This window comes from Chrysoperla carnea, chromosome 4 (assembly GCF_905475395.1).
Source record: "Chrysoperla carnea chromosome 4, inChrCarn1.1, whole genome shotgun sequence".
Taxonomy (NCBI): Eukaryota; Metazoa; Arthropoda; class Insecta; order Neuroptera; family Chrysopidae; genus Chrysoperla; species Chrysoperla carnea.
The window spans coordinates 58,639,948-58,712,036 of NC_058340.1; the positions used below are offsets into that span (position 1 = coordinate 58,639,948).

The 72,089-nt window shown below is 27.4% G+C and overlaps 1 protein-coding gene across 1 annotated transcript; it reads right to left on the reverse strand.

Annotated features, from left to right (window-relative positions):
• Positions 1 to 21,806: 21,806 nt before the first annotated feature.
• On the reverse strand, positions 21,807 to 54,373 carry LOC123297867. The gene is made up of 5 exons (XM_044879676.1): positions 54,363 to 54,373; positions 51,770 to 51,815; positions 42,140 to 42,275; positions 23,732 to 23,838; positions 21,807 to 22,411 (listed from the first exon to the last, which is right to left on the reverse strand). Exons 2-5 carry the CDS (start codon positions 51,770 to 51,772, stop codon positions 22,124 to 22,126), a joined length of 534 nt encoding a protein of 177 aa, XP_044735611.1. The 5' UTR covers positions 51,773 to 51,815; positions 54,363 to 54,373; the 3' UTR covers positions 21,807 to 22,123.
• Between the last annotated feature and the right edge of the window lie 17,716 nt (positions 54,374 to 72,089).

A 72,089-nucleotide genomic window follows, 5' to 3' on the forward strand; every position in this document is an offset into this window, starting at 1 on the left:
AATATATAGTTTAATAACTGGAATTCCTCTGTTCTTTTTCCTCTGACGGCGTACGGATCAAGGACTTTTTAACTCGAGGTTTGTTACTTTAGGCAGCTTTGTATACAAGTTATAGGTAAACCAAAAGAGCTTTTCTCGTTTGTATTATTTATACATTTACGTGGATCGTAAATGTTGTCGAACTTCAACGACTGTTATTTCGTGAGAAAATGTTGTCATTGATGAAATTTTAAAAGAAACTAAATCTTACCAATACTTCAATTCCATTTGTATTAGATTTTAAACCTGATTAGATTCTGTAAAAGAAAACAAAGAAAAACATAAAATGATCCTCTATTCCTATTTTTCAGACTCTTAAACCTATTTTCCGTTTTGCTGATATGCCAATACTTTCTTGAGCCTCGCAATATCCATTTGTGTCTCGTTATATCTATACTTTGGATTGGAAAAATACTTCTAACATACACACTTCTTAAAGGCAAAAATTGACATGTTGTCGCAGAAAATCGGAGCCTTTTATAACAATTTAACAATTCGTCATTCGCCAATTTAACAATTTTCGAAACGCAAATTGTATCTTCCTTCCGTGGTAGAAGCGAGAAAATGGAGCACCTTCACCCATTATAATGAATGCAATTATATATCTATTAATGCTAAATTAATATAAAGAACGGAGAGTATAATTTATTTAATCAGAAAGTTATTGATCTCTCCTCAATAAGTCACATTCATAAAGGATTGTTTAAATTTAGAATATATTTGAACAATAATATTAAATGTTGATAACTTAATTTTATATAATTATTGTTACGTCTAATTTTTTTGATAGTTTAATTAATAACGATTAGTTATCTATAATTTTAAACATGTCTTATGTAATAATTAGGGTTCCTTACTAAGGCATCTCAAATTTTCGTCCCTAATAAAATGAATAGAAATCTTGGTCCTATATTTATAAACTCACAAATATATTTCCTTGTATGATTATCAACTATTTTGCAAAAAAATGTCCTTTTTGCTCTAATTAATGCTTGTAGTTAATGTTGTTTCTCATTTCATTCGAATACACGAAATAGAGTTTTGGTGGTTGTGTTAGACAGCTACTTTAAAGTTTAATTGGTCTGTTACTTTCACCACTTTTTTGTGGATTAGTGTGCAATGCTTTTGGCAATCTAGCAAGGTTCAGATTCTAGTAAATGTCAATAACTCGAAACTAAATAAATCGATAAAACTCCTTGATATTTTGAATTATTTAAATTTGCTATGCCCTATGTAGTAGTTGTATGCCCTATTTAGTAGTTTAGTAGTATGCTTATTATTTAGTAGCTTAAGCTCTGATTTTATTTTCTGACCATGATCGAAACATTTAAACTACCTGGGGTTTGAAAGCCGGAAAATTCACTAACTTAATTTAATACTGAATTTCTACACTTCACTACGAGATTCGAGTCATCGTGGATCAGCGATTAGTTGGAATTTAGTCAATAGAGTAGTAGTAAATTTAGTCAAATAATCGACGAGCAATACTCATATGAACATTGATGAAGAAAAATAGAGAAAAACTTTCATTATGATTATTATTTTTTAAGTTTAATAAACCATAAAGTCATAGGCAATAGTAATAGTTTTGATTTGTTACATATTTTATTTATATAACTAGAAAGCGTTTATTAAATCGACGCGTTTCGTACACACAATATTATTACCTATAGGATGCATTTTTATTACAGTATATGGTTATAGACATTTACCTAAATGACATGTAATGAAAATATATTAGCTCTTTAAAAAGGCGTTATTAAAGATGAGAAACCATTTCATATTTTAAGTGTGCGTTTTAGTTATATAAAATGTGTACATATTTTTATAGACTTTATTTTATTTTATATGGCGTTTACTTCATTTATAGTTTAATAACTTTAATATATTTACTAATGAAAGTATAGAGTATAGAGAGGAAAAAACAACTTCTGAACAAACTTGCATGTTGGGATCAAACATGTCTATTAAGGTCGCTTGGCGACGAGACAATATAGAATTGTAAAGTCACCCGTAATGTCTCCATATCATCTAGTATATATAGCTTGGTTAAATTATCTGGAAAAAATAAGCATTAATCTTGCATATAAAGCAGTTAAGAGTACTTCAAATTGCTCACTCATTCGAACAAAAATAGCTAAAAAGATATACGATCAGGCCACGACCATTGTACTTGAAACAACAATCTAGGACGACCACGACTTTTAGCATAATTTAAATGCTTAATCAATAAATTATTTTCTGAAAATTGTTAGAATGGCTTCGTCATCAAACAATAATCATGAAAAACAACGACCAATGATTCATTTTAGCACAATATTCTTTTTAACCAATTTAAGGTATAAAGGCCACTGAGAATTATCGGGAGGTACACTGGTCCATATGCTCGAAAAGGGGTTCTGGGCTCTGGAATTCATTCGTATCAATTGTTCAGAATACCTCCAAAACCAGTTCTAGTTAGGCCGAAGTGTAAAACAATCGAAGAAAAGATCTTGATAATAGTCATTGAAAAGATATAGTTTAAAAGAAATCACCATTTAAAAAAAAAGTGTATTTAACGGTTAGTTTTAATCTCATTTTCTCTTTATTAATTTTTGTAAGCAATAGTTCTAAGCAAATTAATGTTTTGTAAGAAGTATGTCTGATAACCTTGATTGAATAGATGCCCATAAATTGTATCTTTTTTACACTGTTTGTTTCATATTATTTTACTTACTTTTTAAAGAAAAAATTCGATATTTTTGGAAGAAAACGTGAATGAAAATTATTCGAATAGAATATTAATATTTTTTGGAGAGATTCTAACAATTGATATGAGTGGTGTTCAGATCATTCCATAGTCGCAACCCATTTTTTAAACTAGAGATTGGTGTGCAATATTTAACTGTTTAAAAACGAACGATATTGTTTTGATAAAACAATTTATATCAAAAAATACTTTATTATAATTTTAATAGTATTTAGTAGACACCATAAATTTTGGAATCTTTATTTATCAGTCAGTGTATCATAAATATTAATAATTTGAACAACAATATAAACTCGATATGGATGGAATTGAAAATTATAATTGGTTGATATTTTTGATATTAAATCCTCAATAAAAAATTTTATTTTAAAACTATAATAGAGTTATTTTTAAACGATTTTTTAATTTAGTAACTTCTCCGGATACAATCTTCATATTAAAGTAGGTGATACGGGCTGTGTCAATCCGGTGAATTGAATTCTTTATTGGCATCATTTAAAAGAATTGAATTTGGTTCATTATGCAAATTTAAGGCAGTAAGAGCACCAAGGCAAGTTTAAACTTGTGGTTGAAATTATTTGTACCTTATTATTAAATTTGATTATGAATTTTCATATAACTTCATGAATGTAGACGAAAAATAAGAATAAAATTTTTCGATGTATGGCTTTCGAGATATCGAAAGCTAAATAATTAAACAATTTTTTCAATTCAGGATATTTTGAAAATTACTCCAAAGAAATTTTATTCTAACTTTTCGTCTTATATTGTCAAGTTATAACATAATTCACCATCAAAATAGAAAATATATATTTCTTTTAATTTGTGTCCCCACTACTGTGCTCATACATTCTTAATTAATCGGACACAGCGGTTTTTTTTTTTCTTTTTCAAAAATTTATTAAGGTTTTAACTTTAATTTAAATAATTTTTTTAAATTTCCACCGACTAATTTTGAAGAAATCTATGAAAACATGTCTTCTATCTACCGTTTTCTCTTAAGATCAATGTTAAATATGCTTACTTTTGACTTCATTTATTTATTTAAATAATCGGGCAAACTCCCCTCCCCCCTAAAATTTTCAAGATTGATTTAGACTTAGTAGTACTTCATATAAAAAATCAAGCCTTTTAACCAAAATTGGCGCTCGTAAATACTTAACATTACATTTAATTTCAATATAAAATCATTTAATTTCAAATTCTTTTTTTTACTTAGTCAAATTTTTTTAAAAAAAGTTTCTCTTTATTATTCAATGTAATATTTAAAATACCCAATTCCTCTTTCCTTGTGGATCAAAATAAATAATTTCGAACTCGAGGCTGCCGCCTGGCTATGAATTTGATTTAAAGTAGGTACTTGGGCTCATTCTCTATGAAACATTATTCTTGAACCATAATTCACATGTTTATATCGATAGAGTTGTTTAATATTTATCAGTAGTGTTCAAATTTGCATTGAAATAACATTCCGAACACAAACAGCGCCCATGAAACCTAACTTATATGCAAGATTATATTCATCCAAAAATAAAGAAATAAAGAAATAAATAAATTTATTGTTATTGCATACATCATACATCATATATTTATTTCATGTATACAACAAAAATTCCAAGTAAAAAATCATAATAAAACAATTATACAAATATATAGGATGAATCATAAGTCATGCCCAAAACTATGGAGGTTGAGTTGCTTAAGTCAAAGTAAATCGAAAAGTCCTCAGAATTTGTTCAATTCCATGTACCATTTACAAGATAGGGTTTCGTAAATTATTGAAAATAAATCATTTTGAAAATTTTTAGATTAATATAATTAAATTTTTTGAAGAAGTAAAATTATCGAAAATCTATTTTACTGAGCGCCAAGGCAAGTTTACAATTGTGGCTAAAATTATTTCTTCCTTATTTTCAACTTTGATGATGAATTTTGTTAAAACTTCATGAATGTAGACGAAAAATAAAAATAATAAGCGAAGTGATATCTCCTTGACGGTGCATCTAATCAAAACACTTTAGGATTTTTGAACTTATTTTGATTTGATAAGTTCATTCTTCAGTATGGTTCGTTGTACCTTATAATATACCCTGTATACAATTATTTTTATGAATACGTTTGAAGTTTTATTTTTTTTCCTATTTTAAATTACAAAATTAATTAAATAAACATGTAATTAATTTATAGAGTCCTATAAAATTTTTTTATTAGTCTCTGATTTGTAATCATTTGTTACTTACATGTAATTAGTGTATAATATTTAAAAATGAAAATGTCTAAAGCATTTTCAAAATTTCCTCCAAATTTTTCAACAAATTTCTAGACCTAAAAAAATTTTTTTCAAAGAAAACTCTTATAATCATTTAAAAAGAGATAGCCGTAAAATTTCTATGATGAAAATTTTCAAATACTTCACAAAGCTATTATTCAGTTCTTTGTCGATTAAGCAGAATGTACCTGGGTGACCGAGCCTTACTCGGTTTTTTTTATTTAAAAAGGCACAAATTTTATCACTAATATAGTAAATCATTTAAAATGTCTATACATAAATACCAATTTGAATTAGACGTCATGAATAGTCGTATTTTGCAGTCAATGTTTCAGTTTTTCCTAAAAACACGGATAAAACGACATTTTCCAAAAATGAAACCTAGCTACATCGATTTTTCGTGCCAAAAACCCCCTTGCATACTAATTTTCAGGAAAATTGTTGAAGCCATTTCCGATATTGCTGATTCATTGACTATGACGTTTAATGATTGAGTATCTCTGAAACTTTCGTCTGTACTTTGAAACCGTAAAATTAAACACAATCATCGAAAGCTGCCAAACTACATTGTCTATATAGAAGCTACAGCTGCGAGAGTGAGTTACGTAGTTACAACTACTCGCTTTAACATGTATTCTAAGACAATCAATAGTTATTTCTGAAGGGACTATTAACGTATTTCTTTTATTTATTAAATTTTTTCATTGCCAATTAATAATAATGAAAATTTTTCAATGCATTTCATCATTTCTGAAAACTTTGTTGCATTTATTAATTATATTGTATTTGATCATTTTGTATTTCTAAGCGAGAATAGTAACAATTTTTATGGCTAGTTGTTTATTGTTTTGTTTAATTTAAATTTGATTTAGGTTTTTTTTTTTTTTAAATTTTGTAATAATGATTGAATAAATGAATTATTAGTGTTCAATGTTCAAGGGTTTCCTATGTTTGCTATTATTGTCAAGCATTGGTAAATTTACAACATCTTTCAGTGTTGGGGGAAAGTTGGGTATAATTACGGATACCTTCCTTAGTAAATATATCCAAAAAATTAGCCTGCGCACACATTTTGGAATTATTTGCCAACAACACTAAGCAAACGTAAATGTACCACATTTCGAGGAGGTATTACTGATATTAAGACTAGAGGTGGGCTAATTGAGTCAGGGGGGGGGAGTAAATGAAAGAAAGCCAAAATTTGATATGTGATAATATTTATTCAAGAGGTTGACATTATCTACCAAAACGTACGGATGCCGGTTAGTTGTTTATAGTTGTTAAGCGCATTTATTATTTCTCGTTACATTTTTTCTAAGAGGATTGATAATAACATTTTCTTCTCATCCTGTGACCACCTTTAAACTTCACCAATTCATCCCTCCACATTCGTGGTGGGCGATTTCTTGTTCTTCTAGAAATATACGATGTTCATATGGTGGTCCGCACAGTCCAACGGTTATCATTGAGCCTCGCTGTGTGTTCTAGCAATTTCCATTCTGGACATTTGTTTTGAATTTAACGTGAGATCAGTTTATTTTTTTTTTTTGGAACGAAATTCCTTAACGCTGCTTTCCATGGTGAGCAAACTGGCAAAAACCGTCACGTAAACAAATGAGCTTTGTGTGTGTGCCATATCCATGGTAAATACGATATGTGATCCTACTTTGATAGATTACCTATATGTATTTATTTAACGTTTGCATTTGTTTCTATACAAATTCATAAGGAACTTCGTGCCCAACGGGGGCTCCACGACCGCAATCTTTTGTTTTTTATTCTAAGACTACTGCGTTTCATGTTTCTTTGGCCAGGGTGTTAATTTCTCATAGTCGGTTTGACTCAGACGTAATGCTTGGCATCACCATGTCAGGATGGTGAAAATACATGTAGAATACTTTTGCTTTTAAAGTTATATGGTAGATTAGTGGAAGATTAACAGCGCCAACCATGACGAATGTTTCTTGTTACGTCTTTTGAAGCTGTCTCCAGGAGAAGAACAAAAAAATGATCCCTCGGATTCCAGGAATTTCCTTTCTATAAACAAACTGCCCTACAAAAACACATAGTGAATATTTGTTTAAAACTTTATAATTGTGGTCGTTCAGACTTCGCGCTATATTAACCGATTACCACCGCCTGCCCGACAAATATGAATTCTAGAGAGACATAGACTTTAAAAATCTCTCTTAATTATTAAGTAATAAATTAATTACAAATGCTTAGTTTTACCTTTCATATATAGCGCGTTTCGTATAATTATTAAAATGGTTCGCTTTCAAAATATATTTATATTGCAAAATATATTCATATATATATTCATTCCCATTACCTACAGTGGCGCCATCATTAAATTGTGCCTTGAGGGCTCTATATATTTTTTTTTTTGCTTACACACAAAGTCCCTTCAACAATATAACTTTAAAGATAGGTAATATGCTTTACCTAGAGGTGTTTAATAAATTAATATACACTTAAACAAGTGCAGATATCATTGATAAAATGACTTTGCAATAATTTATTTACATAAATATTGTTAATTATGACTTGAAGTTAGACTATAAGGCAAATAAATTTATTTTATTTGATGCCGTAAATATTTTACTCACTCTCCACTACAACTCCGATGTATGCACATATTTATTTATTTATATTCCTTAAACTTGTTATATAATTAAGTTAACATTAAACTCGATTTGTTATGTTAATTACATGGCTGTTAAATTATTTTCTATTTGTAATTATTAATAGAGAATTAACACGTCTCAAAAACAAAACACTTTGCTTATTCTTTTCTGAAAAATATGCTGAAAATCATTGAAAATTATGATTTTGTTTTAAAATCAAAAGATTTTGATATTCTTTTATTTTATTATTTTTATTTCTGTCGAAATTTTTTGAATTATTGAAGGTAACTACGGAATATAAATCATTTTTGTACAAAGAGTTAGTTGTTAACAAAGAATTCATAAAATTTAAGAAGGAATTTTCAAAAATGTTGAATATTCAACCTTGGCGACTGCACATTTTAATGTCAAATTGGAAGGTTGCATTGCAATACATTTGATGAAATGAAGATTTTCCAAAACAAATTTCAGAAATTTGAGATAGTTTACGAAGACCTTTTTTCTTCTTCTTGCACCAAGAATATTTTCAGCTTCAATTAGATTTTCCAATATAAATTTCAGCTTCATATCTCTTTTAGTTTATGAGTTATGGTGTTGTTGACAGCCGGGCTGACGGGCAATCGAAAATGGATTAGACTACTTAGGTCATTTTATAAACACCTATACTAAAATTTTGTTGGTAGCATCGATATTTTTAAGCGTTACAAACTTGGGACTAAACTTAGTTTTCCTTGACATATTTTAAAATTAAAATTTTTGAGGCTTTTTGACTACCCTTGCAAATTTATGATAAAGAAAAGCAGAATATTTTCTGACTTTAAACTCTTTTACTAATAGGTCAAGCTTAACAAGTTGCGTGTATTAAGGCTGAGAACACAAGATAATAATACACGTTCGTAGAAAGATATTCTTATATAAAAGAAAGTTAAATATAAAGAACCAGGAAGTCTCTTGCTACAGGCTTTACCAGTCTTTATTCTCCATTTTCTACCGGATAAAAAAATCAAAAATAAATTATTGATACCACAAAACATATTTTATTTATTTACCCTTAGAGTACAATCAAATGCAATAAACATTTATTTAAAGTGGCATAAACGACCTTGAATATTTCAAAAAGTTTTTATAGGTCATTTATTTCAATTACTATTATAATAATAATAATAATACGATATTATAACTATTTTATTAACAAAAATATTTATTATGATACGTGCGTGTGTGGTTTAAAAAGGCTCGTGCGTAATGGAACGAACTAAACTGACCTATTATTGATGATTTGTCCTATTTACTAGAAAAGAGGAGAGCAGATGGTTTTTATTATTATTACTATTTTTAAAAAGAAATGTATATTGTTCATACAAAACCTTTATTGAAATACACCTTTACGCCATTAAACAATCTTAGTATAAAGTTGTCTCACCCTAGGTAAATCGAGGGTAAACAAAACAAAACAAAAAAAAGAGATTATTTCATGCGATGACTTTTGTACAATAAATCCCCTTTTGTTCAAGTGTTAAAGTACAATTTGTTCCGCAAAGACGATAATTCATCCCTAAATCACTCTATTATATTATATATATATTTTTACCGGTGTGGTATTATTTTGTCTGACAAAACCAGAAAAGGGTCAGACATAACACACCATATATATGGTATTTCTCACTCCCATATTTGAAAATTGATTTTAACGCATTTTTGGCTTTATTATATTCTGTCGTTTTATAATAGAAAAATTATATTCATAAAAATTATAATACCTACACAAACAAATAACGGAATAAGCATATTTTTTTAAAATTTGTTTTGTGAATAGCCGAATTTTGTTCGTAGTTCATAGGCCAATTGTTTGACATTACCACAAACACCATTGGTTTAATGGTTTACTTAGAATATTTTCAAAAAGTATTTAAATGATCATCAAACTTTTTTAATCTAAATCACTTTCCTCCTTCTTCTTTGCAATGTTGTAAAAAAGTTTAGGATTATATGAACGGTAAGAGTATATAAGCTTGCAATGAAATAATGAGTAATTTTTATCCCTATTGTACCACTCAACTGTATTGCATACAATATAAAGTATCCGAAGACTTGTATAAATTTCTTTTATCTCTCTTCGACCACAATACTCTATTAATAGGGGTATTTGTTCAACATTAAAATTGATTTACTTTGCGTTGTTGTATCTCAAAAATGAAAAGGTCAATTATATTGTTTTTTTCTATTTTTTAACTCAAAACAAATACATCGATGTTCAGTTAGTTTTTAGTAAATTTCTAACATTTAGTTTTCTTTCTAGAAATAAAAAACTTGTTAAAAATATTACCTCTCTTATGCTCTTTGTGTTAATGATTCGAACTTTAATTAAGTTTATCTCGAGTAAGAGTCAATCGACTTCAAATTATTATGGCAATTGAAAAAGACGTCACAATTTGAGTACTATTTCAATTAAAAATAAAAACACGTATTATTTGATTGAGTTGTGAAAATTTTATTGCATTTTAAAATAGACATGTTCTGATTAAATATGGAATAAATAATCCGGCAAATGTCCTCCTGCTCCTCTTTAGGTGAGCCCGTTACTCTTTTCACCAAAGATCGTAACCCACTTCACTTTGCTCCGTTACTCATTGAACAAATTTATTTCGGCGCTTTGCACGGTCTACCGGTTTGAGTTCTTGAATAAGCTTCTTGTGCGAATGAAGGCGGAGTTCATTTGTCACAATTCAATGCATAGTGTTTCATAAAATTTGAAGTTATACAGAACATTGCCGAATTGATGTTTTCAGGTTTTCGGAGGAACTATCGTTTGCAATAGCAATATTTTCAAGAAAACGACCGATAATTCAACTCAAAGAAGATTTACTGTCAATAAGCGACTCAGTTTATTCAAATATTTTGACCACTGATTTTCTCGACCGAAAATATCGTCAAGCTTGCGAGGTGTCTCAGCGTAACTTTCCACATTTTTGTAATGAGTTTTCATAATTTGAACTCGTTCTTATTTTGTGGAGGGCTCCAAAATATACCACCATGAATTTCCAGTATATACCATCTGTTAAGCATTCTTCAAAGGCCGTTTAGAAAACATAAAAACATAAGAGCATCGGTTCTCCAAGAACGATCATTGACTGAGAGATTGATTTTAGTCTCTAATATAATTAACTTTTTTCTTATTTTTTAAATTTCCTAAAGAGTTTTCGTTTGTGAATCAATGGATTTGGAGTACTCCTCCAAACCTCAGTGAGCTATAATGTGATCGTTCCGAATCTACCATGTCTCTTCCAGTCTTTACTGGATGATTTCCTCGATATCTTTTACTCATTTAATCAGTCATAGTGCCGAGTCTGTAGTCTTTATAGATTCTTCCCAACCCCTAAGCATGACTACTTGCCTGATAGGGACTAGCTAATTCATGATAATTATAACCTTTCAACTTTCCAATTTTCATCAGAATATTTCTCAGTGTAGTTGGAGTTAATATAAAAAATCTCTTTTTAAAACCAGCCAAAATGAAGAAACGCTTACTTCAAATTTCTGCATGTACTTTATCTGGGCCAGTTTTTGCAAGAGGATGTTATGAATTTTAAACGATTTTCTACGCCTTCAAACCATGTTTAAAACGTTATAATAAGTTCTCACTACCCTTACAAAGATGATAATCTCACTTAAAATGATTTCACAGACGTGATAACTTCAATAACTCTTAAGATTACTCTCATGATATATACCATCAAAAGTTTATTGCAAATATTGAATTATAAAATCTACAACAATAGATTACACACAATAAAGATTGAATATATTTTTTATTGTTGATAAGTCAATGTAAACAACAATTATATAACGATTAAAACATAAATTTCTCTGTGATGTCTAGACAAGTTAAAGCCACTTCTCATAACATTTTTTAAGGATACCACTCACCACTTGCATACCTACTCCTTTCTATATATATAATATTTAAATGATGTGAAGTACCCACTTCATTCAGGACACAAAACAAACTAAACAATTCGTTTATCTTTAAATAGGAAGTTTTTAAACAAAATCATTAGTAGATGATAGAAATATTTTTTATTTTTATTTTGTTGAAGTATATACTTCAAAATAAATATAAAAAAATGTGTAGGTACGCTGTTGTTGAAATATCATCATATTTGTAGTTTTTAAGAGGGTGTATAGTATGTTATTTGAGAATCTTGTAAGGAATTTCTACTTCAGGGTGGTTTAAAAATTCTTTAAATTGCACGAATACGAATTTATTAAATACCCAATATTGTTTATACCAACATCATCAAAACAGTTATGTTCAATTGTTAGCGATTAACAAGTGAAATTTACAAAATTTAAAAAACCCCCGAATTTTGGAAACTTAGCTATAAAATGTTCTCAATCAAGTTGGTTGGACCGTTTAAGGGCTACGATGTCACTGGGAAACACACAGACGCACAGATAAACACTTTAAACTTATAACACTCCTTCTTTAATCAATATCAAAGTTATGGTCAAGGACATCAGATGAGATGAAAAGGATACTTAGAGAGCTATCATTTTTTGGGACAAATTTTTGGAAATATTTTAATTGAAATTGAAATATTTGAGTTGACTTTGTTCTTTGTTCTTTTGAATTATTGTTTTTAATTACCTAATTATTTTACCATTTGAATTTTCGAAATGAAATGAGCCATGTTTATTTGACCATTCATTTCCATAGTAATTATTTATATGTTAAAATTATATGTCATGCCTTTTCCAAACTGAATCAATTTTGAAAATCATCACCAATTTTTTAGTTTTTTCGGTTACTTAACTCTAAGCTGGCAGTTAAATTACCTTTCAAATGAAACCAAAAAAATTAAAATCGGTTCATTCGTTTAGGCGCTACGATGCCACAGACCGACAAACACACAGACACACACACATAGCGGTCAAACTTATAAGACCCCTTTTTTTTTAAAATAGGTGGCCTTGTCAGATTCAGACTCTGATTCAGATAACAGATTCAGTTATATGTTTTTTTAACGTAACCAAATTCTACTCGGTGTTATGGAGGCTGTCTATAAAGAAAGTGCTAATCGTTTTTCTTTTCTGTATATAAGAAATATTATAAAGTTTGGCAACCATCCCGTTAGCCATATAAAGTATATGAAGTAAGAAGAGTTCTTATGGATATTACATTACTTGAAATTGTTTACACACGATGCAGCGCGCATCACATCCAGTACATTGTTCCTTTGTTTTATACATAAGAACGAGCATAAGAACTATTCTTACTGCATATAATAAAAATGCCTAACGAGATAGTTTGCAAACGGTGTATCAGTTTATACTAATTTTAGTCCCAAGTTTCTAACGTCTAAAAATAATGCTACGAATAAATTTTGGTACAAGTTTTCATAAAATCGCGATAACTCACTGACTCACTGTCAATGTTGGAATTTTTATAGCTTTTTCAGGTTGTAAAAAGTCGGTTGGAGTTCATAAATGGGTAACATAATTAATTGGTCTTGCATCTTGTAAGCCGTTAGAGATAGAACAAAAGTTCAAATGTAAAAAATGTTCCTTATAAAAAATTAAACTAAAATTAAACTTAAAACATTTTTTCGCAAACATTAAGGTTTCCCCGCGGGAGTGCAAATGAGAGGGTGCAAAACTTTGGTAATGAGTGTGAATGAGATAGACATACGAATTGTCGAACGTCTAGACAGTAAAGTCTAAACCGTCTCAAATTTTCCTAATAATGTAAAATTCGCTATGTAAACTTCCGAAAATGTTTCATTCTATATTCTTTATTCTCTCTAATGTTTGGTACACACTTGTCCTTTACTGCACTTCTATGTTTCTGTAGAGAAGACTTTAGAATCATTACATGATAAAATTTCAACCTACCATATTACATTTTCTAAACCGTGAAAAAAAAAACTGCAAGGCGCTTACGTGTGTGATTACTTTATATACCTATATAGATATTATATAGGTAGTAAAGATATAATATATTAATATTTGTTCAAAATGAAATAAAATATACATAAAATGAAGAAGGGTTCTCAAAAATCAAATAAACAAACAAAGATAGAGACTATGTAAGATTCATTTTCGTCTTTTTCACTTTACTCATTTTATTTGTTTGTGTACACTCTGCATGTGAATGTGAGAAAAAAAACCAAACTTCAAAAAAACTTATTATTTTATATTTCTTTTCATCTTCCCTGCTACTTTCGTAAAGGTATATTACACGTATATATACAGCGTGTACTGGAAACAACTTTTAGATTCAAACGAAAATTGCCTTACTTTATATCACCCTTCTACAGTATTGAATCCGCAGTTTTTGTGAAAAACACACCGTCTATATAATAAAGTGAGTGATATAAACTGAGCCAATTTATTAAAAAATTTTAACACAAAATTCAACCTAAAATTGAAACAACTATATATCCTGGCAAAAAATCATCGAATTCGGAATTTCAATAGCTCATATGAAAACTTGGACTTTCTAGTTTTGGAATCGATGGGTCAAAAATTTTATCAACCCTTGCCGCTTTGCACGGAGGGCTGAAAGGATGAGAAATGTTTTGCCTACTTTATATAAACTTTAGAAACGTACGAAAATTTTAAAAATTATTTAACAACAAGTTGGTTTAAACCACTGGAAAGCTTGTTTAGTTTTCTTGAAAATGAGCTTCCCAAGCAAAATTGACACTTCTGGGCTTAACATCCTCCACCTTTTCAAATAAACATCTCTTTTGTATGGAGCTTTTTAAATCAAGATATTCGCAGTCTAACAGGTATGAGAATCTATTTTTCATACTACTAATTGGTGGTCCATCCCAAAAATTTTTTTTTTGGAAAAACTTTGTTATGATGTAGCATTGAAAAATATAATCCTTCTACCACCAACCCTTATTTTTTAATAGCAATATTAGTAATTTATAATTTTTAACCCAGGTCGATAACTGATCAATTGTCACTTGATCAGTTATCTTCGTCAGACGTCTACACCAGTGTCACTTCTCATCCAGTGAACAGCACGGAGAAGAGATGAGACCGAATCCCGAAGGCCCAAGACAGACCGAGGTCTACCTTATTTACCAAGAGATGCAAGTGTGGCAATTTATGAATTGTCCTGGAAATCGGAGTAAACTAATTTTTAAATGTTCAATGAACTCGAGTGTATTGAAATTAAAAAACATATTTGTTTTTTTACCACTGGGCGTAATTCACTTTATAAAGACTGATTTCATCATTGAATCAAACGTAAAATTTACCTTCATATCAAGTTAGCGTTCTATTACGGATGTCTCCATTCGTGGACACACTGTATAAACATAGAAATGCTGTTTGGTATTGTGATACGAATGGATGGATAGAGATGTATTAATAATTCCACGAAATGTTTTTAACAACAGAAAAAAAAAATGTGTGAATTTCTATTTCAAATACAGGTTACCTCACAAAAAAAAAAAAAAAAGAAAAAAAAATGTACAGTAATGTAAATTTATGTTAAACAAAATATTCAATCTATTCTAATCAAAAATTTTCACTTAGAGAGTGGTGAGTGAAATTGATGAATAAGAAATAAATGAAAAATTTAATTGCTAATATTCTACAAACTTATAATAAACCATAAATTCAAGGATATGCAAACCTTGTTCAGTCATAGATGGTTTAAGATTTTTCTAAAAAAATTCAAAATATTTTTTATACTAACTAAGGATATTAAATTTCTAAAAAATAATACCACCAGCTTACTAGTAAACTTTTACTCTCGCCTTAGGAGTTGAATTGCAAAATATTCTTTCTTACTAACACGGTGTAAATAAGGAATCTGTACACTGTCAGTTTCGAACTTTATACATATATAATTATAAATATTGTTTCGTACAATGATAAAATATACAATGCAAAAGAATATTTTTTACATTCCCAACATACTGCTTGTGAGAAAAATTAGAAATTACTTTTTGTAAATATTATAAATCACATGAAGGTACGAAAACCTTAGTATCATTCTCATTTTAGCAAACATTGGTTCATATTTATCCATAAAATTATTTATAGAAGAAGAAGGTAGAAGCATGAAAAATTGAAAAATACTTTAGGACCTATTCTCAAACCTAACGTTTCTGAGTAGTTTAAACACAAACACCGTGACCGGAGATTTTTATATATTCGAATTTTCAGGACAATTAATATCTTCAGCCATCTTCCAATAATCATAAACTTCAAATTAGATTGACCGTAGCGCAGTAAGCGACTTTTTTTTGTTTATTTACCTACCTGTTCAAAAATTTTACTTACCGGATAAAGATTAAAAAGAAAAAACTCAAAAAATCTGAAATAAATCTAATCTATAAGAATTTGTTAGGAAAAGGTTAAGAAAAGAAATTACAAATATCTGGTTAATAGCATAATAATATTAATAATGATGTATTTGTCAAGTATTTGGAATGTTTTACAAAGTTTCTTTTTTTATTTTTTAGCTATAGTCTTTGTAGCAAAAGGGTTTTTATATTATTTTTCTTTAAGTTAAAAAAAAAAAAAACATTATACCATTATTAAACATTAACTATATTTAATAATGCTAGAATTAATTATTGTAATATACAATAACAGATCAAAATGGAATAATTTGTTTTTAATAATATATATGAAAATTAACAGGTGGATTTTAAGCGACATCGATAATTATAAATATTTTTTTTCTAAATACTTTTTTTCACCATTTTGATTTACAGACGACAAGGCTTAAAGCTTACAATATTGTATGAATATATAAAATTTACGAAAATTTAAATTCTATTTTTTGATATTTATTAAAACAAAATTAGTGTAGGGTAAATAAGAGTGATTTCTAATATAATTCAAATCATTCATTCAATGCTGTTGTTTCATTAAACGAAATGCCATTAAATTTAATTCGATTTCGATCATTTAAGTCTTCATAAAGATTGCAATATAACAAATGTACTCAATCCAACGCTAACATTAAAGAAAGTAAAACATTTCCAAGAAGTTAGTACCCGATTGATAGTTTTATAGTATTCACCATGCCAACTGTCTTCTTTCGTTGGGAATCAATTCAAGTTGTAGAAAATTATGTGTAGAAAACGAAAATTTGAATGATTCCATTGGTGTCGTTCATATCAACCCATCACTAAAATTAACTGCTCTAAACTTTTATAAGTAGTTTTTAAGACGTATTCAAACCTTAAAAACGTTGGAAATAAAGAAGTCAATCAGAGTCTCGTTTTTTTTTGTTCGTCATCGAATATAATAATTGCAATTTTATTAATATAAAAAATAAACTACATTATACCAGATTGATTAACGAAGAGGTGTAATAAACGAGATGTATGTGAATATTAAAACCTAAGCAAATTTTACTATAAAAAAATAGTATGGCACTCAAAATTAACGAAATATTTTGGAAAATATGACGTTAATCAATAAAACAATAGCTTTTGTTTTAATTTTAGATTATAGGTATAATTCAAGGGTGAATTTAAATTTTCATAAATCGTATTGGATCAAGAACGAAGGACAAACAAAAATGGCAAGAAAATACTAAATTTGTTATTTAGTATTTGATAGAAAATATAGTTAAATTTGTTAAAAATTTCAGAAAATATAAGAAAATTGCACAGATTTAAACGATTCTAAAATTTAGAATATAAGGTAAAAAATACTCATAATTTTCGAGCAAGTGAATCCTTCGCTCTTGAGCCATACATATCCAATAAACATGAAGCATTTACACTTTAATATATTCAATAAGATACACTGTTTTTGCAGTATTTGAGGTACGATGAACTACATTACTGAAATAAATTTTGCAGACTTTATGAGAAAATTTAAAATTAAATTTTTTTTAAATATATTTTTGTTTTGAATGTATCGTAATTTCATTTCAGACGATCAGTCAAGTTTCTTGCGTCATAAAAGATACATTTTAACTAAAAGAAGTTTTCGCAATATTTTCTATTGTTCTTCAAAGTTCAAATTGTGGAGAGACAAAATATTTCTACATTCTATGACTATTTTATTTAATAAAAAATTGTGATATTATGATTTACAGGCATCGATCTAAAATTGCTACATTTATTCTGAGAGTACTTAAAAACTTTTAAAATAACAACTTTTTTAAAAAAAGTTGTATTGACTGAGATCATTTAATTGCAATTTCGAAATTAATAATGGCAAATGATTGTAGAAGATATATCATTATAATAATTTATTTATAAAAGGATATTTTTTTTTTGAGTTTATTCAAACCTTGATCAAGTAGAACTTAGAGAACAAAAACATTAATAGCTTTCTAACTCACCTTTTCCACAGTTGCAGTCAAACCCAACTATTCATTATATAAATGGAGCAATTGTATATTCTGAAAGAGTATTTCAGTATCAATTTTTTGATATACCTTTTTTTTTTAATATTATTATTTGGCGCTAACTATTTTATAGTCGTATTTTTGAATTTGTGAGAGTTTAGAATGCTTTGAATATAAGAAATGAACTATATAAAATTACGATACAAATTAACCAGAATTCAATAATATATTTAAAAAAAATTTTAAATTGGCAGACTTTTAATGTTTAAAACATAGCCGTGTGGTGTTTCTGATGTTGAATTAAATGTAATATAATATTTATAATAATTACAAAATATTATTTCTTGGAAAATTTTTGTTATATGATACACATAACAAAATTTTTTTGATTTATTACTCAAATTTTTGTTTACTGTGTTGACAAAATGGCTTTTATTGATATTGATTGCAATTGATCGGAATATTCAAAAACGATTATTTTAAATTTTATCTTAAAATAATTAAATATTACCTATGAATTTGAAAAATGAACTTATCCGAAAAATTAAAGCTGAAATTGATAAATAAATTTTTAAGACACAACTTTGAAAAATTTATGTATTTATGTAATCTTCTATTCAATTTCTCTAAGACATATGCTTAATGTAGAAATTTCCAGTTATCTGAAATGTAGTTTTTATTAACACTATCTCAAAGTAAAAGAAAAACTGAAATGGTTCTAGAAACATTTCGATATCTTGACTGAATTGAACATTTTATATTTGTATTTCTGACGAATTTGATTTAAATAAATTTAAATAAAAATTTATTTCTTTTTGTTATTGTTTACTTTAATCAAAATTTATTTAATTTATAAATGGGTTGGTTTTCTTATGAAAGTCGTAATTCTACATTTCAGAATAAATCAATATTTATATCAAGAGATTCCGATTTTAAATTGAAACTTTAAATTTCATTTTATTAAGGAAAACTGGAAACTTCTAGACGTTTCTGAATATTTATTTAACTTGGAGAAATAATTTTCAAAAAGTCAATTATCATTTCAAAAAACATTTTGTACTCAACCCGATATAATCAAATATTTTGAAGAAAATAGATATAATTAAGCACAACATTCAGCTAAAAGTATATAAATCTCTGTTTTAAAATTGGGTTGAAAATGAATAGCCTAGAAACGAATGTTTTAAATCAGATTAGTTCATTTGTTTTTATCCTAGAACTCCGTTTTAAATTTAATTTTTTAATAAATTTATAATTATTTTTTTCTTTTATTAATTTTTTTTTTAAATAATGAAAAATTTGTTTGTAGTACTTACCTTTAAAAATTTATTCGAGAATTAAAAAAATGACAAAATAAAAAATAATAAAACTTTAAAAAATAAAAATATTTATTTTGTTTTCAGAAAAAAAAAATTTGATAAAATTACAAATAATCGTTTTGTCTTTTTTGTATTATTTTAAAATTTTACACATTTTTCTTTTTAAATAATATTTTTTGTTTTATTTAATTTCGCTTTCTTATTTATTTATTTATTTTTTTAATTAATTTATTTTTAAATACAAAATGCTTTTTTCATGCAATTTTCAATTGCTGTAGTAAATTGTTTTAGTTTCTTGTTTTTAAACATAAACTATTTTTACGCATTATTTACGATTCATACACACGTATTATATCATACATTACAGATTCACAGGTACCCATCTTCAGCAGACATCCATACAATACACACGCATTTTAAACATAATATTTCAATATATAGATACACAATTATTTATACAAATGAAAATAAATTAATAAAAAATACACAAATTTCTGTCGTTTATCTTGAATATTTTCTCATAAATTATTTTTAATTTTTTTGCAATTTTTATAAAATAATTTAGAAAAGTTTCAAAATTTACATTTTAAACAATACAAAAATTATTGTTTTTTTTTTCTGTTTAAAGAAATTTTACATTTTATTTCTTCCATTATTAAAAAACGTAATTTTTTAATAACATCGTTATTAATTTAAAATATCATTTTCGTAACGATATTATTGGTTAATACATATACAAAATGTCCTAAAGGTATTGGCAAGTTTATACGAAGTAACAAAATTGCGGAAAAACGATTTTAAGATAATAAATGGGAATGAAAATGAGTTGTTTTTTTAACCACCGAACTAAAAAAAGGGGGTGCTATAAGTTTGACCGCTATGTGTGTGTTTGCGGCACCATAGCGCCTAAACGGATGAACCGATTTTAATTTTTTTTTTTGGTTTCATTTAAAAGGTAATTTAACGGCCTTTTAGTGGAAATTCGAAGGTTTTATCCAAAATTTTAGATGCGGCAATGAGTGAGTTAGAAAAGTGGATTCTACGTGTGTGTTATTTTGTATATGCACGTAAAAATCAACTCATGAGAAATTTATGTACAGCCTATGAATATTTACAGTCTTTGATACAAGTCATCTGTCAAAAGTAATGGAAGAAAGATAAAACGAAAATGGTAGAAACGTCGAAAAAATGAACACTACCGAGAATTTTGGTATGAGTACAAATTAAGGAATGCCACGGGCGATATCTTGGAAAATAACGGTTAAAAATAAAAATTTTTACTCGAAACTACTGAAATATTTGACACAGAAAATTTATTTTTTTTAGCCTGTATGGAAACATTTACAAAAAAATTCAAATGCAGATTTTAATGCTAAAGATCCCTATTTTATAGTTATTGAAATAAATACCACGATACTCGAAATAAAATTGTATATTAAGAAATTCTATTTAAAAAATACAATTAAAAAACATACATTTTATTTCGAGTATCGTGGTATTTATTTCAATAACTATGTGTCAACTCGAAGTCAACAAGAATTCATCCTTATATCCCTATTTTATCCTGCGAGAAAATAAAATATACAACAGCTTCAAATTTAAGAGGTAGTAAATTAAAACAAGGTATTTTCCACAAGGTACGTTTTGGACATTGTGTATATAAATTATTTTTTTGGGTAACAACTTCTACTTGAAAATCTTTAAGAAAATAATAATTGTGTCAGAAATTTTCTTCAAACATAGAAAAAAATTCAGTTTTTCAAAAAAAAAAAAATTTTCCATTCATTCTAAAAGTTTAAAAAAAAATCCAAAAATTTTGATATTGTCTTATGAGAATCAAAAAAACCAAAGTTTTGCTATAATTTCGTACTATTTTCGCACTGTTTTCTTTTTTCACATTTTCTCGATTATTATTTTCCATGGTTATTAAACATTTAATAAGTATAAAGATAAAACTAATTATTATATAGGTAATTTTGTTTAATTACGTCACTAATATGTTTTTAAATTTTTTTTTTTATTAAATTAAAATTATAATCCGCTGGGTTAATATGATTCGATTCACCTGGCGGCTAAGCGTATTTATTTATTAATGTTGTTTTTATTTTCTGAAACAATAAAAATTTTGGGTGTTTTTCATTTTTTTGCGCATATAGCCTGAAAATATTATTTTTATTTTTAAAACTACAATGCAACACACGATGGCACATATAATGTGGCGATTTTATAAAATCGCATTATTTATAGCTTTCTAAATTGTGCTTATTTATTTTAGACGTTGATATGGCAATTTTGACGACATTATATATTTTTTTTAAGGCTGAGCAAAACATTGAAAAATTTACTACTAAATGATGTGAGTATTATTTTTTTATTGCCTCATTTTTCTAGAAAAAATTGCGGTATTTTTTCGAATTTCGAAAAAGGACCCATTTTTTTAAATCGCAATTCAAAATAATACGTACATTTTAAGTTTTTAATCGAGCGCACATGTTTTTAATAAAGTTTTTTGCTACATATTTATTGTCTTTCTAAATACTTTGCGGCCAGAATTATGTAAAAAAAAAATGCATTGTTTTATGTAATTTCCATCTAATCCACTTTCGAAGTATGTAGGAGCAGATAAAAAGTTCTATCCTCATGCATACTTTTTTGTTATCATTCTTCTCTTGTCTTCTTGATTTACAACACTCGAGGTAAGTCATCTTGACTGCTTCTTTCGCTTGATAGGATTTTACAACAATGATTGATTGATGTAATTATTATGATGGTTTTTCTTAACAATTACAAAGGCCTATTATGTTGATTTAAATTTTCATTGTGTTTATTTACGTTCACACTTTTATCTATTTTTGTAAAAAGGAAACACTTTCGTTTCTGTTTAAAACGTTTTCTTTGTTTAATACTGAAATTTTGGTTTCGTTCTAATACCATTGTTATATTTGCATTCAATGGTTTACCACGTTCATTAAAGCCTATGTACATATGTTTATCGTCTGCGGAGACATATTTGTCGTAGCCATTTATAACTATATCATGTTTGAAACGACAATGTCGATTTGCTTTGTTCCTCTGTAAGAAAATAAAAAAATTTGAGTTAGTATTATAAGTATTTTAGTAATCACCCACTTAGGAAATATACACATATTTATAAGACTTGTTTCTTAAAAAATGAAAAAAATTATGGTTAAATTAATAAAAATATTAGCTCAGTTGGTTAAGGCGAAACCAATTCCATCCGCGGTATGCTAAGGGTAACGGATTCGATTCCCGCCGTCGTAACAAAATTAATTTAATAATAGTTGTGATGGGCTGGTGTAGTGCATGGTATATGCATGAAGGAGGTGCACTCAGCCTCTGATATTGAGGAGCTGATAAATGAAATTATCAGCGGAAAGGTGGTAAAACATATGGTATCACAATTGGCTCTATAGCCTAAGAGTGTCCTTTGTAGACAGCCAATATAACGTTACCCTCATTCATTTACCATGCACTACACCAGACCATCACAACTATTAACTAAATTAATTTTGATGCGACGGGGGAATCGAACCCGCTACCCTAAGCATACCGCGGACGGAATTTTCTATAAACTAAAAATTGGTCGAGTCGTATATGACCTTCTTATAAATATCCAAGAGCGTCCACCCACTTAAAATTTCGCGTAGGTCAATTTTTTTTTTTTTGTATTTTGAAGGCCAGTTATTGCGTTCACAAGATAGTGACAACAATGTCTATATACTTATTTAAAATAAATAAACTATTGAAGTTCAATGAAATTTTAAACAATCGAACGAAACAATACACAATACATCATAATAAATTTTTGTATTTCTCATCTATGTACTACGTTATTTTCTGTATTGTGACGATTAAATGAAAAGTGGATAGAAGAGAAAAACTGAAATCCAGCAGTTCTCAATTTTGCGCATTGAAAAGTGTAGTTGGTTTTAAAAATCGTTACTAGCATGCTAAATATGAACGTTTAAAATTAATAATTAAACAAATAGGGAGATACAAACTAGTGACGTCATACGTGGGTATCACCATAGAGATAACATATAAAATTTTATTTTGCTAAAATGAGATCGGCAACCTTTCAATGCAATCTTTGATTGCTTATAACTTCTTCTTTTTTTAATCAATTTTAATTTCACTTTCAAATTTTGTCATGGTAACAAGTCTAGTTTTATATTTTTATTGGTAATGTAGCCAATTCGAAATCAGGATTACTACAGTTACTTTCAAAACCATCAGAGGAATTTTAAATTGGCGTAATAGAAAATTTTTTATGAGAAGATATAGAGCGAATTTTTTTCCAAGTCATATCAAATAAATAAGTGTATATTTTTTTTCCTTAAAAATTTTAATAAAATATAAAAAAATATTTACCGTAGCGATTAATTTCCACCTGTGATTAAAACAAAGATATTTTTTCGTAGCCGGTGAATAAATTTCAATTTCTAGCTTACTGTTAAGTGTTCGTATTGTGAAGTTTGCTGTAACAAAAAGAAAAAGAATATTATTATAATAGGTACAAATATAATTTTTATGTGTAAATATAATTGCAATTACTTATTAAGACATTCTAGTAATAATATAATACATTCTTCATAATATATAATACATAATTGCAAACATAATATTTTTCTATTTTCTATATGTATCTAATGTATGATTTATTCTTTTTAATATACATAAAAAGTTACTATATAGTCATTTGGCATTTAAATATCATTTGTAAATTTTATTTTATATTTGAAACATATTTATGTAAAATATTAAATACAGTGTGATAAGTATATTCAGCTTAATGTGCTTAAAAATTTATGAAATTTAAAAAACCCCCGACAAATGCGATTTATTTTTTGAAAACCGATTTTATGAAACTTTAATGTTGAAAATGTTCATAATCAAGTCGATTCGACCGTTTTAGGGCTACGATGTCACTGAGAAACGCACGGACGTACAGATAAACACTTTAAACTTATAACACTACTTCTTTATTCAATAACAAAGTGATGGCCAAGGACATCAGATGAGATGAAAAGGATACTTAGAGAGCTATCATTTTTTGGGACAAATTTTTGGAAATATTTTAATAGGTAGTGAAAAATAAATCATGAAATAAAAAGATAAAATTTATGTAAAAATATACTTAAATATTCTGATTTCGAGTCATAAAAGCACATTTTTCTTTTATAATATTAAAATTAAAAATCGTAATTTTTAAACTGTATATGACGTGACCTAAAACGTGGGCAAGACCTGATGTGATGTCATATCGGTATGAGCCATAGACCATCAGTTAGTTCAGTGTAAACATCTGGGTATAATATATCCATAGATAATAAATATTTATATTTATTATAATTAGTTGTCTATGAATATATCTGTCAAACTTATCTGTGTTATTTCGTATAATGATACCGATATTACGTCACCAAATTATATGCCCGCGTTTTTGACAGTTAAAAAAAAGGTTTAAAATTTAATTTAAGTTTTTGGCAAGAAAGCATGTGTATTTTTCCGAAATAAATTTTTTGTAGCTTTTTATTAACAAAATCAACATTTTGAAGTACTTTTTTAACTATACTAGAATACCCTATTGAAATTGAAATATTTGAGTTGAATTTGTTCTTTTGAATTATTTAACCATTCATTTCCATAGTAATTATTTATATTTTAAAACTATAATATGTTATGCCTTTTCCAAACTGAATCGATTTTGAAGATCATCGGCAAGTTTTTTTTGGGTACGGAACCCTAAGCTCGCACTTGAAACATAGCTAAGAACGCTCTCCGTTAAATTACAATTCAAATGAACCATAAAAAATTAAAATCGGTTCATACGTTTAGGCGCCACGATGCCACAGACAGACAGACACGCACACATAGCGTTCAAACTTATAACACCTCTTTTTTTTATTTCGGGGGTTAAAAATAGACACTTTTGAACGTAACAGTACACAAAACACACTGTACAAATAATATAAATAGAGTCGGTAAGTCACTAATTGAAGACAACAAATAAATACCTATACAAGTCAAAAGAGTCTTTAAAATAAAACAAGTTGTTTTCATTTGGTAATGTATACACATAATGTATATTATACAATAATATAATGTGGTAATTTAAAAGTAAGTTTTAGTTAAAAATGATTCTAAATGACTATCATAATCTAATATTATCATTATTATATTTTTAAAAACATTCATGGAGGTACGTTCGAATGATTGTTGTTAAATGCTAAAATATATAATCATTTGTAAAATGTGAAATGTCTTAATTATAATCATTTGTGATGGATGTGAAATGTATATGTTGAGTTTTAAAAATAATATGGGGGCTATAGACTATTTTATTTAACATAGCTGACCCGGCGAACTTCGTACCGCCTAACAGTCGATTCTTTATTTATTTTTATTTTTAATACTTATTCTGCTATTCGGAACACCGAGTCAGCTAGTTTGTAAATAAAAAGGAACACTAATAATAGTCTAAATCAAGCTGAAATAATATATTCATAATAATTTATTAAATTTTTCTCTCCGTAAGAACCATCATCGTACTTCATAGAATACTATAAAACAAGAATTAGCGAAATCAGTTCAGCTGCTCTCGAGATTTGTGCTTAGCAACACATTCAGCGATTCATTTTTATATTATAGAAGAAGGTGATTTTGGTAGTTTCTTTAATTTCTATAGGTACACTCAATAGTGAAGTTAGAGTAGCCCTATATAAACGTAAAAAAAGCTACACAGCCCTTTTGGTGCTATTTATTGAAATAAATACTACGATACTCGAAATAAAATTGTTTATTAAGAATATTTTTAAAGCATTTTTTTACATTTACGTCATAAAAATTGCCTTTACGATATTTTTAGAGCATTTTCTTACATTCAGTTCATACAAATTGCCTAGTTGACTAGTCATGTGTCAGGTGAATCACTTTAAGTTACATGCAAGTCTGTCACTTAAAAGTGATTCGCCTTTTTTTTTTTTAAAGTTTTCTTTACCAAATTTCATTAATAAGAATATTGCTTTGAAAATTCTACAGTAACCTCTCGACTATAAGAAGGGTATGTTGCAGACAGACGAATGGTAAACCGCGCGTCTTTTTTTTAACATATTTTTAACAAAGTTATTATACATTTACTTTATACAAATAATAGGTTTTGGTAAATGTTTTCGTGTTTTGTTTGGGTGGCAATTATGGTATTCCTATATTTGTCTTCAAACATTGGGACACATTATTACTCTAATTGTAAAGTGTGCGATAATTCCTATACGTTGTACTACTCTGTATATATTTTTACTGTTTACTATAGCCAAAAATAAATTTGTATCAATTAATTCATTTAATTACTTTTCGATATTTATTGATTGATTTTGAAAATTTCAAAGCATCTACTTGTCGTCACAAAATATCTGCCAACTGTGCTTTTATATAACATCAACCTTAATATATATCCGTGCGGCAGATTTTTCCGACATGACTTTCTTCAGTTATGTCTTGTTAAAAATATATAACACACATTTGCAACTTCGAACTTAAAGTATATTTTTTTTGCTATAGAACAAATTAATCAATTCAATCCAATCTCCCTCCTCCAAAATAGTTTATTTGTCAAGAGAACTTTCAAGCAAAAATCAAAACAATGCCATTGAAATTTCCGAGATATAAACCATTTCCCTAAAAAGGCTAAAAAAACTTAATTTTAGCTTCGAAAGAGGTATTGGCGAGGAGAAATTAACGTTAGAGACAGACAATTTTAATTAGGCAATGAATATGAACTGATTAAATTTTTTTACTAAACGTCAAACTTTACTATAACCGGATTGATCAAGTTTCTGATATGAATGTTTTCTGTGAATTATAACTTTTTCACAAATTAAAGCAATTAATTTTAATTAAATACAAACTTGATAATAATTAAACAAAAATGTCAATTACTTCAAATTTCAAGTATGAAATTTTATGTAATTTCTGTTATTATTCAAGTAGTAAAATTGAATTAGGTACAAAGTACAGAGTCCGATGTCCAATATCCATAAATATTTCAAAAGCTTTAATATAAAGAAAAGTGAAATTGTGTATGTAATCGGGCTCTATCTCGATGTAGAGGTAAATATACAACTTATAAAACTTTTAGAGATTTAAGCTTTTAAACGATGTAGAGATTTACTTTGTGGAACTCCATAACTTTAGGATTTGAAGAAAATACTTCTAATTTTCTTTGCTTAGTCCACTTGTATTTTATTTTAATATGTTAATAAATTTAAAACATGACTATATAGACAAACTGACAAACAAACAGTTTGAAAATGTCTATATTAGATGAAACATGTCATGTTTAAAATGATTAATATTTTAAAATAAAATACAAGTGGACTAAGCAAAGAAAATTGGAAGTTTTTTCTTCAAATGCTAAAAAAAAAAAAAATGAAAGCTTAGATTTAACCAACATGTTTCTATAAAATTAAAATTTCAACAGACTTCCCATCTTCAATAATAGTTTAAAAAAAACGGCCAAAAATATATTTTATGTTTGGTAATTTTTTTTATTGTTTTAATTTTATGAGTCGTTTTATTAGGTAGGCATTATCCGGTCGTGGTCAATAACAATGGATTTGTTCTTATTAATCTCAAAATAAATAATTAACTAAGAATAATTAGTTGGCACACGTAGTTTTGCCCGAAAATCTTATTATTTTTTTACTTGCTGTTTCCATCTTTTAGTTTTTCAAATTCCAAGAGATTTAGTTTTTTTGATCCCATATCAGTTTAATCATGCACCTAATTCTTCATGATAATGTACCTTAACTACCCCTTCAGCACTTTATTTTCAATGAACTATATGTAGACAAAGTTTACTTGCCGGATGGTAAGTATAACCGATCTTATGTTAATCTTATTTTAAGTGAAATAGAAATAAATTTTTTTAAGTAAAAAATAATATAGATCAATTTTTTGGACTTGGAAGTACATCATAAAGCGATATATCACTAAAATTGTCGTCTAATTAATTTCAAAAGGTCGTATGTCAAAATTTCAAGTTCTCATTTAATTGATTCTATTTAGACCGCAGTTTTATGTTTTCCGTGAATTTTTATGACTACTAGTTGACCTAAGATATTTTTTGCCCATATGAGGCAAATAGAAGTAGCGCCCATAAAAATTTCACTACGACTTTGTGGAATTACAGTGGCGTAATGTCATACATATTTCGAGTTATGTCATAACTTTGTATTACATATTGGAAATAAAATTATTATTAATTCAATATTTCGTAGCATTTAAAGTATTCCACCAAAGGTTATCTAATACTTAATATTTCATAAATTTTATTGGTTCAATATTAAATAACAATTTGTTCGATAATAAATTTATAAAAACGTTAGGTATGTCGATCAGTTAACTATTGAATTGAAAAACTATAGAAAATAAAATATCAATAATTTGTCATTAATTTATTATTATCTGTTTTTCGAAAAATTTTATTACGTTGAACATAAGTTTTTATTCAAATGGAATATAAATCATAGCTTATATTGGGTGATTCATTCATGTAAAACTAGTATATATAAAAATTGATTTTAATTTTTATTCTCTCTTGAATCTTTATTGCTTTCAAACTAAATCGAAAAAAAAATTGCTTTGTGAAATGCGAACATTTTCGCATCGAATATTACACATTACACATGATTGCCATCAGACTGAACTAGCAGTAAATGGATGAATATCTTCAAGGGGTTGGTCAGATTATTGTCAAAAATAAATCAGAGATTTGCTTTCAAATTAAGCGGTTCATTCATTAACGTTAAAAGAAATAGTGTATTTTTTTCAAGTACATAATCTTTTTCTTAATTTATTAAACTTTATATGAACTGAAGCCATTGCAATGAATCACATTGTATTCTGTCACTTCTTGTTATTTATTTTATTACATAGAAAACGATCTAATCAATTCGAACAGTTTGAAATACAAATAAGTAGGCAGATAGTAGTTATATTTTATATAAATTGTTGGTAGCAATGAAATTAGAAATACACATTTTTCTTTTAAATATATAAATACAAAAGCCATCTGCTTATTGAACTATTTATTACAGTTTTTTGACGTAAAGGTAATTCTTAATAATTTATATCACTACTGGCATTACTAACTGCTATTTGTTACTTTAAATAATGTTTATGGGATATTATTGGAAATAAATAAGAATAAACCAGAACCAAAATGTAATATGTACATGTATTGCTGGTTGTTTTATACTATCACAAGTAAAACTGGCCATATTTATGAGTGCAATGTAAATAGACATAATTTTTTCATTTTTACCTTTGGGAGGGCTAAAAAGTGTAATTGTTGACTAAAACGCGAGGAAATTTTCGTATAGAATGTGTGGATAACATCGAAAAGTTCTACTTCTATTTCTTAGATTCTTAAACTTACTTAATCTTTCGCAGATTTTATGCCAGAAATCATGGTAACCACTTTACTTTTTGGAAACTTCATGGTACCAATTTTTGTTTCTTTAGATGAGATATTCTACTTAAGCAAGGGTTTTTTTGGACAAGGGTGGCGTTATTTAGCGACAAATATTGTTTTTTTCAAGGTTTTAATTGCTCCCCGACAAAACCAAAGCTTTAGAAAGTCAAGTTCTTATTTTGACCAAATTACCGCGCTTTTGTTAATCGCTAGTCTTTCGGTTAATGACCTAAATTATTCAGATAAAATTTCATAAAATTCACTTTGCTCTGATGCTTTTCATTTTGTTCCGAGGAAAATTGATGAAATAATATTGAGCGAATAGTTTTTGGACTGTTGGTCCTATTGATGTAGTTTAAAGGGTAGAGTTTTCGCTTTTCATCTTATTTAGAATAGATATTTCGGGATTTTTGTATTTATAATTTTTAATGGGCAGAGATGGATTGAAGGATAAATTTGTTCACAGCAAAACATTAACTGTATTGTACTAAAGAATATTTAATTCTATAAATGTCTGTTGTTTATTTAGAAAGTGATCGATTGGATACAAATGACTTAAATGCTTAGGGGCAATCGACAAGACAAACCATAAATTTATAATGTAACAAACAAGTACTTAAGTTATCGCTTTTGGACACTTCAAGAGTCATCTATGGGATCTTTTGAATTATGGCACATTTAATAAAGAAACATTTTTGGGGCATATAGGCTAAGATTGTCTGTATGAAAATAAAGATTATGGCACATTTAATAAAGAAACATTTTTGGGGCATATAGGCTAAGATTGTCTGTATGAAAATAAAGAAACGTATTTGGAAGAGTGATCCTGATTAAACCAGCTTAAAACTTGATAAAACCAAATTAAAATTGGTTCAAAATTATATAAAGATCACATGGGCTAGGTCGACAAGCCGATGATCTTTAAAAGGTCGCTGATATTTTCAAAATATATTCCGAAGAATTTTTACAATCAAAAGTTCTTTGAAAGTTACGAAGCCATATAAAAATACGCAGGATATTATGGTCCATAATTATAAGATAATTATTTCTGACAGCAAGTTGAAAGACAAAAAAAATTAACATTCAATAACAAAAGTCAGCTACAAAATATTATTTCAAACAGATCACCTTTATATCATGCAAATTGTGAGCTGTACCCCGATAATATAGAAAAAAAATAGTATAAAACAGTTTCATTAAAAACCATTCGCTAGTTTAAGCGTGAAAGCGTAACAAACAAACAAACAAACAAACATGCTTACTTTCGCATTTATAATATATAGAGATGATTAAAATTCACGTTTTAAGTTCTCAGTTAAATGGTAAGATCATATTGAATAACCTTGTGTATATTAACAAAATTTAGATACAATAAAAATTGAAAATTAACTTGATTAAGTTAGTTTAGTTTCAGTTAATTAATACATGACAATCAAATATAAAATAAAATTTAAATTTGTTATCAATAAAACCTACCACACCAATCAAAATATAAAATTATATTCCATTTGGCATTTCATTTCATTCATTCATTCAATTGATTAAATTTGAATAATAATGAATTCAATTTTAAAATTAAATAAACAACTTCTTATTCTTGACTTGACTGACACGAACGATACTACCTATACATTATATACACAACAAGATGAACAACGAGAGAGAAGAACCACTTGAGAAATTATGATGATGAATATAAAAATATTATTATTTTTTTTCAAGTTTATTATTTGTGCTTAAAATGATTCCAATTATTAAATTTATTATTCGATACTCGTTGAAAAAATATTAGTAGATAGATACTTTCTGTCAAAGATAAAAAAAAAACAAGTGAAGACAAACCATTGACTGAGTTAATTGTAGAAATGCCATACACACAGTGTTGATTACACAATAGTTGTTTTTACATCATGTAAGTAAAGAAAGATGGTCACTCTTAGATAGCCGCACATACATACATGTCACATACAGACATAACTGATATTCCTATATGATGCATTTTATTTGCACATAATTTCCGCCCTCATGGGTAAACAGTGATGTTAACGAAAAAATATTTCAAACAAAAGTTGTTTACAATTTTATAAGGAACATTTTTTATATTTAAACTTTTGTTCTATCTCTAACGGTTTATAAAGTGGAGACTACGGACTCGAGACCCAATTGATCTATGTTGTTCATTTACGAACTTAGCCTCACTTTTACATCCTGAGCACGCTATAAAAATTTCAGCTTGATATCTCTTTTCGTTTTTGAGTTATCGTGTCTACAGATTGGCAAGCCGACAGACAGACGGACAGACGAAAAGACAACCGGAAATGAACTTTATGAATACCTATACAAAAGTTTTGTTCTTAGCATCAATATTTTTAAGCGATACAAACTTGGGACTAAACTTTGTATACCTTTATATATTTCTGAAATAAATAATGGTTGTAAAATAATACAACAGGTATCAGAGAAACAAGAAAGTGGGCGTTCAGGCTCAGATATAGTGTTCAATCACCTAAGAATGTTCTTAAATTATTCAGGAACACTATATCGCCATGAATGACAAAATCAAGAAATGTATCCTCAATATTTTTTCAGGCACAGTTATATGAAAGCAGATATAATATTACCATGAAATTATAAGGGAAAAATTTGGAGAGATGTGGAATAATAAAATAACTGCATCAAAGTTTGACTTTTGAAATCGGGGAGAAATTTTTGAGAAAGATACACTAAAGATACACTCGTTGTCGAGCACTAAATATTTGACGTAATAAAAATGGACAAATGATTAAGCAATGAGCATTGCTGCACGAGCCCTTCAACTTGATCAATATTGAATTTGCATTGGAAGTGGAAAAGTTTTACTTCCTACTAGGTTATGAATTATTTTTGATTGGTCAGAGGACATACACGGAATAAAAATATTACGTTTCTACATACCATCTTCTATTTTTTACTTTTTTTTTTTTAAGGTTGTCAATATGATGTACATATTATTATTATAGATTATTATCATTTTATTATTATTTTTTAATAAATATAAGTGATGACCATAATTGGTATATTGATTTTATTTAAACTTTCAAATCATTAAACAATTAATTAACGATATTTTATAAAGATAAATAAATTGTTTCGTAATTCGGCTAGAGCACTTGATTATTTATTTATTTTATAAATTCTTTAGTAGCATCATCAATTAATCGGTGTAAATTAGATTTATACATACGGAAAATAGAAGAATTTAATTTCAACATCATGGTACTACTAATTCATCTTGGATTTTGGCCGGCTTTTAAAATATTGCTTCAGGCTTCGAATGTGTTATTACGTACATGAAATACAATCCCTCAGTTTTTGCAGTATTTCTATGACCTTTGTCGAGTCATCTGGCGCGATGGCACCCCAGTTTTCAAACGATAGTTTTTTCTAGTAATATTTTGTTTTGATAGAATAAATAATAAAAATTCTTTTGGAAAAGTTTTTCTTTTGAAATCGGTTTTCTTTTTGTTAAAAGTTTAAAAAAAAAACTGTTAATCAAATTTATGTTCATAAATATTATCAAAATTTTATAAATTAAAAAATGTTTATACAGTTTTATTAAATTGATAATATAATACGGACTAATATTTTAAGCTTTATACTAGGTCAGTATATTTTTCATAAAAAAGAAAATGTTTAATCATACGTTTGTTTTGTCTTGTGAATGGCGTCCGGTACATGAATTAAGTAAATATTCAGATACTTAATAAGTGTAATTGATTAATAAAATTATATAATTATTGCAATTGCACAAATGATGCAAAGGCTTCAAGGTTTTTAATCAAGAAGGTTTCAGACAAAACAATTCGCTTATAAAAGAAATTGAGATTTTGGTCAAATAACTAGCTTAACCGTATATGTATTTGGCACTTGAGCAAGTGAATCGTTACTGTAGGCTATTAATTGATTAAAAGCAGGCCTATTAATTGATTAACCATTATTTATTTATGGTTGAAGTAGGAAATTTTCCAAATTTAATGAAAATACTTTGATTTTTAAGGGGACACAATACATACTTTTTAGAGATAATTTAATAAAAATTATAGACTTTAGTTCAATTCAATTAGGAAATAGCAATCAAAAATTCAAAACAATCCTTTTCAGTAACAGATTTTTTTGATTGAAACAATGAAATGCACAATCATAACATTTTATTATGATAAGTTGTTAATTGTTTACAAACAAATGCCAGACAAATTTTGAATTTAACATTTTTTGCAGCAATTGATTAGAAGTATAATCAGACTAAGTAAAAGGTACCTATGTCAATAGATATCAATCAATACACGGCGTTCACAATGGCAGCGATAATATTAGAAGTTATTTAACCTACACATTTTTCAAAGTTTAACATATTAAATAAAATTTTGGTCTACTTTGATACAATGCTGCAGTTAAGACCTAAGAATTATTCCCGATTTAAGTGCTATGGTGATAAATTTGATAACAAGTGAAATTAACAAAATTTAAAAAACCCCCGACTTTTTCGGATACTGAACCCTAAACTCGGACTTGAAACATATCTAAGAACACTCTCCATTAAATTACCTTTCAAACGAAACAAAAAAATTAAAATCAATACTTCCGCTTAGGTGCTACGATACCATAAGACTGAGACAGTGCTCATTACTAGTAAAAAGCAGGTAAAAACCATAAAACTTGGAGTTGGAGTGTATAATATTACCTTGTAGCCGTTCATTCGATACCTGGGAGTGATGCTTGATACCCGACTCCATTTCAAACAGCAGGTAGAACATGTTAGTGCCAAAGCATCTTTAGTGAGGGCATGCTTATCGCGACTGATGCTCAATATTGGAAGTCCGAAAGAGAGTAGGAGGATGCTATTATCGGCAGTAGTGACTTCGGTGTTGACCTATGATATCTCTATCTTGGTACCAGCAGAAGAACGGCAAGCAAGTTACAGGCAAACGTGATCGGGTTTTGATAATATGATCATAATTTCAATTTTCAAATTATTAAATTTTAATTATGATTAAATTAAAATAAATAAAAAAACACATTTATTCCAAAGTATTGAGCTTGCACTTCTGTCGGCAATCCTTATCATTTTTTTAGTTTTCATATTTTATTGGACAATTAAGTATGCATTAATTTGATATACATAATTTTAATTGATTGATAAATTTCTAAAAAAATGCATTTATATTAAAATTGAAAGATATTCACACAAATTGATAAAAATATTTCAAGGTTTTTAATATCTTTTTTTTTCAAAATGATTTTGTACAATTTATTAATAAAGTAATTAATTTGAAAATATAAAATTAAATAATACGCATTTAATCATATATGAAGTGAACAACTAATAAATAAAACTGAATTACACTTTACAAAAATTAAAATGTTTTTTTTTGTGTGTCTTGTTTTTTGCTAACAACGAAGTTCAAAAAGCAACCACTTAAAAATCTTTATGAACATAATTTATTGAACATATTATAATATGGCGCCAGAATAAAAACGAATAATTATTATTTTATTGAGAAAGGACATACATCATTAAACGCAATCAACGATACCATACGATTGAACATCATTAATGGTTTTTATAACCATTGAATTTTATGTATTTTTAATTGAAAATGTAAATATTCGTTACAAAAGAACAAATTTTCAATTGGTTGGGTTTCGATCATGTTTTGTGTTCTAAGAAAATCGATAATATGGTAATACTTTATGTATTTAAATTTCCTGAATATCCCCACCTCTATCTCTATAAATTATAAATGCGAAAGTAAGCATGTTTGTTTGTTTGTTTGTTTGTTTGTTTGTACAGCAATATATCTGATATATCAGAATAACACATGAACTATAATTTATAAAGATATATACTAAAAAAAAATTAAATTTGACATTTACCATTTTTCAAATTTTTTCAGAAATTTTTAATTTATGTTTCAAAATGATGATTATAGATGGAGTAGATTTATGATCATCAAATAAAAAATACACTTATATGATGTTTTATTTATAATAAATGAATAGCTATACAAACGATTATAACTAAACTATACCTTGAATTACTAATTCTTATACATTTAATTATTTTAATCATTTCACAGCATATTTAAATAGAATTAGTCAAATATGCATATTGATTAAAACATTTCAATGGTTCGATAGTCCAAATTTATTGGTTCTTGATTTTTAGGCTTCGAATCGTTATAACCAATTTAGTAAATTAAATTATCTTGAAGTAAATTTAAGTAGTGAAACTCATCCTAAATTTGAAATTTTGTAAGGTATTTTGAATTTAAGTTATTTTCTATAATCCACACCGATCTTGCATTAGCACGATTATCATTGACTTTTTGGCCGTGAGACTTAAGCAGACCTCTTTTTATATAGGACAGAAATTGTAGATACCCCGCTGTTATCAAAACTTAAGCCCTGAATGCTAAAACTTTCCAAACTCTGAACTTGCATTGGCAGTAACACCGTGTTTAAACAGGCAAATTTATTTCGCTAAATATATTCTTTACCTATGTGTTCGCATGGAAACTTTTGTGTTCTCATAAGCATGAACTATTGAGTTGTCATTTCGCGAGATGTTAAAAAACAAATGTATTCTCTTTACTTGGTATTTTTGGTATAATATCCTATGAATAAACTCTATGTGTTAAAAAAATATCAGCTCACTTACATGATTAAATTTTAACGTACGTAACGTATATTAGTGATGCTTCGGATCGGTTATTAGATCTGAGGTCATAGTAGTAATAAACTATTGATATTGATGTGCGATTAACTAAATTAAAATGGAAATGATGGTATTAAATAATTATAGGGTCAAAAATCTTCATTTTCGCCTACTTTTTTACATTTCGAGAAACTTTGTCTAACCTTGATAGGCTGCATCTCGAATTTTATTGAATCTAGAAATTCGTTTTGCATACCAAATTTTAGAAAATTTAATGTTCTATAACTGTGTAACGCACCATAGAACACAAATGGGCTTAAGTAACGAGATATAATCGAAAAACTGAAAGAAGTTTTTGCTCCCCCTCAAGTTAGGACAGGCCCCTCGAGGTCGAAAACTTAGGATGAACATCCGAGAGTACCCTTAAATAGCCTGTAAAAATTTCATTAACTTGAGAATACTTTCCAGGTAAAAAGTACATATCTACTAGATCAGATTACAAAACCGGATCTTTTATTTATGACGGATATACGAATACGCGGATATACGGATACGAATATCAGGTACATCACTAATGAATACACCATACATGTATAAAACTTATTAATTTAGTATAAATTGCGGTTAACTACTTTTTTTTTAACTTCACTCGTTAGCACTTACTTAAGAGTGAACATGAATGTATAATTATTTATTTACAACATACATAAGAAACCATGTATTTTCATTAAAAAACATTAATATTCGTTTTACGTTGCACTGCCTGCACAAGCAAGCACAGCCACAGCGCAGCGGTAAAACGATATTTATTTTAATTACTATTGTCATCTATCATCTAATATTCATGTTTATAATTTATTATCGTATTTTAGAATTTATGTTAGAATCGTTTCTGCTTCTATGCGAGATATGAGTAAAAAATATATTAAACTTTGACAAGGAAAAATTCACTCAGAATGTTTCTATATAGCAAATGGTTCTATATACTAATCGACTAATATTCGAAAAAAATTTCGAAATTCCTTGAAAAAATCCACGAAAAAAAATTTGAGAAATCAGCTTTGGGTAAATCATCATATTTAACTCCCAGCCCGTTATAAGATTGGCTATTTTGGCTGTAAATGAAAATATAATAAATAAAGCCAATCAGAAAAAAAAAAAAATAAAGAAAAATAAATTGTTAATATAAGTATGTTTTTTTTTACGGACTAAAAAGTATAAAATAAGAAATAGCTATTAAAATACTTATTTCATTCGTTATGTATTTCATTCCTCCCATATTTCTCTTTTCCAATCTTACAAGTATTTTAATATCAGTTTATTATTTTATACTTTTTAGTCCGGTCCACTTCTGAGCTCTGGTCCAAATTTCAAGTCTCCAGCTCATTAGGCCGTTAGTTTAAAATCAATTACAAAATTTCACCCAAACATACATAAGGGAATTAAGAACGACTGATGGCCGTCTTATACATTAAAAAAAAATTAAGAGTTTAAGTTTTGCATTTTTATAGTTCGAAGGATAAAATACTTAACTTTTTTAAATGTATTATGGCTTTGAATAATAACTGTGAACTTTGCTTCAAGGGAGCTTTTAATTTTTAATTTCGTGCCTCGCTTAATATTCCTAAATTACTAATGGAGGACCATAAAAAATTCGAAAATCATTTAGACCTGCAGAACGAGATGTTCACTTTTCAATACCTTTCAAGGTGTTTTTAAAGCGTTGGAAGTCAAACTGCCTGCTCTGTTGTGTGTCATACATACGGTTTTCGTATGTTTATTTAATTACTTTCTTAATCGAATATCGTCTTCAAACAATTTTCATCAATTTTAATTATTTACAACTTTCCATGCTCCTCTCAAGTGAAGTCCTTGGATATAAAACTTTACGTATCAGAAAAAGTTGATAGGTTCCAGTCGTGCTGAAATGAATATCAAATACAACGACCGGCACTAGATCTATAAGTATTAATTTCGAACATTTTAGACATAGAAAAAGACAGTTTTTGGCTTGCTCTCTGTGTTTTCGATATTCATTATTAAGGTTTGAAAAATTAAGTTATTTATTAAGTGATAAAAAAATTTTTTTTTTAATTTACCAAATACCTTGTTAAACTAAGAATCGTATTTTTGACAAGGTAAAAGTATCTATAGCTGTATTTCAAAGTTTACTGGAAAAAGCACATTATCACTTAATCCTTTCTTAAATCATTTTGAAAATATATTTTTAAAGAAAACCATCACAAGCTGTTTAAATGTAAAGTATTAGTATATTTGGCTGATATAAATTGAATAATAATTCCATCCTCACTGCTATTGCATATATTTATTCTTTTGAGGACCCTTTGTAAAGCCTTGTCGTGTTAAATGAAAATAAAAAAATTAATTTTGAAATTAATATAAATAAATTTCCACGCTCTATCCAAACAAAAAAAATTTCCATTAATAAAAGTCCTTTTTCAACCTGTATGGTTTTTACTCTCCTATTTTTCATCATTAACCGTTTACAAAATTCTTTTATATCTAATATTCGTAAATTTTCGATAAATAATTTAAGGCGTGTTATATAAGTTATATAATACACATATTTTTGAACTATAATACATAATACATATAATAATATAATATTGTCTGCAGGGTCTATCAGATCAATTACGTTGTGACATTAATGATACCAATCTGACAAGTGAACGTGTTTACATTTGTTACATTATATGTAATACTTACTCTTGTATGATGATATATTAATGTGTAGACATACTATAAACACTGAATACAATGAGATGTTTGAAGCTGTATTGTATAAGAACCAGCAGTATCTTTTAATATCAGTAAAACGGACTATAAAATACAGATAGAATATATTAACGAGGAATAAAAAAAATATCACTATTGGACTTTAATACTATGAAAGACTCTATCTAGCGATAATAAAAAAAACTATAGTTTGAAACGCTCATAGATACATAATATTTAATAGAAATGCTTGTTTATAAAACATACGCACATACCATTCACATATAAAAGAGGTTAATGTAACAATTTTTACCACAAAAATTTTGTTAAAGAATTATATAAAACATTAAAATAATTGTTTTTATATTAATTAAATAAAAATATCACACACCACTATAAAATAAAAACTAAAAATGTAAATGAAAACATTTAACTTAAAAATAAAAAGTTCAAAATGTAAATCAAAAACAAAAAATTTTAAAATTTAAGGTCCTTTTGTAATGTTAAAAATTCATATAAGAAAATAAACTACAAAGTTTATATAATTGGAAAACTATCGCAATTATAAAAGACACGAAGAGCAAATAGAGTACAGCATAATTAGATGTATAATGAAGTAGGCATCTTTAGTCTTTTTATTCAATGAAAAATCAGCCTACTCATGGCGCTGCCATTTTAGCGTTAAAATCAAATATACGTTTTAATGGTCTGATAATATATTTTATTTAATATCTTTAAATTAATGTAAAAAAAATTTCACTTAAATTGGGATCAGATTCTCGCTCGGAAATTCACGAAAGAACTTTTTTCTTGAAATAAGAATTTTAAACAAAGAAACGTATTTTTGAAATGGGAAGACATGTATTCTTGTCTTCTGTACTTAATTTTGTAACGAGTCTGGTATCGTGGATGGCTGTAGAAAGGGCATCTCTAGAAAGCAATTAAACTTTCTGTGGCATCTTAGGTGGTTCTGCATATAACAAAAATAGAATGTGGTTTCCAAGAAAATGGCATGTGCGAAAAAGTGCAATTATGAGTATGTTGCGAAAATAACAGTCTGTTGATATGGAGAGATCGGTATGGACAATTGATACGAACAGTGCAGAACGAAGAGTTGTTGTTGAATTATTAAAAATATATTAGTGGTGAATATATTTGTAAAATCAATATTGGAAATTGATTATATGAATATACCTTTGTTAAACAGTAGTTAAACATACTAAAGTTTTCAAAAAATCCACGCTACAATGGAGAAACGTTACAATGGGATGCCGGTAAAAATTTTTCAATTCCTAACGTAATCGTTGATATAATCATGTAAATTTTTGTTTCTAATTCAAGTGTATTAACGTTATAATGTTCGACGTTATAATGTAGGTAAGTCTAACTAACTATACCTTCCGTATAATAAGGTGTTGTTACTTCACCGTAACATTTCTTATCATCTTACTCAAATTCATAATGCTATAGACATTACAGTAAAATTATAATGCTCTAAGCTGATGGACAATTCTTGATTGTAAATAGAATTTCGTGTGTTGTTATATATTTAAATAAACTATCAGAGTTTGTAAGGCAATAATAATCGACGAAGAGTGAATGAAAGTTGAGAAAAAATAATCGTCATGTCAAATAAACGTTCTACTTTATAAAATACACACGACGGTATTTTAATAATTTTAATCAATTGTTTTATAAAAAAAGCATACTTTGCATCCCCTAAGGGGATAAAGATTTGTAATATAGTTCTCTTGAACTCATAAAGTTTGAAAGTAATTTTTCTCATTACTGTATGAGAATATATCATAATTCAATAATAATCTTGAAATATATATATAAAATACGGTTAAAAAAAATTGAATATATGACAAGAAACATCTTCTTCCATTCCAACTTCCATTGAAAATACCCGTCAATGTCGAGAATTCTTATATGAAACCATTTTAAATTCAAACTGTCTTGTACACCAAGTTCTAGTCAAGATTGTCGAGAGTCTACTGTATGTTTCTATGGTGATCACTTTTACATTACCTTGTATTTGTTGATTTGTAAAATAAATAAACATACATATACTAAACAAAATGTCGATTATCATAACATATCAAATAAAATCTATAATTTTTATTATTGTTTTTATGATATGAATTCTGTTGTTGTTACTAATTGAATATAACATAGAGTTACCTATTTATGTTTATATTAATTATTATTATTATTATAAAAAAATAACTCTAAACCTGTAGTAAGGTATCGAATACCACACTTATAACTGGTATTAATTAATGGTATATGGTTAACAAACTTAAAGTAAAAAAGATGCCATTTTATTCACAGGTCGTTATGCATTTGTTGGGTGCAGACCAGAGCTAGCGTCGAAGATATTGAATTAAGCAACTTCAAAGTAAAAGATAATGAAATTGGATTGGGTTGAGTAGACTTTATTTTGAAATAAAATCAGAACGGTATAAGATATCAGAGAATCATTTTTTTGATTTTTTCATGAAATAATTAATTTGGTAAAACGAAGACAAACCTAATTATTGCGTTAGTAGTCATAAAAATTAACGATTTGTTGTGTTTGAAGGTGTAATTCATTCTATGATCCCATGCATCAAATTTAAAAAGTCAATAGTCTTTATAAAAACTCATTTTGATATCTCATACCGTTTTGTTTTTAAGCCAAATTTATACTTCTGACCCAATCAACCTTTGTAAAAAATAATTTCTTTCTACAATGAATTTCAAACAATTACATAAATGATGAAACTTTAAAAAATTTAAGCCCAAGATGTAACACAATGTGAAAAACTAAATAAAATTTAAAAAGTATATTGATTGAATAAAAAGGAAAAATATGAAAATTACATTTACATACCATATCTACTATCTGGATCATCTTCTATCGCAGTGACAACCCTTTTGTGGCCCGGATATACATTCATAAATCGTTCACTGCATTCGTTTTTCAGGAGCACGGACCGAGTGGTCGGCACCGCGCCGCAAATCATCACCTATAAAATCACAAAGAAATTGTACAATTATATTCATTCTATGTTTATTTAACTAATACATTATTTATTATATATATTATATATAATATATTTTTTAAGTTAGGTTCATGTCTTGAATGAGCATTGAAGTCTCCATATAATATTATATCCTTTAAAATTGACATTTTTCAAATTTATATCTGAATTATTTTGAATAAGCATACGTATACCGCAATTCAATACTTCCTATGTCCTAATAGCTACAGATTTTAGTATTCCATAATTGTTACTGTAATCGATTACAACTATCCTACTCCTATTAACTACGAATTCCAATTAATCATAATATGCACTTCAGATGTCAGAACATTTATGAATCATTTGTAGGGGACTCATACCTGAATTTCCTTGAAACATTTTTATCATGATTTCGTGATAATATTTCTTTTCCTGTTTTTAAGTATTGATCTTTTACAAATGATTTTTGAAAAAAATATTTCATACATTTGTAAATTTTCCATTTGCGTCATAATAGTTTGAAATATTTTTTTTTGACATTTTTTCGAAAAATATAATTTTAGCGTGTACATTATAAATGAAATTCTTAGAATGAATTATGTATAAATGTCTTATTTAAATGAAAAAAAATAATTTAATGTAATCGCCACACATCCTCTGTATTTAGGGTAAAACTAATATAATTGAAAGTTGGTCAATATTTTCGATGAGGATCAAGTGTTTAACTTTAACACAATTGAATAAAAACACCAATATTTTGGTGTTTATACTCTAATCAGAACATCACTCGGGATTGAAAAAAAATTTACAAAAATTTAATTTTCCTATCTTTATTAAGAATTATGAACATTAATTACGCAGTAGAGAAGTTGCATGTTTCTTTATTTAATTTTTTCGAAAAATTAATAAGAAAAGTTTTTTTTTTAAATTGATTTTTCATGTTATTTTATAATGGAAATGGCTTTTCTAAACTATAAATTCAAACGGCAGTGACGTCAAAATCTCGCTTTCGTAAATAACACAGTTAAATTTTACAGATATGTACCCAGCTGTTTACAATGAACTGACAGTTAATGCCATAGAATATTACACACAGAAAACGCCATGGCCCAAAATTTTCGAAATGATGAATGAGAGAGAAGACTGCCAGTTAGTTCCTATGTGTCCTTGTCTAACCTGTATATCATTGGCTAGATATTGCATCATATGATTAAGACATATGACTATGACAATGACACATAGGAACTAACTGGCAATCTTCTCTCTCATTTACTATATCGCATCCACTTACAAGATAGCATAATTCTCGCATTATCTATGTAAAATATTTTATGGTTAATGCCGATATGACATCACATAAGGGCTTGCTTGTCTTTTAGGTCACATAATATACAGTTTAAAAATTACGACTTTCAATTTTAATATAATAAAACAATAATGTGTTTTTATGACTCAAAATCACAATATTTAAGTATATTTCTACATCAATTTTAATTTTTATCAAATTTCATAACTTATTTTTCACTTACGCAAGTATCCTATCGGATGTGTATGGAGGTAACAATCATTTTGATTTCAAAATCTAATATTTTTTCTTTTAATTTCATTAAATAAACAAATAAAGACCATATGACATTGTACCTAATATATTAATATTATTTTTGATGGTACCATAATAATATAATGATAATAATGAATACAGTAAATATAATCCATCCAACAACAAAAAATAAGTAATAATGAAATAAAAATGTGCTAATTAAAAATTATTTGTGATACAAGCGTGCTACAGTATTCACACAAGCCTAGCGTACATAAAAAAATTTAAGGTGTCCAATATTTTTTAGTTAATATTAACTTTACTTATTTAATTGCATCTAGATTTATGTTAAGGTTCCGGATAAACACAAAAGAGGTTTGTTTACAGTTACTTTTCAATATTTTGGTTTTTACTTCTTTATACTTAGAATTTACTCACTGTAGATCATTTTCAACAGAAATACCGATTGAAGCTTTTTAATACTAAAACTACCTAGCATTTTCAGCTGTTGATTTCAGCATTTCAAGTAACGAAAAGAGTGAACAAAGTTATAAATAAATACAATGCAATGACAAATATAATAATAATAATGGGGTTTAACTTCCGTTTTTCAGACAAATAGAGGCCACCCACATCGGCTAACTTAGCAACTTAGGTCTAAGTAAACAAACGGTTAAAGTCAGTTAGACCACTCGACCACTTAGACTCTCAATGACAAATACATTCACACAATTCAACGTAAAAGCGGTTTTGTCCAAAAAGAAAGACGCATATTTTAATAACATTAAAAGTAATATTTTATAATGTATAATAATTTTAAACTATATATTTGGATCTAATGCACGAATTTGTAGAATCTTGTTCCTACATAAGTATGAAATGCTTAATTAAAATACGATAATAATATAAAATTAGTACAAAAGTACTTAACAAGCGTTACTTAGGTTTACAAAGCAAAGTTGTCTCAATCGAATGTTCGTACATTCGATAGCAATAGAGACATTAAATTTTGAACCAATAAATTGCTGATTTTTAAACAGTCAGTGTTTTCCTCGAAACTGGCTATAAATTATGTCGTTTCGACAAAATCAAGGATTACTTTATCGTTGAATTTTAAAACGGAAGTTAACTTCTACTATTAAAATAATAAAAATTGATCAGGTTATAAACTGCCCGTTTTTTTTCATCCTATAAATATTTTATGAATATTTAAAAAAAAAAAAGACAACCTTCAAGAGTTTAAGGTAGTACCAGCATGAAATCACTTTTCGACAGATTTGGCCGAATTTTTTTTCTCGGGTTTATAATAGCTTTATTTATGAATTCCTAAAATTTCATAATTTTTGACCGTTTAGATCGCGAGATATTTAAAGACAAAGTTCGCGATTTTGAGGGTCATGTCCCATTTAAAGCATGTAAAATGTCCGGTCTCTCCAACTATTTTTTATGATATTATTATATATTGAAGAAAAAGTAGAAAAAAATGTTCATACAATACAATTCTAAAAAAAAAATTTAGAAATTAATTTTCACTTTCGAGATATTAATTTTGACGTAAATTAATCGAAATTGGGACGTTGGCATAATTATTTCCCATTTTAAACGGTCAAAATTTCTGAAACTTTGGGAATTAATACTAAGCATTATTAAATTCTTAAATTTAATTTTTCGTTAAATTCTGTCGAAAAAAAAATTGTACCATTGCTTTAACATAGAAACTGCAAATACCATGCTGGAACATCGTTAAATATCGAAACTCCACCGAAACATTTAAAAGTATCATTTTTTTAGCGAATTGAATAAAATTTAGTACCAACAAGAGTCAAAAATTATCGAAGAATTGAAAAAACAATAATATTAGATTTTTTCAATCTCTGAGTTAATTTGCTTAGCTTACGCAGCTCCTGTGCTACAAATTTTTTCTTCTTCTGAAAATCAAAATATTGTTTTTTAATATCAAATATTAAAATTACTCAGTTTTTTTTTTTTGACAAATATTTGTATAATGATAAGTTTTTAATCAAAAACAACAATTAATTGTTACGATTGATTAAATTTCGACCAATTTTTAATACAACTTAATTGATTTTAATAAGAATAATACATGTCATAAATTATAAAAATAATAAGTATCGTCGCCACACGCCAATTCATAATAAAATGATAAGAATAAGTGAATAATGATGTCATTTAACATTTAAATTGGCGGCAGACCCCACCTTAAAGACTTACTTTTTTCCAAATATTTGATAAAATTCTGGGAAATATTAATTATAGTTGGAACATGTCATTATGTACATGATCGAGATAAAATTTTTTGATAAAATGCATTTTCGAAAATAATGTATGAAACATTTTTTTTCTCATAATAAGTAATGCACAGTAAATTAAAGACGAGGATGGTTATCAAGATAAACTTTGACATGCCCACAGAATCACTTATTACCAAATATGAAAGATTAAAATGCATAATAAGTTATTATCTACATAATTTTTAACGAAACAAACCTATTATGTCTTTTGAAGTTAATTAAATTTTCCAAACAGTTTTATGGCGTTCTGAGAGCGTGTTTAAAAAATAAGAGTAAATTATAGCTGTATAGTTTTAGTGAAGTTTCTGTTAATCAGAGGAATCTAATCGAAAAGGTTTCAATTCTGAATTATAACAATATTAAAATTTGTAAAATGAATCTGTTGCCATCTAACACACATATTATTAATCCCTACAAAAGTATGGTACCGACAATATTGTTAAATATTCACCTCAAGTTAAAAAATTACGTGAAGAAAATGAATATTTAAATATGGTTATGGTTAGCTGATAGAATTACCCAGAAAATTTGGAAAATGGAAGATCAAATTAACACCAAGATAAATGTTTATTTCATAAATATCAAAAAGTGTATGCTTTAACTAAAAACACAAAACAAACTTTGTATAAAAGTTGTAACTGACGCATTTTCGTTTTTATCGACTTTCTAGCAACAAAATGAGCTAAAATATATTACTTTTTACGACAAGTACTTTTTTTCATGTCATTATAAGCAAAAATCAATCAAATCTCTTTTTTTTGTAAGAGCTTTATAGTGTTATGTGTTAAAATTTGAGGTTAAAAGTACTTGCCATGAAGATAGCTAGAAAGTCTAATAAAAAACGATAATTATGCAGAATTACGTCAGCTTTTCAAAAAAGATACTTTTTGTTTTATTTTAGAAAAACGGATTTTTCAATGTTTATTTGTTATATTCGAAATTTTTCTGGCAATTCATGATACAGGATCATTTAAATGATTGTTTGACATCGTATCAACTACCGATAATCAAATTTTCATCTTCTTTAAATAATTTTTTAGTTTGAAACCTGTATAAATACACTTTTCAGGAAAAAAAAAATCAATAGATTATTATATCGATAAGCAAGTGAGAGTAATTTATTCTTTTGAATACTCCAGTTTGAACGGATTCATGGTTTTGAAGATCAAGCACTATTATAGTATATTTTTCTGATTGGAATAATTTGAATTGTTTAAAACAATAGATTAATTTTTATTTATTCATACCGTTTTTTTGTTTAAAATATTTGCTATCCATGCATAAGAGTTGAGTTTAGTTTGGTATAGTAAGTAAAATGCAGAAGTCAGTATATAAGTAGTAGGTAGCAAGTAATATTGAACATTTATTCAAAACAAAATACCTCGTTATGGTTGATTTTAAATTTTACAACAAATGTTTATGAAGTCATTGACATAATACCACTGACTGCATCTATATATACCGTATTATATCAATTATATTTTTGCATAAACAATAAATATACTTACGCGTTCAAATGGTGTTTTTTTTACAATTAAATACAATGAGTTTGTACATGTCGGAGGCAGAAGAAAAATGTATAAGCAAATATAGAGCACGTATGAGCACGTATTGAGTAAGAAAAAGACGATCTACTAAAACGGATCAGTCTAGACATTATTAACAGTGAATTTGCTTTGACTACTAGGAGGTTGCCGGTTCGAATCCAGGCAGCGGCAGTGTGTTCCAAAAAAAAGTTAATGGGGACGATAATTTGATCACACTGTCATCGTTTGGATAAGAACGAAGTGACCGACTTCACCAACATCATAAAAATTAATTGTATATTCGGATGTAGTTTAAGAAATAAATAAAGATAAAAAAATAATGATGTGAGTGGCCTCTGTTATGGATTTGGTGCAGTCCGCCATCAAATTAGCAACGACTAACATAAGAGTAATTACTATTAGCTAATTCATACTGATGATAACTACTTGGTAGTCGAAATACGTATTTATAAAATAATAAAAACCTGATCTAGGAAATCGAAATTTATGACACCAAAGGTTTATCTTCTATGCAAAAAGTGAGAGGTTGGTGGAATAATCTATCAGTAACAGTAGTAATAGTTAAGGATGTATGAGCATGGTAGTGGGGGCACAAATTTAAAAATAGATATTTTCAATTTTGATGATAAATTTATATTATTACTGGACGATATAAGACGAAAAGTAAGAATAAAATTTTTCGATATCTGGCTTAATTTTCAAAATATCCAAAATTGAAAATTTTGTTTAATTATTTAGCTTTCGATATTTCGAAAACCAAGACACATATCGAAAAATTTTATTCTTATTTTTCGTCTACATTCATGAAGTTATAACAAAATTCATCATCAAAGTTGAAAATAAGATAAAAATAATTTCAACCCTTAATCTACCCTGCTCTTACATCCCTTATATGGATGGTGACACTTAGTTTTTTTCTTTTCTAATTCATTGCTAATATGTTTACTTTCTATTAAAAGTTTTTTTTAAATTTGTTTTCATTCATTCCAAATGAAAATTATCAAAAACTTCCAAAATATGTCGTTTTTTGAGATTCCTCCATAAGAGCCAATGTATTTTATATCGATTTTTAATGAATTTTTTCTTAAAAATTTGCACGGATACCTAAGCTGAAATTTTAACCACATATTTTTTGAGTAAAAGACTACCTACAAACAAATTTTGAGCCTTTAAATCAAACATTGTTGTCATGCTCATACATCCTTAAGTTATATATTTCTACATTCAACATTTTAAGAGCATACTTACTTTTGCTATTTATGGTTAGTAATAATACTATTTATTGCATTCCGGTACTACATGACTAATGATAGTAAATATTATTGTAAGTATGCTATAGTAGTACTGTAGATTTGTTTACGTGATAATTAAATATGACACACGTGTTCGATTTTATTTATATTATATAAACGATTCGATTATATTAGGTATTATACAACAATAAGATTATAGAAAAACTATTATTATAAACCTTCAAAAGATCTCTATACTTGTGTATCTAAATTTTTTATTTTTTAATATTATTTTGATAGATTTATGATATCAATGTTTATGTGAAATTAATCTCAATAAATACAGTGTGGTGTATATAAAAGTAAGTAGATGAATATTTGTTAGTGGAAAATAATTGAAATGTACCAATTGGAATATGCCGTGATTTAACTGAGATGTCATAACGTGATACGAATTTATATTTCGATCTAATTGACTACATTTATGTCGATAGCTTTTTGATTTATTCTAATTTCACAAATTTTATTTTAACTGAAAAGTAAATAATTTGTGGGATTTTTTGAAACCACTTGGTAATAAAATTTAATTTCTGAAATGCGAGTGGTGATAATTAACTTCAGGAAGGTGTGTTCACGATTGTAACTTTTTCTAATCGAACTTTTATTATTATTAGATAGACTTTTACCTATTTTTTGTTTTAAGATTTTGAGAGTTTTGCTGTTGTATTAAATAAACCAAAGTTGATATTCTCGTGAAGTTTAGTCTTAATTTTAATTTTCAGGCAAGGATTGGCAAGTGAAAATATCCCGTTTAATGAAAATAATGAAATATTCCGATGAACGTATGTGAATAAACTTTTTTCCACTTAATATAGGTTGTTATCTTTAATATTTTAGTAAAAATAACATCTTAATAACCAAAATTTTGGATAAAATTTAGACATATTTCCAGACTTTGATCTTGAACAATATTAATGATATTTTTTCTGATCATCTATGCCATATGGTTTAAGGACTATTGGCGTAGACCATTGCCTTCAAATATCATCAAAGAAAAAAGTCAACCGACGTTTAAATCGTAGATATAGACGATTAATTACCGTTTGCTAAACGATTAATTTTCCATTTTTGTTAACCTGAAGTTTAACACCCAATATCAAAAAAAGGTAGTTAAAATAATATATGACAAACATCGTATTGAGTTTAACAAATTAAAACATACTAAATAAATTGACATATATTCCAAATTTTACTTTGAAATAAATAAACACATGTGGGTCATTTTATTAAAATATAAATATTTGCAAAAGTAATCCGATTGTATGCTTTTAAGCAGCTTAGTTGACCTAAAAATATTTTATCTTATTGAGAACATTAGAGTTTTATGTATAACTGAAATTGAATAAATGAGTGTATTTTGACAGCTCTATATTAACAAAAATAAATAAATAATTTAATCAAATAAAGTATTTAACAATAATTAACCCAATAATAATCATACAAGTAACATTTGTTAAAGGAAAATTAATCTATTTTTGTACAGGGTTTTTAACAAAAAAATGTTACCACGTAAAGGGGAGACATTTTGTGGAAAAATATGTTACCAGCTAAATGCGAGAAATACATTGTACAAATATGTTACTGTTTAAGTGGGTAAAACGTGTATTTTAAGAAAGAATACAGAGTATGGTGGTTGAAGAGACATAACTATATTAACATAATTTTAAACAATTCATTGTACACTGTATATTGTATGAAAAACAGTAAAGTGGTACAGTATAGATAAAAATTATAGAATTATTTTACTACAACCTTAGATACTCTTACCGTGCATATAATTTAAAAGTTTTTTTACAATATTTAAGAGAGACAAAATAACAAATTTTCTATTTTTTTGTCAAATTTTAATGTATCAATTTCAACATCATCTTAACATGAAAACTTTTCAAACTAAAATCAAAAACTCCTCATTTGAATCAAGCATCTCGCAGGAAGTACTCACGAAAAATTTTTCCCACAAATGTATTAAATGTATTTTGATGATGTATTGATTTTGATTTATGGAAGGTCAGTAAGGAAACGAAATCGATGCTATACTTAATCTTAGCAATTGTCAATTTTTTATAATTAGGAACAAGGTAAGTTGATTTTTTTTTTTTAATTGAAAAAGTAGAAAGGGTCATGAAAAGGTAAACAGTAAATTAATAAATTAAGTAAAAACATATCTTTGTTTTTAAAAATATTTTCAATAGGTGATAATTAATCTAAAACGTCAAGTCTGTACATTTACGCAATTCTAGATACAACTGCAGTATAATTACGAAATAAATATTTTCAACACAAAATTATTAACAAAATTATTTTTTAATTAGCTCATACAAAACATGATCATAATTTCATTCCAATACTTAGTAGCTAGGTTAGTATTACATTTAATAAATTTTCTTTAAACTAATATAAATATAAATAATTATTAAAATCAAGTAAATTCTCATTAATTATTATTTTTCAATATTTTGTTATTCACTAAGTGCAGAACCAAAATAAGTACTCTCGCAGAAATAAACTACTAGCTTTCGCACACGCTTCGTCGTATGAGGTAGATATACCAATGGGGTATGGGATTCGTAAGCATTTTTTCCAATTTTTATAAACTTAATTATAGGTACAAAGGGAGAAAACAAGTCAATAAAATATTTTTATCAAGTACAATATTCTAAACATTAAGAAGTATTACATAAAATTACTGTAATTTTCCCGGGATATGTTTCAATAAATGATTTGTTCTGCACCCAACGAATAGAACCATTTTAAAATCAAAATGTTGAAAAATATTATTTTTTGTAAATTTACTTACGTGACTTACCATCAGGAGGAACACTATCTTCGCTTCGACGGTAAGCTGTGGTAACCTGAAACAAATGAAAATTCAATTAAGAAATGATTATTGATTTTCTCTATTCAATTACACAATGAAGTGAGTAGTCTAAATTGGAGGTACTCAAAATGGGTCTCACTTTCTGTTTTAATTAGTACAAATTAATATCGCCAGTCGCCGGGGCTATAACTTCCAGTTATCTGATAAATTCTAAGTACATTGACATCTGGTAGTCTAAATTGAAACTACTCAAAACAGGCCTAAATCTAAGTCCTTTTTAACTATTATGAATTATTATCGCCAGTTGATTGCAACTACCAGTTATTAATGAACGTAACCCTGAGCTCAGCGATTTGATGAAATAATTTTGAGGTTGATAACACGTTTATTTAAAATTTTTGGATTTATGTTTAACCACTAAACTTTCAATCTGGCATGGGTTTTTCTTGACTCACCTTGCCTCAACATTCGTTTTCCCACAATTAGTATTCAGTTAAAAACTTTTTCTGGAGAAACATTCTCTTCTCCATCAACCTGGGTTCATTTCACTTTTTTAATTTGAAATCATTTAGAATTTCTTGTGTTAATTTTCGCTATTAATCTCAATATTACTTTCGTGAGTTATTTACATTCAATAAAATTCAAATTCATTAATTTTTATCATTAAAAATGTTATTTAATAATTAATTACGAAGTACAAGTTTAGAGCTGAGTTCATGTAAACTTTACACGTGTTTGCTGCTTGAATCCATAGGCTAGCCCATATGGTTTGATTTCCCTTTAATTAATTTATTTTTTCTCGAACTTCCCCGTCAAATCATCTAAACTTTCTTCTTTTTCTTTGTGTAATTTATGCCGAAAGGATTTAAGAACTTCATTTCATTCAAATACAGCCCGTAATCACTCCTATATATAACCAAACAATGGATAATTTCGTTAATAGAGACGTTATAATAAAAATTAAATGATTTTCTAGTGTGATGAATTTATCTTTCAAATTAAAGATGACACAGACACACCTATATATGGAATGCTTTAATCAGTTTAATTTTATTACCCATATAAATAAATTCAACAATAGTGTAACAAAGTGCTTGATTAAATCTTTTGTTTACTTTTTACTTTTGTCTTATCTTCTTCTGCATCCGTAATTATCTATACATAGGTAGTTTATGTTTTATGATTAACTTGAAATCAATCAATAATGTTTATTGTTTGAAATATACGCTGTGTATTTATCAGAGGTGCAAATTACATTAAAATTTATTAGATAAAATATTAAGTTATTTCCTAACATAATCAGCTTCAGACGTAATATTTAACTAACAAATACATCACGGTCAAAATTAATAATTACCTATTAGAAAAAGCTTTTGAGGAAACAAGCTTTTGTTAACCCTCGAACCAAAAAAGGAATGTTATAAGTTTGAGCGTTATGTGTGTGTGTGTCTGTCTGTCTGTCTGTGTCGTCTTTGCGTCTAAACGAATGGCCGGAATTTAATTTTTTTCTTTCTATTGCAAGGTAATTTAATGGAGAGTGTTCTTAGCCATGTTTCAAGTGCGAGTTTAGGGTTCGGTACTGAAAAATGATCCTAAAAATTAGTTCAGTTTGGAGAGGAAACTAAAACTTTTTTCAGCTTGCCATGAATTTTTAGAATATGAAAAACATTTTACAACTTCAATTTGTATTTTTTACCAAAATTTGTGTTTTTTCATTCAAAAAAATGAGTTATGAGTTATCAGAAGTTAAACATAATAGCGATAATTTAAAGGAAATACAAGGAAAATTTATGTTATGTCAAATTAAATATCCTCAATGAATTCAATTGTGGATAATGTACCCACATATTGAGTTGACTACTAAATCAAAAGTATGTCTTTTTTAAACTAATATAACACTTAATTCATAAAGTATAGAGTTAAAGTAGCTATAATTTTTAATTCTTTAAATAATAAAATAAGTAATTGACTTCTAAAATTAATACTTTTTTCAGAATTACCAATGCACTGGTATGCAAACAGTATCATGCATGAAAAAACGAAAAAAAAAATCAAATTAAACCTAAAATTACCAACGCAGGGAGATGCAAATAGTATCGAGAGAGCATACCATCAAACTAATATTTATAATTAATTATAATAGTTATTTATACGAAAGGAACATAGTTCCTGACGGGTATCCCAGGACAACTCTCGCTTTTTTTTCTTAAAAGAAATCTCATTTCAAGCGTAAAATGCGTCTTGGAGAGAGACGTTAAAATCACGTTTACAAAAACACGAACGTTTAATGCAGATGTCCACATGCTACTGATCATTTTACATATGTTACATTTACATTATACACTTTTGTTTATGTAAACGTGCTTTAACAAAACACTCATTAAATTAAATTATATTAAATTCAACCGTATTTATTGCCATTATTCTTGGGCTATCTAAGAATTATATTTACACAAAATTTTTAACTTGTAAATCGTTCCAAGAAAATGTAAGCTGATTTTATTCCAAAGTTTCACTTCATCACTAATTTTACACTTAAATTTAATTAATTTAAAGAAATAAATAAACAATTAAAACATACCAATAATTAAAATAAATCATTTTCTTCAATAAAAAAAAAATTATAAAAAATAAATATTAAAGAAAAAAAACTAAATAACACACTTTATAAAAAAAAAAATCACAAAATTTTTAAAATGACTAGAATCAATAAATAATTTTATATAAAAAAAAACACTTAATATATAAACAAAATATTAAAATATGAATTATTTATAATATTTTTTTTATTAATAATTATTTTGATTTTAATAATAATAATATAAATAGTAGAAGTAGTACTAATATAATAATTATTGTTGTTATGACTAGAGAGGACGACATTTTTACTGTACAGCATCACCGTGTACACTGTGACCTACAGTTTGTTGTAAAATTCTTTTATTTAATATAAAATAATAATAATAATAATATGAAGGACGTCATCCTCAACTTCTCAATGATCACAGAGATTTTTCATTATTTTTAATATGAACTATAGGAGACTATAATGAATGACGACTTTAAAAAACATTTAATAGTAGAAAAAAATAACACATTTTTGTACTTTTAAAAAAGTATGATTTCTTTAAATATATTTTTTTTATCATTTATAATTGAATATGTTCTTTTTATACAGTGTGATCATTTTAAAAATATCCACCCATAATAACTCTTGACCTTATGTGATTATTGTTTTGAGTGAAAACACGTCAATTTAGATATCGAGAGAGAAGTTTCATCCCTTCGCCCCTAGCCACCTCAACTTTGAAATTTAAAATAGCACCCCTTTTCCCTGTTATACGGCATTCGAAAGGGTATAAAATTCCCTCTTTAACCATGATAAAAAAAATGAAATCGTCGGATTGGTTCTCAAGTTATACTACACAGAAGATAGAAGGTATCCACCATTAATAACACTTGACTTGATTATTGTTTTGAGTCAAAACTCGTACATTTAGGTATCGACGGGAAAGTTCAAAAGTGGTACCTAGAAAATTTTAGGTTTCATTCCTTCACCCCTACTAACCCCAATTTTGAAATTTCAAATGCTACTTTGTGATGCTTCATTTGAAGTAGAAAAAAAACTCTGTTCAGAACCTTAATTGGACTTGGAATAAATACTTGTAAAACGCAGATGTCACAAATTGTTAAATAAAATTACCAAAAGTAGTTTAACTTTCGGTAAATACTTATTTTTTTTAAAAAAGTAATTTATAATTTTCTCTCGTGCTTCGATAGGTAATTTTAACATCTTAAATAGCCGAATCTCCCACAAAATTTCGTCTATTGGTTCTAGATAAACTGATCACGATTAGCTAAATCATACTGATGATGACTCCATTGTATTCGAAATACATAGATTAAAAATAAATGTCAAGAGATTTGTTTAATTATTTACAAAAAATTTAAAAGAAAAAAAATTAACAAATAAAAATCTTCAAAAATAACGTAAAAATAGAAATTGGAATTGAAAATAATTTTTCATTTAGATTTTATTAAAAATAAATTTTGCTCATAAATTTTTATTGTAAAAAAATTTTCTTCCAAGCACGGGTGGATTGATTTCTTAAAAATAGAATATGAAATAACTACAATACTACAATACCTTCTACCTCCTATTGTCACTAGATGAAATAATAAATCACGTTTTCACTAAAATTATGATAACTCATTTTTTTTTCACTAAAACACAATAAACTATTTACCACTTTCCAGCTAGTCTTCATTACACTTCTATCAACCAACTGACTGTTTTTACAATAAATCGGAATGCAAATATCCAGACAATATACCTTATCAAAGTTATCAGTACAGCAAATCACAAGTATTTATTACTTCAAAACATTTGATGATCATTAATAAATGTAATGATAATAATACAGGTGATGATAATTTTATTGTATTTTCATTGTTTTATCTTACCGGAATTTTAAAATTCAATTGAAAAAATAAATCAAAGTTACAAAGGTCAATAATACTGGTTTATTATTGGGTTATTTTATGAATTTTATAATGAAATACAATGATCAGTCATATTTTTAGCGAATTTCCGAAGGAAATGGAGCTATTGCTTTTATACTGATGATGAAATTTTGGAATTGTTCATCAAATTGTTCATGGAATTGTCAAAAATGACCATCTTTAAAATCTATACGTTTATGTAAGCTCTCTAGGGGTCGTAATTTAAATCCGATTTGAATAAAATTTAGTATCAAGAAGGGTTTTGATATTTGAAAGGTCAAGTTCGTTAATGAGAAAAATCGACAGATAAACAAAGGGTTAGGGGTGCGCAAAGTACGCAATTTTGAATTTGTTCAAAAAAAAAAAAAATTTTTTTGTATTTTTTGATCAGTTTTAAGCAAAAAAGTACTCTAGTGTATTTTCTCTAGACGCTTCGTTTTTGAAATAAAAATTCTTAGAAAACTAAAAATACAACATTCGGTTTTAAGAAAAATGTGTTATTTTTTTGAATCTCTGGGAGAATTCGCTTAGTTAACGCAGTTCCTGCATTACGAATTTTTTATTATGTGCATTGTGAGGTTTCATTGAGGTGGTATATTTTTTTAGAGTAATATTTCAGCTAGAAAATAACTGAATGGACGAAGTTAAAATTATACCCTGTACATATGTAATATATATCAAGGTATACTTACTCTAGTCTCAAGTTTGTAACGATTAAAATATTGATGCTCCAGACCAAAATTTTGGTATAGGTATTCATAAAATCACCAATGGAGTCCGGTTGTATGTCAGTTTGAAAAGATATGAGTCGGACAATAAAATTCTACAAACCATTTTGGCCAACAAATTTATTTAAGTCAAGCAACTTGTTGTCTCAACACGTCTTACTGATACCGGTTTTATTGATTATCATCTCTATGTACTCGTTTTATGGGTGTCTAGGCTTCATAAATGTCTTCGTTTTATGGATGTCTAGGCCAGGTATGGGCAAACGTAGCTTAGAGAAGTCCCTCAGATTTCTGTTTCTAAAATACGAGTAAGACAGTGACAGCCTAACCACTGACTATCTCTTTACTATAAGAGAAACTGAGATAGGTAGAAGAGTCGTATACCCGTCTCGCTTTCTTGTCTATGAGCATTGCGGACTTGGATGAAGAGACACACAATAAAGTTTATGGGACACAATAAAGTTATAACAATGGTCACTTCGACTTAAAATAACTCGACCGTTCATGGTCTAGGCTTCATATATGTTTTCTTTATGACGAGTTTGAAGAATTTCTCATTTTGGAAACTTCCAGCCGTTCGGAAAACTTCTTGAAAATGCTTCTTTTTATGCAAAGTCTCAAATGTGTGGTAATGGATAAAAACCACCCTTGTATTATACGTAATGGACAAGTAGTTTTGTCCAGAGGATGGCAGAACCAGTTGGAAATAGAACCCAATTGCTTAAATCCAGAGATAACTCTCTTGATCAGGATGAACTCTGCAATTTTATAAAAATTGGCATAGTTGAAATAGTTTATAGAACAGCAATAACACAAGAATGCATTTATAGATTTCGTTATTAAAAGGTTTTTCTTTAATTAAAATTTGTCAAAGTTTCCATTGTATGTATAAATAAACTTGAAAAGTTTTGTTCCATATATGATAATATGCACTAAAACTTTGTATTTATAGAATAATACTTCAAAGATTTAAAACAGTATTATAATTTGAAAGTTATTTGAATCAGATTATTTGAGAGTTAGATTGAATAGTTCTTGTTACTTGTCGAATAATAGTTTTAGTATTATAACAACTAGTTATAATCCTTTCAAAAATACCAACCTTGTGTTTTTAATCATGTTTATGAAGCATAGGCAAACCAATACATACAAGATTTTTCCTCTTTCTCAAAATCAAAATCTCGAACAATATACTTTTGTCTGAATTTATCGCCAAACAAAATGTGAAATTTTTGTGATAATCTTAACTGTTCTGTCATGCACCTTCTTTGTGTTCCATTTAAATAATTACGCGGACTGATCGGAGCTTAGCCAGTTCAACTGCATCATTGACGGCTACCTTTAACCTATTTGTTGAGCTGATGCTATGCTATGGCCAAACTTGGAAACTACTTTAAACTTGTTCAAGAACATTGAATGGCGGCAATGGTTATTTCAAATTTCAATTAACTATTTTTAAAATGCTGACTTAGTGCAACGTGCTTAAAAGAAAAGAATTCGATACGCATCATCGGATGTAGTATAATACTTTTATTTTTTTAATAAAATTAGATGATGTGGCAAGACCCCTCTCCTCACTGCACCCATAAGCCTACAAACTTAGCATTTTCTGACCGCAGTGACACTAGCGGTCAAACCTGAAAATTTCGGTTTCACTACCCCCCCCCCACCAGTAAGCTCACATTATACTTATTTGTTGTACTCATGTTGATTGCACTGCCTCTTACGAATTTAGATTACTGAACGATCCTGAATATTTGTTTCACTTATTCAATCACTTATTCATACGTAAAAATCTATTGTCGTTAAGGTTTACCTAACTCAATCTCTCTGGGAAATTCACTCACTCCTCCGAATCCAAACGACCAACATGTTGGCAAGACTGATTCATGAGGCATGATACCTTCCTACTCCCTTTATAGTTAGTTCTCATACAGCCACATGAAGACACGAACTTAAAATGCTTGTGTAGATACTTGTGAAAGAATTATATCCTGATATTGACTCGATAAGTATATGTAGGATTTGTGAGTGAGTTGAAGCGAAATAAACAATTGGAGCAGATTATAAAATTGTCGATTCAAACTTGAATGAAATGATACATCAATTGAATAAAATAACAAACAAACAACATATAACATTATATGTATATTTATATCTATCTATCTATAATGTAGTTAAATATATTATGATTGATTTTCAATATCATTTTATATGAAACAAATAAACTTTATATTACAGTACTATACATATATTTGATGAATAATGTGTTCTCAAACAAACAAACACTTATCAAAGTACTAAGTGTTTCATGATTTTATTGTTTTTAAAAACACAGTCAGATATAATCTTAAAGAAAATATCAAAGTCAACCCACCCTCAAGATAGGGCTGAAAAAAAATTTCAGTAATTGAGTAACAATAGACCAATTTTGCAAGTCAATACTCTGTAATGACGCCCATAACCACATAAGTAAATAACCACAGAGCTAATACTGGTCATGCTTTGATACCAAGACTAGACCAAGATACAAGACCAGTGTTGTAATAGAATCGAAGGATAACATCGGTTTCAGCTTCGGTGTCAGATATTGACCCAATCTTAATTTCCGATTTTCGCCTTAGCCTAAATGCAAAACAAACTATTGACTGAGTTAATTGTTGAAATACCATGTATAAACTGTGTTTATGACGTAATCGTTTTTTTTATTTGTTGTATTTTTTCGTTCTGTAAGTAAAGAACGTAGCCACTCTTAGATAGCCACACAGAACTGTAATTCCCATGCAATACATTCTTGTTTAATAATTTCCGCCCTCAGGGATCTTTACAAGATCACTTTTAGATCCTGTGTGCAAATTAGTTTCTTAGTGTGCATAAATTAGTGTGCAAATTTCATCTAACGGCCATTTCGTTCACGACCATAACAGCAAAAAATCAATATTAATACGTAGTATAAAACAAAGTAGCTTCAATCCGTCTGTCCCTAAATCCTATGTATGCTTAGATCTTTAAAACTACGCCGGATTTTCGTCAAGCTGTAATTTTTATAGCGTGTTCAGGATGTAAAAAGGAAAACCAATCAACTAAACTGTTCGAGTTAGAAAATTTTAACGTAAAAATGTTCCCTACAAAAAAATTAACATTTTTTAAATGAAATATTTTTTTGTAGGCATCACTGTTCACCCAAATTAGGACAAAATAATGGTGACGATTGCGAGTGAGATATGGACATGCAAATTGCGGTACACACACATTAACAGTGTTAGACGAAAGTGAGTAGACATGGCGATTATGTTATATTATTCTACGCAAAAGGAACGCGTCACGGTTTAACTTAAAATTTTCGAAAACCAAAACAAGAAAGTCGCCATAATTGTGCTGTTTTTTTAAGTAATTTATTAAAAATAATGGAAGCACTGACATTCAATATTTTATATACAGGCTATTTCAACAATTTACTTTGTCAATTGTTTTATTTTAACTTGTTTTTTAATAATATTTAAGCTAAACCATTCTTTCGAAGAACGAAAGCCTCATTTTATGTCGGAATCGTTGATGTTAGAAGAAGTTTAGCCAATGGCATTTACCTAAGTTTATAAATCGGAGTTTTTTAATTTTATCTTATCTTATCTTTAATTTTATCTTATCTAACATTTTTTAAATATTTTAAGAAATATTTTTAAAATGTCTACTTTGTACTGTACTTATATTTTCATAATTGCAAGCTAAAATTTCTAAGATATTCTGATCAGGAACTCCCGTGCTATGCAAATTTTCATACAAGCGAAACTTTTAAATTTTCTTCTATACAACTATCACATTAAACTCTTAAATTTTAAGCCGTTAGTTGTTAAAGGCCATCACTGTATTGCTTCGTAAAGGAACACTGAATTGAAAAATATCTAGAAGATTTTCATTTGTGATTATCATAACGATATAAACAACGTATTCGTTTTTACTAAGAATTTTTCAGTGAACAACTGTTATAATAACTAAAAACTATAATATCAATTTATATATAATACTTTTTTATGACATAATAGCGACAATTTCTCTCATCATGCGTAAACCACATAGAACATGACATCAGATTCATTAATGTAGGTATTTATGTTGTTTTAAGTTTATAAAGTATGAATGTATATGTATGTTCGTCAAATCTAATTTCATTGCATTGATTTTGTAAGGTTCAAATACATGATATAAATTGCTAATAAATTCTAGTTCGTTGATATTAATATTTAAGAGCTAGAAAGTATAATATTTGATTTGTAAGGGAATCAGTACAATTTAAAATTACAAAAAAAAAAATAAATTAAAATTATTATATGTATTCAAATAATTGTTTAACAAGAGACTATTCTGCCAATTTACTTAAGTTTGCAATTAAAAAATTAAATATTCATAGAAAAATATTAAATGGGCGATACTTTATAGAAGTTGCTATTTAATAATAGCGTTAAGAAAAAGCATCCTTTAATCTACTAAGAGGTTTATCTAAAATTGAAGTGTGCTTTATCTGTAACGGTTTTAACTACAAACAATCTAAAGTGTACGGTATTCGAATTTGTATCTGAGTAATTTCGTCAGGTTTTATGAAAAAATTGAGAACAAGAATAATCCAGCACTGTTAGATTTTAAAAAAAGTTATAAAACTACCTAACTTTCTTAATAGCTACAAAACCCTGAAATTCCATGGTAACCCACCCGGGACTCTGAAATGTAGAAGCTTTCTAAAAATCCATACGTCATTTTAAAAGTCACCACATTTTGTGGTAAAAATTTTAACAATGTAAAGCACCAGACATCGACAGAGCAATGAATCGTGCAGAAAAATTGCTTTGAATCACTTTTCTGTACTCCAAAACCATAAATTTTATATGAGGCCCAGGTGATTTTGAATAATTTGAAGAAAATAAAATTTAAAAATAACTAATAGTAAACCCGCTTTTGTAACTAACTGAACTAAATGTTGAAAATAATTTCTATAAGTTAAAAAGAAAATAAAATAAAATAAGTGATTAAGAAAAAAGTATTATATCGCAAAAAAGCGTGGGGTGTTAGATTTCAATAATTGTAAATATTTTATTGGCAGATACTGGCAAAAGTAAAGTCATCATAAAATATCTTACGTGTTTTGTACTTTTTTTGAGCATATAAAAGTTATTTTCTACTTTTTAGTTCAGCCAGTTACAAAAGCGTATTTTTGAGTTTTTTACTCAATAATAACTATTATTTATTACCATTATGGAATGTTATCTGCACTTCCACCATCAAAGATTTTGTGCTCGTTAAGCCTGATCAGAATAATCAGACAAATTGTATTGCCATTGATTGATAAGTTTCAATTCAATCCAAAATTTCGAACTGGGTGTAAATCACAGTTAATGATTTCGTTATACAGATACAAGAGTACATAGATACATATCAAGCTAATAAAAGCGTGTTAAAAACAGTTTACACTTTTGCAAAAATAATAATTTTCGATTCATATATTTATTCAATTTAAACGCTTTTATAGTGTATCCTAGCCTATAGTTTATAGTATTGTAAAAAAAAATGTTTTTCTACAATCATAACAGAACATTTAATAAATGTAGAATTCCATGAGTAAATATCACACATGTGTTTATTTATTAACAACAATATTATAGTAGTAGTAAATAAAACTACATGTTATACATAAAAATAAATTAAATTATTATTGTTAATAAGAATAATTAATGAATCATATTTTTACAAGACATCAAATACTCATAATAATTGTGATAATTCCAAGTACTTTTTTTATAAATCAACGAAAACATAATTATGTAATCAATTCCACTGGTGCCGGACTAAATATATACTTAATTCTTGGTGCCCGACAATCATTTTTAAAGTCTTGCAACATCAATTTTTTTTTAAAAGGATTTATTCCGTAAAAATATTTATGATGATACATGAAAAAAAAAATTCAATTGACACACACTTTAAAGAGAAGCGAGATGATACAAAATATATATGCAAATTATTTTTAGGAACAAAATATGTGCAATTTTAAACATTAAGGATCTTTTATTTGAAATAATTTTATGACAATTCTTAAAAATTTGCTGTTACTTGACGTAGAAAAAGTTAAAGTTATTAAATATTCAAATGCTTGTTAGCATTGGCATTAAATTACGGTTAATGATTTGTAATGATATGTAAATGATTTTTTAGAACAAAACCTTGCTGTTTTCAAAAAATCCCAGATATTTAAGAACTGGAATATGCGATATGGTTTTTTACAAGATTTCAAGAATTTTCTAGGAAAAATAGAGCATGTACATAACCGGTAACTAGTAAGCGGTTATTAATTATGTTGCAACTAGACGAAATTATAAAGCAAGATGAGTTTCGATGTAGCCTATTATTTGTTTTCCAATGAAAATAGCAATCAGCTCTTCAAAATGTCATGGTTTTCAAGAATCAAAGAATCGAAGCAACAAAACGTCGGTTTCTTGATAATTTAAATCAAGCATTTATATATATTTTTAAAAAATTTTTAAAACTTTTTATGAAGAAACGAATGCTGTTTTCTTTTTACGAAAAGGAATGAAATGTTGACTAATTGACTTCTGAACAAATTCTTTATTAACTTTTCTTATTGTTTGCAAAAGATTTTAATATATAGGTTTGCAATCTGCTATAGTTGCAGATTGCTTCGTCTTTTGCGATGTATCGCAATGTTATGTATAATTGATAAACTTCCCTAGAATATTTTCACTTGCTCAAAACGTTCAAAACTTGGGTTTGTTCCACCAACCCGTTCAAAAATTATCGCAGTTTTTGTTTAAAATATAGGATACACGCATTCAAAAACAAAACGTATCAATTTTTGTATAGTAAATGAGATTTAAAACTAAAAACTCAGATAATAACATTTATGAGAATTAGCTTAAAAAATTTTTTTATATTTTATTATTAAACTTCTTATTCAATTTTTTGGATAATGAGATTTTGATAAAGATTTTATGGCACATTCTTACAAGCGTCACGTTCTCTGTAAAATTGTGTTTTATTATATGGAGCTATTATTTTTCAGTTGCGATATTTTTTCGTAAATTGAGATTGAGAATTGAGAACTTTATAGAAAGTCTAGAACATTTTGAACAACCTAGTAAAGCAATATTATATAATTTCAGAATCTTCGAGAAACACTGGAAACAGGTATTTATTATCTAAAAATTACCGCTTTCTATCGAATCTACCGTTTTTTGTATTACCGCTTTTGTAAGATCGAAATGTAATTTAAATAAAATTTAATATAGAATTTATAATAAATAAGAGCACATTAAAAAATAGAATAAAAAAGAAAGTATCTATACAGCCTGTAATAATCGAATGATTCACAATATTGAAGAAAAAAATTTGTTCAATGTAAAACCCATTTCCGTACAAACCCATCTTTTTTTACATTTTTTTATCATATCATCAAATGAGTTATATTTATAGAAAATTTTGTCAAAATTATATTGACTTGTGGTTTTTTCCTCTTAACATATTTTAGGTTTGAGGCCAGATTTAACATCCGACAGCTGTTACGGTATGACTAAAAACAGGACAGGGTGTTTGTTTAACAACTTAAAAATAAAAAAAAATGTCAGGCAGTCATAAGGACTGCCGACAGAAGTGAAAACTTAAAACTTTGGAATAACTGTGTTTTTTTAATTTTTAAATATGAATAATTAAAATTACAATACTCGAAAATTGAAATTATTAATATACTGGCTAACCTCGGCCACGTTTCGCTGTGGCTCTGTGTGATATAAATTAATAGGGGAGTAAATAAAAATTTTCTAGAAACAAATTTTACATTTATACTTTCATCCCTTCTTTTGGTTATTTGAAATATTCGTTCTTGCAAGAACTTGGGGATGCAAAGTACATATAAAATTTTTATAAAAAAGATAAGACAATGGGTATAAAAAAGTATGATAAACAATAAAAAGGCAACAACACACAATGTTCTCAAGCAATTTCAGTGACAACACCAAATGTTGTTTAATTTGTTTAATTTCAGTGAATGGTAATGAGCCGATATTTTGAAAGTGGTATGTATGTCACGTGGTATTCATATAGCTGCCAAAGTAATGATCCAAACCATTGTGATCGCTAAACTGGATTTTTGCCCCCTCTACCAAAAACACTTCTAAAATAAAATCGTTCAACGCGACTTCAAAAGTTTTCATTTCAAAATTTGCTTGGAAAAGAAGTACCTGGATATGAAAATTTTAGACTTGACAACAGCCTCGCAAAATTTTTGCCATTATGAAATAACTATCAAATTCTACGACTGGCCCCAGATCTATTTCTTGTTTTATTAATAATAAATAATAATTATTGTTTAAAATATTTCACAATTTCTTAACTCTAAATTCCAACAGGTATAACATATTATGAATAATAATAAATAAATATACTTATATAGATTTTTAAACTATTAATTATTATTTGTAAAACTAGAAATGTGTTTTTATAGGTGTGAAAAGCATGTTGGTTAATAATAAAAATAATGTCAATAATCTGTACGTTTTTACAACATTTAGTATTTACCTCTGATTCTGATCAATCAACAGGAATCCATATATGTATCTGCAGTGTACTTGGAGTAGTTACATTCCCTCATACTTTCTTATTAGTCATGAATGTAAATAGTTGAGAAAATAACGAATTTGAGATCTGGAATATAATCCTACCCCGATTTTTATGGAACCGCAACTGTTCGCATGAGGGTGTACAAAAGGCCAGTTTGTTAAGAAATAGTGGGCTTTATATTGGGACATGAACGCGCTTACAAATTTGTAATAACCAGTCGTGATGAAAAATCATAAAAATAGAGAAAAAAACTATTGGATGTTACATTTTTAACCATTTAAAGCATTTTTAATTATTTGGAATTTTTCCCTAAGCCCCGTCGTTTTATAGATCCAGGCGTTTAAAAAAAATCGTTGATGTAAATTTAATATTGACAAAATTAACGATTATTGTGTGGTTTTGATCAAACATTTGATGCAAAATTAAATGAATCCCTGGAAATTTCTAAACAATTTTTGTGTTTTCTCACCTAATTTGGCCGTTTTCGAAATGTCAAATTCAACGATTATCGAGTGGTTTTGATCAAATATTTAATTAGAAATGATATTATATTTTGAGTATTTTAATCTATTTTCATGATTTTTCAGCACAATTGGTTATTACGATTTTGTAATCGTTTATTACGAATTTTAAAAGCTAGGCCTTCTGACCAAACTGATTTTGTCTACACCCTCATATGAATTGGAATTGTGAGTCCTATTTAAACTTTTTGGTCATTTTTCGGTTTAATTATCTCTATCAAAACGTAAATCCAAAAATCTAGAGCTTTACAAGGTTAATTTACTTAAAAGCAGTTTAATCGTGAAATGGCCTTTCTTAGGAATTCAACAAAATTGAAATATATGATTAATAAAAGTAGTTTACTGTAAAAAATGAGATATTCACAGTCAGCAAAATTATATAAATAAAAAATAGATAATTTTCAATATATCTAGAAAACGGTTCAGCGGTTTAAAAAAAATTTTATTAGGAGTATAAAATTTCTGTTACCTTGGTATAAAATATGTACCACCTACATATCTAATATTAAAAATCATCCATTTCGAAATGTGGCAAGGTCAGTATAATAACTTCCTTATTGTAAATCAAGATAGCGAAAACAAAAGAAAATAAATCGATAACAATTATTTAATTATTTTTTCTATTTATATATAAACATAACTCATTGAACCAAAATATTTTATGGGGGTGTTGTAATGTACCTAATGTAAGATTTACTAAATTTATGTGAAAAATTAATTTTTAACTCCCAACCAAAAAAGGGTTATTATAAGTTTGACCGCTACGTGTGTTTATGTCTGCCTGGCTGTCTGTCTGTGGCATCGCAGTGCCTAAACGGATGAATAATTTTTTATGGTCAGATTCGAATTCAGCAGTCCTAAAAGGCCCCAGGTTGGTATTTTCATCGTCAGTTATTTATTTTTTAAACGGTTCGGGAGTTTTGGTGCATATAAGTCGAATTCCTGAAAAAGGAAGTGGCGAAGGGTCACCAACTAATTTTAGGAGCTTTTCTTAAGTGCAATTACGAACAAAATGAGATATGTTATATCAAAATTGGTAAATTATCAAAAAACTTAGATAGTCGACCTTGAATTTACATTCATTAACTGCACTATTTAATTCATCTGCCAGGCTATTTAAACGATGAAAACTCGTATAATTGAATATAAGACTTTAAAATGGTGTAAGTTTTAAAGTGTCCCAAGAACATTTTTTGCGTGGGAAAAATTGCAAATTAAAATCAACTGCCAGGCTATTTAAGTCCCCACAAAATTATGCTAGGCGATGATAACTCGTATGTTGAATGTAAGAATTTAAAATGGTGTTTTTAAGTGCCTCATTTAAAAAGTTTCAAAGTGCCTCAAGAACATTTTTTACATAGGAAAAAATAAAAATTAAAGATTTCATAGCTCACTAACGCTCCCTCCCCCAACCTCACAGCCAGGTTGTCAATTTAACCATCCATATATTCGCAAGTTATCAACTTTAATATTTCCAATGTGTACTCAAATATGTACTTAAAAAAGCCACTATTTTAAAATCAATCACTCTGTGCAAATCTATAGAAATGAAAATGATTCTCATATTTTCCAATACGGATACTAAAACTGGTCAAATTTAATCAATTAACCATGAAAAATTTTGTAGTGACAAAATATTAAAAATATAACCCTGAAATTCCAATGAAATGAAAATATTTATAATTGTTATGTGAGTGAATAAAATTCGATATTTCATCATTTGAATTTTGAATTGTCATATTTTTTTTTTATGTACAAGCTTCAAGTGTGTTTGAATATACTTAAAAATGTTCATTATTTACATAAGGTCTAAAAACATCTTACAAAAAAATTTTTTTAATGCAATTTAATTTTATAAATTTTAAATTTAGAATTTAATTTTTCATTTGATTAATTATTTATAGATTATTGTTTACATTAATATTCAATAAGCTGTGAGTGTTAAAATTATAATAAAATATAAGTGAAGTGAAAAACAAACTCGTCGATAATCGATCTCTGTACCTAACAAAAACGGAATAAATATGCACTAAAAAGTAAAAAATAACAATAATATAATGTAGTTATAATTATTGTTATTTTTGGATCTTGGAGCCAAGTTAATGTTGCAAACTGTTCTGTCACATTTATTTCCTTGGCAGACACCGATTCCAAAAATAACAATAATTGTAACTACATTATAATCGTTATTTTTTTACTTTTTAGTGCATATTAATTTGTTTTGGAACATTGCTTTTTTTGAAGCCGGTTTTTTTTGTTAATAGTTTTTTATTTTGCGATTTTTAGTGAATCTGAAGTACACTAATTAATATGTCACTAAAAAAAGAATGATTGAAATCGATTGGTGTGATATTGAGTTATTCGTTCATTTGTCGTGTACATAATGCAAATTTAAGACTTTTATGGTTTTCTAATGGGTGCCACTGTCAGAAGTGGATCCAATTTTAATGGGACCACACGAGAAGCATCAGCTTTCAAATAAAAAAAATCCGATCACCCAGTCGAAAGTTCTGAAGTAACAAACATAAAAAAAATATACAGTCGAATTGAGAACCTTTTCCTTTTTTGTTATCGGTTAAAAAGGAAAGCTTAATAATTGATTTATATTTTCTGATAGATAATTTTATTGTTTGTACGTTCTTGTTTGTCAAGCCACGATAATTCCCTTCGTGAATAAATATTTTACGAAAAATTGATTTCTTTGGAGTGCAAGTTTGCAAATCTTACTAACAAAATTTTATCAACAACGAAGAAAACATTCGAAAAAACCAAAATATGAAAACCAGAATTGTATTTATTTAATTAAACTGGATTTAGGCAAATACTGGTTTTAAGAAATTTCTGTAATAGAGTCCCATTTTTGAACGCAAGGGCTGAAAAATTCAGAGCCCAGCTCAAGAGTCAGGCCAACTCAGCCCATCCAACTCGTAATTACAACAATACTCCGGATTTATAAAATTTTCGGTCTACTTTTTCCGATTACCTATCAATAAAACTATCAAATAAGTTTGTATTTATTATAAGGAAACAAATTAAATCATTAATTTTTCAATAGATTAATTCACATCATTGGTTTTTACTTAAAACGACTAAAAATATGAACTTTAATAAGTATATTTAACCTTATTTGTGTACCTATGTTAAGTCAACAAAATATACTTGAATAAATCTATTTTTCCATTCATAAAATTATATTTCTTGAAATTCATCAAGATATTATTTATTATTTTTATTCAATGTTTACAATATTTTAATTTATTTAAAAAAGAAAAACAATACAAATTAATTTACTTATTACTTCTACGAATTCATTCATAAGTTTTTTGAATTTATTATTTAATTTCAATTTTTATCGACATTTTATTTTGAAGGTAAAATCACTTCAACTTGAATTTTGTTTTAAAAGAAGTTTAAAAAGAATTGTAATCTTTCTATTTATTTCGATGGATTTTTTATGTGTCAACGAATTTTAAAAAGAAAAAAAAATGGAGGTGTATTATGAATATTTAATATACAATTGATACAATATTATAAAAAAAAATTTCTTTCTTATTACGTAATATTGTTCTAAGAATTACTTATAAGTATATTGAATTATTTTTTAATGACAAAATAAATAAATCCAACACAAAAAATTCGAAAACATTAAATGCCTTTATATGTATTTATGCATGAACTACGGTCAAAGTGTAATACTGATTTTATATTAATAAAAAAAGTTGGTAACGCCGGAGCTGCTTTACCTAGGCGAATTCCCTCAGAGATTGAAAAAATAACACATTTTTCTTAAAATCGAATATTGCATTTTTAATTTTTCAAGAATTTTTATTTCGAAAACTAAGCGCTAAAGAAACAAGAATACTTGATCACAAAAATCTATTTAGAAAAAATTCAAAATTTTGTACTTTGAATTTTTTGTTTATCGGTCCATCCCTTGTTTATCGGTCGATTTTTCTCATTAACGATGGTCATTTTTGATATCTATAAGGTATGATCGATGGATATTTGAAGAAATTTTTCCAAAACTCCACCATGAGTACAAAAGCTATACCTCAATTTACTTCGGAAATTCGCTAATATTGTTAATACAGGTATTCTGTGATCGTTACGCATATATTTCATAACGTTGGAATATTGATGTGTAACATTTTTCCGCTCGCTATTTGATTTCATTTATATTTAAATACAACATCTTGTGTGATTACAATACAATTCGCGCGTGTGACGACTAGACGAGAAAGAGAAAGAGATAAACTGAAGGCAATGAATAGATACATTGTAAATGTGTTAGTTACACAACACCAGGCCGTCATAGCCCACCGCGTGAAATGAAAATGATCATAGTGGTCATTTTTTGTTCGAGACGTTGAGATCTTATAACAATATTAACAATTAAATTATTCACTTTTACCGTAACTTATACATTCAAATGATTATCAATAAGTTATTTTTTTGTGTTAATACAAACATCCGAATCTACTTGTATATCTATAGGTAATTATTTATTAATGAGTTTTAATCAATCAATTATCAACATTATTTTTGTGTATATTAAACATTTTTTTATACTGTTATGGTTGAAATACAATATTATACAAAATTATTTTTGCATATGTAAACTTTTGATTACTATTTACTTAAATAAGTGAAAAATATTTATGTAAAATAATTTTTTTTTTTTAGTTTATGGTATTGCTTATATCATCTTAAATTATAATATGGCACAAATTTAACAGTAGGTATATAACGGTAAGAATTCAGTTATGGTGTCAAGTTTAACCACAGGTTTTAATAATAACTAAACGAGTGAGGGAGTGTCTTAGAGATGCAATTTTTCAATGATAATGCAGAAAAAAATTCGTAGTGTAGGAGCTTTATTGGCTAAACGAATTCCCTCAGAGATGGATACAAATGATACTTTTTTCTTAAAATCGAATATTGCTTTTTAATTTTTCAAGAATTTTTATTTCGAAAACTAAGCTCCTCCACCATTCAATTCTAAATGAATTTCGATATAATATAAGGTAGATAAAACTTTCCTTTTTGAGAACAAAAATTTTCCCTAACCCGTAACATGTTCGGTTTTTTTTTCCACAGCGAATCAATCGTTGATTTGTCACTTGAATTTTATTTAAATCTGTTCCTACAAAAATAATCCCCATAAAATTTTTGTACGAAGAATGCAGAACGGAAGAATATCACAGAAGAAGACCTTAACAAATGTCCAATTTTAATGTCACAATTGTATTTAATGGGAAACCGTTCGCTTTTAAAGAAAATTTAGGTACTTGCAAGCTTTTTTTGATATTAAGCTCCTTTACGGTCATCTTTTGTATACTTAACTTCTAACAGAGACAGTTATTAAAATAAATATTATCTCCAAAATAGTTACAATATATTCAAAGATTGAAGGCGCCATTTTTTTTATTAAATCAATTGATGACCCGTTAACAAAAATTTATGAATAATTACTTAATCGAAAATGTAAATTTGTTTGTAAAACGATCATGCAATCAGATGTTCAAAGATAAAATCTTAATTACTTTCATAATTAAGTAATTGTAGTAAAGATGTATTTAAACTGATTATTATTACTATCATATTAAAAAACAAAATTATGAATTTATTTAAAACGAAGAGACACACAAGATTAAGTATTAAAATTCCTTAATAAAAAATTTATAAATATGATAAATATTTTTTATACTTAATAATTTATGTAAATATTAAAATTTTATAATTAATACATTGGATTCATTTAAGAATTCTTTTAAAATTAATTTTATTTTGATAAGAAATTTTAAATTAGGCAACAAAATTATGCATTTTTTAAAAGGATACCCAAAAACCAATTCAACAACAACCTTGTTCGTTGCTAAGATTCGAGACTTCATCACGTGCGTCGGTATGTGCAGTTTTCAAGCTCTAATTACA

What these genes read in the sequence shown, in the direction of transcription:
- LOC123297867 (XM_044879676.1), bottom strand. An exon ending in TGATCCAGATAGTAGATATG is followed by an intron (nt 23,839 to 42,139) that starts GTATGTAAATGT and finishes TTTTTGTTACAG; the next exon opens with CAAACTTCACAATACGAACA. An exon ending in GGTGGAAATTAATCGCTACG is followed by an intron (nt 22,412 to 23,731) that starts GTAAATATTTTT and finishes ATTTTCTTACAG; the next exon opens with AGGAACAAAGCAAATCGACA.